The sequence below is a fragment of the Myotis myotis genome, unplaced genomic scaffold (assembly GCF_014108235.1).
Source record: "Myotis myotis isolate mMyoMyo1 unplaced genomic scaffold, mMyoMyo1.p scaffold_m19_p_4, whole genome shotgun sequence".
Classification (NCBI taxonomy): Eukaryota; Metazoa; Chordata; class Mammalia; order Chiroptera; family Vespertilionidae; genus Myotis; species Myotis myotis.
In genome coordinates, this window is record NW_023416346.1 from 11779301 (window position 1) to 11845945 (window position 66645).

The 66645-nt window shown below is 53.3% G+C and overlaps 6 protein-coding genes and 1 non-coding gene across 12 annotated transcripts in view; 1 reads left to right on the top strand and 6 right to left on the bottom strand.

Moving 5' to 3' along the window:
- Positions 1 to 7786: 7786 nt before the first annotated feature.
- FAM50A (family with sequence similarity 50 member A) lies at positions 7787 to 17294 on the bottom strand. The gene is made up of 13 exons (XM_036306063.1): positions 17073 to 17294; positions 15412 to 15496; positions 15214 to 15313; positions 14831 to 14976; positions 12105 to 12181; positions 11915 to 11981; positions 11238 to 11299; positions 10933 to 11009; positions 9163 to 9217; positions 8932 to 8980; positions 8764 to 8834; positions 8139 to 8249; positions 7787 to 7966 (listed from the first exon to the last, which is right to left on the bottom strand). The coding sequence occupies exons 1-13, from the start codon at positions 17181 to 17183 to the stop codon at positions 7958 to 7960; spliced, it is 1020 nt and encodes a 339-aa protein (XP_036161956.1). The 5' UTR covers positions 17184 to 17294; the 3' UTR covers positions 7787 to 7957.
- Positions 17295 to 17945: 651 nt separating this feature from the next.
- On the bottom strand, positions 17946 to 24105 carry GDI1 (GDP dissociation inhibitor 1). Of its 2 annotated transcripts, XM_036305803.1 has the most exons (11): positions 23968 to 24105; positions 22592 to 22699; positions 22363 to 22462; positions 22084 to 22218; positions 21261 to 21459; positions 20860 to 20991; positions 20255 to 20354; positions 19655 to 19826; positions 19215 to 19359; positions 19040 to 19094; positions 17946 to 18950 (listed from the first exon to the last, which is right to left on the bottom strand). In XM_036305803.1, exons 1-11 carry the CDS (start codon positions 24010 to 24012, stop codon positions 18798 to 18800), a joined length of 1344 nt encoding a protein of 447 aa, XP_036161696.1. In that variant the 5' UTR covers positions 24013 to 24105; the 3' UTR covers positions 17946 to 18797. The 2 variants fall into 2 exon arrangements, with proteins under 2 accessions (XP_036161696.1, XP_036161697.1); XM_036305804.1 differs by lacking the exons at positions 22363 to 22462; positions 23968 to 24105.
- Positions 24106 to 24722: 617 nt separating this feature from the next.
- On the bottom strand, positions 24723 to 35851 carry ATP6AP1 (ATPase H+ transporting accessory protein 1). The gene is made up of 10 exons (XM_036305238.1): positions 35642 to 35851; positions 35284 to 35410; positions 30640 to 30714; positions 29504 to 29697; positions 28713 to 28753; positions 27609 to 27694; positions 26945 to 27192; positions 26313 to 26360; positions 25995 to 26226; positions 24723 to 25542 (listed from the first exon to the last, which is right to left on the bottom strand). Exons 1-10 carry the CDS (start codon positions 35791 to 35793, stop codon positions 25333 to 25335), a joined length of 1413 nt encoding a protein of 470 aa, XP_036161131.1. The 5' UTR covers positions 35794 to 35851; the 3' UTR covers positions 24723 to 25332.
- Positions 35852 to 43476: 7625 nt separating this feature from the next.
- TAZ (tafazzin) lies at positions 43477 to 52690 on the bottom strand. 2 transcript variants are annotated; one of them, XM_036305616.1, is made up of 11 exons: positions 52229 to 52690; positions 52017 to 52145; positions 51607 to 51756; positions 50531 to 50576; positions 50196 to 50281; positions 46228 to 46308; positions 46097 to 46138; positions 45828 to 45890; positions 45626 to 45678; positions 44414 to 44491; positions 43477 to 44296 (listed from the first exon to the last, which is right to left on the bottom strand). In XM_036305616.1, exons 1-11 carry the CDS (start codon positions 52335 to 52337, stop codon positions 44195 to 44197), a joined length of 939 nt encoding a protein of 312 aa, XP_036161509.1. In that variant the 5' UTR covers positions 52338 to 52690; the 3' UTR covers positions 43477 to 44194. The 2 variants fall into 2 exon arrangements, with proteins under 2 accessions (XP_036161509.1, XP_036161510.1); XM_036305617.1 differs by lacking the exon at positions 51607 to 51756 and having other exon boundaries at positions 52229 to 52685.
- Positions 52691 to 53933: 1243 nt separating this feature from the next.
- Positions 53934 to 61853, top strand: DNASE1L1 (deoxyribonuclease 1 like 1). Of its 2 annotated transcripts, none has more exons than XM_036305685.1 (8): positions 53934 to 54084; positions 56335 to 56562; positions 57368 to 57456; positions 57538 to 57624; positions 60089 to 60189; positions 60334 to 60446; positions 60770 to 61018; positions 61090 to 61853. In XM_036305685.1, exons 2-8 carry the CDS (start codon positions 56434 to 56436, stop codon positions 61249 to 61251), a joined length of 930 nt encoding a protein of 309 aa, XP_036161578.1. In that variant the 5' UTR covers positions 53934 to 54084; positions 56335 to 56433; the 3' UTR covers positions 61252 to 61853. The 2 variants fall into 2 exon arrangements, with proteins under 2 accessions (XP_036161578.1, XP_036161576.1); XM_036305683.1 differs by having other exon boundaries at positions 53953 to 54110.
- A 3872-nt stretch (positions 61854 to 65725) lies between these two features.
- RPL10 (ribosomal protein L10) overlaps positions 65726 to 66645 on the bottom strand; it is a 2408-nt gene continuing 1488 nt past the window's right edge. For 2 of the 3 annotated variants that reach the window (XM_036305510.1, XM_036305511.1), the window contains 3 exons: positions 66580 to 66645; positions 66019 to 66181; positions 65726 to 65934 (listed from right to left, as the gene is read on the bottom strand). The exon at positions 66580 to 66645 is cut by the window's right edge and continues 73 nt beyond it. In XM_036305510.1, coding sequence (XP_036161403.1) covers positions 65782 to 65934; positions 66019 to 66181; positions 66580 to 66645 — 382 coding nt within the window. In that variant the 3' untranslated portion in view covers positions 65726 to 65781. Of the gene's footprint in view, positions 65935 to 66018; positions 66182 to 66579 lie in introns of those variants that run through there. The other variant, XM_036305512.1, reaches the window with a different exon arrangement.
- LOC118654848 lies at positions 66229 to 66364 on the bottom strand. The gene has a single exon (XR_004967106.1). It is a non-coding gene; the product is annotated as a small nucleolar RNA SNORA70 (small nucleolar RNA).

A 66645-nucleotide genomic window follows, 5' to 3' on the forward strand; every position in this document is an offset into this window, starting at 1 on the left:
AGCCCCCACAATCACATGAGCTAATTCCTCAAAATACATTGTGTGTGTGTGTACACTGTTCTATTTCTCTGGAGAACTGACTTAAGCAGAAGTCTTCCTATTTATTTAGGTTTTCTTTCATTTTTTTCAATGATATTTTGTAGTTGTCAGTGTACAAATCTTGTATTTCTTTTGTTAAATTTATCCCTAAGTATTTTATTCTTTTCGATGCTGTTTGTCAATGGAATTGCTTTCTTGATTGCATTTTGGATTTTTCATTGCTAGGGTACAGAAATGCCGTTGCTTTTGGGTAATGAATGATCTTTTATCCTGCAACTTTGCTGAACTCATTTATTAGCTCTGATAGTTTTTAGTGGATTTCTTAGGATTTTGCATACACAAGATTATGTCATTTGAGAAAAGAGATAGTTTTACTCTTCCTTTCCAATCTGGATGACTTGTATTTAATTTTATTGCCCAATTGCCCTGGTTAGAACCTCCAGTCAAATGTTGCATAGAAATGGTTACTTTCTTTTTAACTTTATAATTTGAAGTTATTTCAAACTTACAGAAAAGCTGTAAGAATAGTACCCCTTTTTTGTAAATATATTTTTTATTGATTTCAGAGAGGAAAGGAGAGGGAGAGGGAGAGATAGAAACATCAGTGATGAGAGAGAATCATTGGTCGACTGCCTCCTGCACGCTCCACACTGGGGACCGAGCCTGCAACCCGGGCATGTGCCCTGACCCAAAATCTAACCGTGACCTCCCGGTTCATAGGTTAATGCTCAACCACTGAGCCATGCCAGCTGGGCTCCCATGTTTTATTTAGATGTTATTTAGTTTTAGCTTTTACTTTTAGGTCTACAACTCATGTCAAGTTCATTTTTCTGGATGGTGTGTGTTTCCTGTGGCTGCCATAACAAAATCCCACAAACTGCATAGCTAAGACAATGGACATTTCTTCTCTCCTAGTTCTGAAGGCCAGAAGTCTGAAATCGAAGAGTGGGCCCTAGCCAGTTTGGCTCAGTGGATAGAGTATCGGCCTGCAGACTGAAGGGTCCTGTGTTCAATTCCGGCCAAGGGCACATGATGCCCGGGTTGCGGGCTCAATCCCCAGTAGGGGGTGTGCAGAAGACAGATGTTTCTGTCCCTCCCTCTCCCTTCCTCTCTGAAATAAATGAAATATATACAGTATATATATAAAATGAAATTGAGGAGTGGGCCAGCCCACACTCCCTCCAGAGGCTCTAGGGGAGGGCCCTTATTGTCTCTTCCAGCTTCTGAGTGGCTGGCAATCCTTAGCATTCCATGGTTTGTCGATGCCACACGCCAGTCTCTCTTGTCACGTGGCATTCTCCTTGTCTGTCTGTCTCCTCTCTTCTCCCCCTCCTCCTCCTCCTCCTCTTTTTTTTGTTTTTTGTTTTTTGTTAATCCTCACCCAAGGATATTTTCCCATTGATTTTTTAGAGAGTGGAAGGGAGGGGGAGAGACACACAGAGAGACACATCGATTGGTTGCCTTCCCCATGCGCCCTGACCAGGGCCAGGGATCGAGCCTGCAACAGAGGTACGTGCCCTTGACCAGAATCAAACCTGGGACCCTTCAGTCGTGGGCCAACTCTCTATCCACTAAGCCAAACCGGCTAGGGCTCCTCTCTTCTTAGAAGGACACTAATCATATTGGATTAGGGTGTACTCTTCTCCAGTCTGGCCTCATTTTAACTGTTTCACATCTGCAAAGACTCTGCCTCTACATCAGGTCCCATTCACAGGGAAACAGGACATGGACATATCTTCCCAGGGGACACAATTCAACCCATAACATCAGGGTTAAAGTCCACTTTTTCCATTCAGATATCTGACTGGTCCAGCACCATTTATTAAACATCATAAATGTAAGGATTTATGCCTGGAATCCTAATTCTGTGCCATTCACCTCTACACCCATCCTTGCACCTTTACCACACTGCTTTGATTCTTGTAGCTTCATAATAAGTTTTCAATTCAGGTAATGTGATTCCTCCAACTCCATTCTTTTTCAAAACTGTTTTGGATATTCTAGGACCTAGAATCTAAGTCCTTTGCATTTCTTTATCATTTGAGGGTCAGTTTGTCAATTTCTACAGAAAAGCATGTTGGGATTGGGGTAGGGATTACATCAAATTTAAAGATCACTTCGGGGGCGGGGGAGTTGTCATTTGGGGGCAGAATTCTAAGATGACCCCAAGGTTCCTGCTTCCTAGTGTACAGACCTATACAACCCCTTTCCCGTGAGGCAGAGCAGAACCTCGACACAGGCTCCCATGGTTAGGTTACTAATCAGCTGACTTTGAGTTCATCAAAGAGGAAATTATCTGGGTGGGCCTGGCCTAGTAAGATGAGCGCTTAACCAAGACTGGAACCTTCCTGTAGGGATAGATTTGAAGCATGAGAGGGGCTATGGAGGGGACCAGGTGGCAAGGAACTTTAGGTGGCCTCTAGGAGCTGAAAGCATTATGTAGACAACTAGAGGCCTGGTGCACGAAATCTGTGCATGGAGGGGGGGCTCCCTCAGCCAGGCCTGCACCCTCTCGCAGTCTGGGAGCCCTTGGGGGATGTCCGACTGACGGGCCTAAGCCGTGGAGGTGGGAGAGGCTCCCGCCACCATTGCTGTGCTTGCCAGCTGTGAGGTTGGCTTCTGGCTGAGCGGCACTCCGGGGAGCGCACTGACCACCAAGGGACAGCTCCTGTATTGAGTGTCTGCTCCCTGGTGGTCAGTGCACATCATAGCGACCGGTCATTCTGCCGTTTGGTCGATTTGCATATTATCCTTTTATTATATAGGATAGCTAATGAGAGAACAGAGACCTCAGTCCTGTAGTCACAGGAACTGAATTCTACCCAGAACCATATGAGCTTGGAAGAGGACACTGAGCCTCACATGAGAGAGCAGCCTAGCCAACCTTGATTGCAGCCTAGGGAGACCCTGAGCAGAGGTTCCAGGTCCATCAGGTCCAGACTTTTAACCTGTAGAAACTGTCAGGTAATAAATGAGTATTGTTTTAAGCTACTGAATTTTTGTTAATTTGTTACACTGCAATAGAAACTTAATACAGTCATCCTGACAGTATTGAGTCTTCCAATCCATGAAAATGGGATGCCTTTCTATCTATATAGAGATTTAATTGTATACTTTCATTTATGTGAAACTTCCAGAACAAGAAAATGTATATAAGTAGAAAGTAAATGGTTGCCAGGGACTGTTTAATGGGTATGGAGTTTCCTTTAGAAGTGATGAAAATGTCCTGGAATTAGACGAAGGTGATGGTTGCACAACATTGTGAATGTATGAAATGCTACCAAATGTGCATTTTTAAATGGTTAATGGTTATTTTTGTTATATGAATTTTTCCTCAGTTGGAAAAATAGGACCCACACTAAGAGACCACATGTCCCATCTCAGGTTGCATATATTCCCTGGTGGGAAGTAACAGTACCCTATAGGTGAAGCTCAAGGGAGCCACGATTCTCTCACCTGCTGGTGGAGCTGCAAAATGGGTCAGGTACCAGGGAAAAGAATTTGCCAATATCCAAAAAATTAATTGTGCTGCTTTAAAAAAAAGAATGAAGAGGCTCTGCATGCACATACAGAGAGAGAGATGTAAGAGATTCAGATATATTAAGTGACAAGAGCAAACGCTTCTTTGTTGGGGGCATTGTGAGAACTGGGTCAGAGAGCTGGGCAGAGGTGAGGCATCAGCAGGTCCACCCTTTCATGCTGATGTGTGCACCAGGTGAATTTCCGGCCTCTGAAGAACAGATCAAGGTAAACAAGAAAAGATCAGCATTCCCCGCTTTTGCTCAGCTACCTCTGTGATGTTTCCTCCCTGCCTCTCCTTCCCCTCCTTCCTTCCCTCCATTCCAGTCCCTGCTCACCTCATGTCTTTGCAAGTGGATCACCCACTACCCAGTTTTGGAATGGCTGACTTGTCATTCTTGTCAGCTTCGAGGTCATCTTGCTTGTTCATTTTCTGTTTCCCTGTTGGTTGTTTACACACACACACACACACACACACACACACACACACACACACACACTGAATGAAGCCTGGGCAAACAAGGTACAGCTGGCCTTCATCTCTCCCTTGTGTCTTTGGGATCTAGCCCACCACTGGCTTTGGAACACTGGTCCCTAGAAATGTTGTGTTTTTTTTTTAAATATGGCTTTATTGATTTCAGAGAGAAAGGGAGAGGGAAAGAGAGATAGAAACATCAATGATGAGGGAGAAGGAAAGAGAGATAGAAACATCAGTGATGAGAGAGAATCATTGATTGGCTGCCTCCTGCATGCCCCCCACTGGGGATCAAGCCCGCAACCCAGGCATGCGCCCTTGACTGGAATCGAATCTGGGACCCTTCAGTCCGCAGGCTGACACTCTATCCACTGAGCCACACCAGCAGGGCTATTGTTTTGATTCCTTACTGGCTTCAGTGACCTCATGAAGTTAGAGCATCTGACAGCAGCCCCACAACTACTCTCTGCGCCACCCAACCTGGCCTCTGAGCCTCATATTCATATGAATCGAAGGTCCCAAGGAGAGAGGCCTGGGCTGGACAGTCCCCTCTCCTGGCAGAAACTCAGGGGACCGCTGCAAGAAGCTTGCTCCTGCCGGGCAGGCATGGCTCAGTGGTTGAGCATCGACCTATGAACCAGGAGGTCACGGTTCCATTTCCAGTCAGGGCACATGCCTGGGTTGCAGGCTTGATCCCCAATATAGGACATGCAGGAGGCAGCCCTCAATGATTCTCTCTCATTACTGATGTTTCTCTCTCTCCCCCTCTCCCTTCCTCTCTGAAATCAATAAAAATATGTTATTTTTTAAAAGAAGATTGTTTTGCCAATGCTCTTCCAGGCTGCTGCCACAGTCCTCACTGAGGACAAGGGGTCCTCCCTCAGCCACCCCCCCCCCCCCCGTGGTGCAGCCTTTCCCATCTCTTCACTGGCCACAAGGAAGTAGGTCTCCTTCCCTGACAGTCCTCCTGCCCCTTGATCCTCACCCCAAAGGGCTCCTTTCTGCCTCAGCCCAACCTCCCAGGAACTTAGCGGGGGGCGGGGGGGCACTTCCAGAAACCAGCTCCTTCTCTGCCAGGACCCAAAATTGGGTCTCAAGGAGCTTGTTTTCCTGAAGGTACGAGACCGAAGGCGGCTCCCTTGGAAACATCCGCCATCGGATGAGGTGGCTGAGAGGGGCTCATTTCCCTGGGAAGCCTGCTCTTCTGGTGGCTTCTCCAAGAATGCAGGAGGGGGTTGGTGCAGAAGGCCAAACAATCCCCTCTCTAGGGTTCCTGGAACCAAACAAAAGGTCCCATTGAGGTTGCCCAGACTTGTTCACGACCTAAGGTCAGGCCTGGCCACCCCCTCCCGGCTGTGCCCGAGGTGCTCTGGTCTATTTCTCCCTCCTCCCTCCTCCAGTGACCCCAGATGGCCACATCCCAGACCCAGGGCCTAGAAGCCGGAGAGCTGCTAGCTACCAGCCAGGCCTCCCCAGGCCGTGGCTGAACAGAACACAGGGTCCTGCCTGCAGAAGTGCATAGGAGTCTCCACACCCAGCAAAGCCCACAGGGAGGTGGGGCCAGACCCAGAGCTGGGAAGCTCCCTACCAGCCAGCTGCTGTCTCCTGCCCTCTGTTTTTTTAAAAAATATATTTTTATTGATTTCAGAGAGGAAGAGAGAGGGAAAGAGAGAGATAGAAACATTAATGATGAGAGAGAATCATGGATCGGCTGCCTCCTGCATGCCCCCTGCTGGGGATGGAGCCTGCAACCCGGGCATGCGCCCTGACCAGGAATCAAACCATGACTTCCTGGTTCATAGGTCAAAGCTCAACCACTGAGCCAGGCCGGTAGGGCTCCTGTCCCCTCGCTTGGTGTCAGGCAAGGGGAAGAAGGGTAGGAGCAAGGAGTGGTCAGTTTGTTTTCCTCGGCATCCTGGAGCCAGGTGTGTCTGCCTCAGTTTACCCAAGGGGAATGGGGGAGCAGCCATCGCTAAGCCAGATTCCCCCCTTGGGGCCGTGAAAGCCACCCACACTGGGGCAGGGCAGTCTGAGCAGGACACTCATAGCAGCCTTCTCTTTCTTTTAATATATATATATATATATATATATATATATTTTTTTTTTTTTTTTTTTTAATTGATTTCAGAGAGGAAGGGAGAGGGAGAGATAGAAACAGCAATGATGAGAGAGAATCATTGATCGGCTGCCTCCTGCACGACCCCCACTGGGGATCGAGCCCACAACCTGGGCATATGCCCTGACCAGAAATCCAACCGGCGACCTCTTGGTTCCTGGGTCAATGCTCAACCGCTGAGCTACACCTGGCTGGGTAACAGCCTTCTCTCTTTAATATATATATTTAAATTGGTTTCAGAGAGGAAGGTATAGGGAGAGAGAGAAACATCAATGATGAGAGAGAATCGTTGATTGGCTGCCTCCTGCACACGCCCCACACTGGGGATCAAGGCCACAACCCAGGCATGTGCCCTGACTGGGCATTGAACTGTGACCTCCTGGTTCATAGGTGGATGCTCAACCTCTGAGCCACACCGGCCAGGCTCATAGCAGCCTTCTCATGTCGGGACTCAGGAGAAATACTGGGAAGGGCCCAGCAAGGAAGGCCAGGGTGGGTTTGCACAGCTGTGGTGGTGATGTAGGGTAACTGGGAGCCACATAACAGCCCTGAGCCCTATAGAACAAGCAGCTTAGAGACACAAAAGGAGCCCCAGGGCCCGGGAGGGAGGCCTGGAGTGGAACACCCCTCCCACTCACAGTAAAGAACCACAATGCCACGCTGGTGCCTTGGGGAAGGCGGGCTGGCTGCAGGGACAGCTGGACCTGCCCAGGCCCTTGTGGCTTGTAAATGCCCCCCTTCTCCCTCCACAGACTCACATTCCTGCCCAATCCTCTTCCACCCTCCCACCCCACCAAACACACACTTTCTTGCCAGACACAAAGACCACAATTGCTGTATGATTCCACTTATGTGAAATTTCCAGAATAGGCAAATCCACACAGACAAAGTAGAGTAGGGCTGCCAGGGGCTGGGGGAAAGACTGTTAATGGCTATGGGGTCTCCTTTTGGGGTGCTGGAAATATTCTGAAACTAGATAGAGGTGATGGTTGCACAACATTGTCAGTGTAGGAAATACCCCTGCATTGCACACCTGCAAATCGCTAAAATGGTGAACTATATGTTATCGTGAATTTTATCTCAAAAATGTATTGTTTTTCTTTCTTTCTTTTTTTAAATCCTCACCAGAGGATATCCCTCCACTGCTTTTTAGAGAGAGTGGAAGGGAGGGGGACAGACAGAGAGAGAAAAACATCAATGTGAGAGAGACACATTGATTGGTTGCCTTCTGCACAAGCCCCAACCGGGGCCAGAGATCGAGCAACCAGAGCCTGCGACCGAGGTATGTGCCCTTGACCGGAATCGAATTCAGGACCCTTCAATCTGGAGGCCGATGCTCTATCCACTGAGCCAAACTGGCCAGGGCAAAAAAAATGTGTTTTTTAAATAAAACACAGTATAGGTGCTCTGACTCTGACAACTGCATTTCTTTTTTTTTTTTAAATATATTTTTATTGATTTCAGAGAGGGAGAGGGAGAGATAGAAACATCAATGATGAGAGAGAATCACTGATTGGCTGCCTCCTGCACGCCTCACACTAGGGATCGAGCTTACAACACAGGCATGTGCCCTGACCAGGAATGGAATCATGACCTCCTGGTTCATAGGTCGACGCTCAACCACTGAGCCATACCAGCCAGGCACAACTTCTTTATTGCAAAGAAAAAAGCAGTAACTGACAGTATCAGGGGCAGGGGATGATCAGTGACATCACAGGATGGGGGAGCTGGGTTTCTGGAGTCCTGGAGACCCGGGCAGTGGGGAGACCAGAGGGGACTGGGGGAGTGAGCCTGCTTCACCTCTGCATTCACCGGATCTGGTGTGAGGACAAAGGGACAGAGAAGGGAAGCCGAGCTGAGTGGGGTGGGCTGGCCTATCGCTGTGGCCCGCTAGCGGAACAGTGCAGCCCACCCCAGCCAGGCCAGCGTCCAACCCCCAGCTCCCACTGACCAGCCCAGCAGCAGGCCGCCTCAGTGGGGCCTTCTTACCGTGTACTTGTCCCACTTCTTCTCAGGGTCATAGGGTTCCCAGCGGCTGGCGGGGAAGATGTGCTTGTTTTTCTCATACCAGCTCCTTAGCACCACCTTGCCCGCATGTGACTGAGGAAGGGAGAAGGGCCAGCCAGGCCTTGTGCTCAGGGCCACCCGGGAACCTGACTTCTCTCTCTCTCTCTCTCTCTCTCTCTCTCTCTCTCTCTCTCTCTTTTTAATCTTTATTGTTGAAAGTATTACACATGTCCCCTATTTTTCCCCATTGACCCCTTCTAGTCCACCCCACCCCCCGCCCCAGGCCTTCACCACCCTATTGTCTGTGTCCATGGGTTATGCAGCTATGCATACAAGGTCTTTGGTTGATCTCTTCCCACCCACCCACCCTCCCCCACCTTCCCTCCGATATTCTGAAGTCTGTTCCATGCTTCCTTGTCTCTGGATCCACTCCATTCATTAGCTTATTTTGTACATTAGATTCCACATATAAATGAGATCATGTGATACTTGTCTTTCTCTGACTGGCTTATTTCACTCAGCATAATGCTCTCCAGGGCCTGACTTCACTTCTCCTTCCGTCCACTGCTCCTCCCTCCCCTGGCCCAGCGCCCCTGCACCCCTGTACCTCGTCCTTCTCCACAGTGGCATCGCTGAGCAGCCGCACATCATCATGAACATCGAAATTGAAGAGTGGGCCTACGGGGAGAAGCAGCCAGCCCACCTTCAGGCTGCTGCCCTGAGATGTGCGGGCGAGTTGCTGGGGAAGGTGAGGGGCTGGGCCGGGCGCACTCACCACTCTTCCCTCGGGCCTTGGTGACGATGAAATCGTAGAAGCTGTGGTGCTAGGAGCCAAGGGCAGGAAAGACATGGCTGATGACCCATCCCAGCCTCTCCCACCCAACACTGCGCTCCCCAGCCCGAGCCAAAGCCCAGAGCAGAGCAGACTGTCCGTACGAAGCCCCCAGGCAGGCCAATGCCCGCCACCCCTCCCCCTTCCAGGGCTGTGGGAAGAGAGGGGACTCACGTGGGGTATTATGAGGTCCTCCTTGATGTACATGAGCTGCTCCACCCCTGCTGACCTGAGGGAGAAAGGCAGGAGGGAACGGATGGATGAAGCAGCAGCCAGCCAAGGAGACCAGTGCCAGAGCTGGGAGGCAACCCTGACTGCTTGGAGGCTGACTGCTAGGTTTGGTGAGGCCAGGAGTAGCACCCACTGTCCTCCACCTCTGGGCTAAAGAGCAAAGGCCCATGCTCCCACCTAAGCTGTGTGTGGTGACAGGAATGGAAAAAGAATCCTGCCCGGCTGGCGTGGCTAAGTGGTTGAGCGTTGACCTATGAACCAGGAAGTCACGGTTCAATTCCTAGTCAGGGCACATGCCCGGGTTGTGGGATTGATCCCCAGTAGGGGGCGTGCAGGAGGCAGCTGATCAATGATTCTCTCATCATTGATGTTTCTCTCTCCCTCTCCCTTCCTCTCTAAAGTCAATAAAAATATATTCAAAATAAATTTTAAAAATATCTATACTAGCCCTGACCAGTTTGGCTCAGTGGATAGAGCGTCAGCCTGCGGACTCAAGGGTCCCAGGTTCGATTCCGGTCAAGGGCATGTACCTTGGTTGTGGGCACGTCCCCAGTGGGGAGTGTGCAGGAGGCAGCTGATCAATGTTTCTCTCTCATCGATGTTTCTGACTCTCTATCCCTCTCCCTTCTTCTCTGTAAAAAATCAATAAAATATATTTTTAAAAAATATATCTATACTAATAAAAGGTAATATGCTAATTAGACCAGGTTGACCAGCCATCTTCTGGACTTCTGACTTCCTTCCAGACAAAGCCATGGTGGTAGGGGCTGAGGCAGAGGCAGTTAGAGGCAATAAAGCCAGCAGGGGAGGGCAGTTGGGGGCAATCAGGCTGGCAGGGGAGAGCAGTGAAGGGTGAGATCAGGCAGGCAGGCAGAGGGGTTAGGGGCAATCAGGCAGGCAGGCAAAGGCAGTTAGGGGCAATCAGGCAGGCAGGCAGGTGAGCGGTTAGGAGCCAGCGGTCCCAGATTGCGAGAGGCATGTCTGACTGTCAGTTTAGGACATCCCCCAAGGGGTCCTCGATTGGAGAGGGTGTAGGCTGGGCTGAGGGAACACCCCCCATGCACAAATTTCGTGCACCAGGCCACTAGTTTATATATATAAAAGCCTAAGTGACTGACCGACCGAAAGACTAAACAACCAAACCACAGGTCATTATGACGTGTACTGACCACCAGGGGGCAGACGCTCAACCCAGGAGCTGCCCCCTGGTGATCAGTGTGCTCCCACAGCAGAAGCACCACTCAGCTGACAGAGGGGTGCCAAACACAGGGCTCATGGCTGGTGAGCACCAGGCAAGTGCCACCGCAGCGGCCGAGACTCTTCTGATTGGGACTGACTGGGTGTGAGTCTGTGGCAGGCACAGCGGGGCCGGCATGAATGGGAGCTGCAGGCAGGAGTGGCAGGCGGCATTGGATTGCTGGTTTCGGCCCGATCCCCATAGGCCACACTGAGGGACCCCACTGGTGAACAAATCTATGCACCGGGCCTCTAGTATATATATATAAAAAGAATCCTGACCCTCTTCTCAGTAGCACAGTGCCGCATGCCACTTTCGTACCCAGGGAGCAGTCATCTTGGTGAGCCACAAGCAGCAGACACAACTTGGGGCTTCTGGTACCAGGGCTGGGACAGCAGGTTCCACATGCACATACATGTTCACACATGCACACACACACTTTCATACCTGCTCATACACGTGCACATACACCCTACCTGAGCTCACTGAAGTCTTTGCGCAGGATCTCAAGCGCCTTCTGCAGGAACTGCTGCATAGTGTTGCCTTTTTTCATCTGCATGAGGCCCCAGCCGGCACCCAGGATACCAGAAAGTTGGGAGGGAAAGATGGGACCCCGGAGCTGTCACCGTCACAGGTGGCCAGGCCCTCTTCCCTGCTCCCCCCAGGATACCCAGGGGCCACCCACAGGAAGGGGCCTGCAGGTTCCAAAGCCAGGACTGCAGCTCCTCCTCACGGAATCTGAGGAACACAGGGCGTGGGCTGCAGGCCCCACACTGCCCACCTTGACTGTCCGCCGGTGTCCAGAGCCATCCCAGTAACTGAAGGTGATTTCAATTTCTTCACCTACAAAGCAGAATTGCCACTTAGTCTCCAGAACCATGAGTCCCCAGCCCCCGCAAGCTCCCTGGGGCTTAGCCTTCAGCCCAGGGCTCTCACTGGCCCAGCACCCCAGGCTGGGCCATGCAGGTCCCACTTTGTGAGCACTCACTCTTTTTGTTTTGTTTTCAATGGGGTGGATGGGTATCACTGAACAGTCCCCCACCAATTCCCTGTTGCTCCCCTTGATGTGGAGACCCCCGTGTCCTGGGATGCTGCCAGGAGGAGCAGGGCACCTCAACATCTCAACTCATCACCCTGGAGGGACTCGGAGGAGCCACCCCAATCAGTACTCCAAACCTGTCACCACTCTTTTTGTTTGTTAATCCTCAACTGAGGATATTTTCCATTGATTTTTAGAGAGAGCGGAAGGGAGAGGGAGAGGCACAGAGAGAGAAACATCAATGTGGGAGAGACATATCGACTGGTTGCCTCCCACATGTGCCCTGACCGGGGCTGGGGACTGGGGATGGAGCCTGAACCGAAGTACATGCCCTTGACCGGAAATGAACCCACAATCCTTCAGTTCGTGGGCCGATGCTCTATCCACTGAGCCAAACCAGCTAGGGCATGAGCACTCACTCTTGATCTTCTCCTGCTTGGCTTCCCACTCTTGCCGCAGCTCTTCCCGGAGCCGATTCTCCTCCTCCTGGGAGAGGAAAGGGGTACAGGGAGGACGCCCCAGGCTGCTCAGCGGGCATGCAGGGCCCCACTCCCTGAGCAAAAGCCTCTGCCAAGGTCAGGGCCAGGGCTGGGGTCAAGCTGCTTTTACCTCACGGTCACGGTCAGGCAAAAAGCTTGTGTCCACATCTGGGTTCTTCCCCAATTTCCTCTTCTTTGTGGGGATCTCTGGAGCCAAAGGAAACACAGGGGTCAGCTGCACGATGGGTCCTGGACCTTTGTCACTTGGGCCCCAGCTCAAATGCCACCTCCTTGGAGGCTTCCTAGACCACCCTGGCTGGGACACATTGCCCTCTGCTCCCCGTCACAGCAGCCTGCACTGCCACTGGGACTGCAGGTTCCACATGCATATGCACACACACGCGCATGTGCATATACATGTACTGCGTTCTTCCATCAGCTGTGACCTGATGGCATTAGGGCCAGTGTCTGAGGGAGCAAAGGACCCATTGCATTGGATGGGTAGGGCATCCACTGAGGGATGGGTGCTTGGGAGAGGGCTCCCTCTGTTCCAGGAGTTGTGCTCATCACAGTCACATCTTTTTTTAAAATGATTTTTTGAGAGAAAGAGTGAGAGAGAGGAAGGGAGAGGGGAAAAGAGAGAAAGAGAGAGAGAGAAACATTGATTTGTTGTTCCACTTATTTATGCATTCATTAGTTGATTCTTTTTTTAAAAAAATATATTTTTATTGATTTCAGAGAGGAAGGGAGAGGGAGGGAAAGACAGAAACATCAATGATGAGAGAGAATCATTGATCGGCTGCCTCCTGCATGCCCCACATTGAGGATCGAGCCAGCAACCCAGGCATGTGCCCTGACCGGCAATCAAAATGTGACCTCCTGGTTCATAGGTCAACACTTAACCACTGAGCCACGCCAGCTGGGCCATTAGTTGATTCTTGTATGTGCCCTGATAGGGCATCGAACCCACAAGCTTGGCATACTGGGATGTCACTCTAACCAACTGAGCTACCTGGCCAGGTCCCACAGCCACATATCTGTTGTCTCATTTAATCCTCACAATAACCCCAAAATGCACGATATTCCTTTTTCCCACTCAGAGCCAACTGGGAGAAGGGAAGGAAAGGCCAGCCTTGCCAACATCCTGGACTCTGAGACTCAGATTCCCCAACTGGGACATGAACTAAAACAGTGGTTCTTCAACCTGCTGGACTTAGCACCCTTGACACTGTTACAAGAGTGACCTCCTTGTTCATAGGTCGACGCTCAACCAACTGAGCCACACCGCCCAGGGCAACAGTCCCCTGCTTTTGTCCATCTGTCTTGACCCTGGCCCAGCATGGAGCAGGTGCAGGGCACACGGGGCCCTCCTGCTGGCTTTGTCCTTGCTCCCCAGCCTTTCCAAGTTGTCCCTATAGCCCCTTGTTTCCTCAGCTAAGACCTGCATGGCCGAAACCGGTTTGGCTCAGTGGATAGAGCGTTGGCCTGCGGACTGAAAGGTCCCGGGTTCGATTCTGGTCAAGGGCATGTACCTGGGTTGTGGGCACTTCCCCAGTGGGGGATGTGCAGGAGGCAGCTGATCGATGTTTCTCTCTCATCGATGTTTCTAACTCTCTATCTCTCTCTCTCTTCCTCTCTGTAAAAAATCAATAAAATATATTTAAAAAAAAAAAAAAAAAAAAAAAGACCTGCACGGCCCCATAAGTAGCCACTGAATTTCTGTGGCTGTCAATTTACATTGAAATTAATCAAACACAATTTAACAATTCAGTGCCCCAGTCACACGAGCCACATGTTCAGTGGCCACCTGGCAGCACAGACATTTCCATCATCACAGAAAGTTCTACCAGCCGGCCTGATCTAGACCATTCTCTCCCGTCCTTGGTCCATTTTTCATGGTACCTTCAGCAGCTCGCTCTGACAACCTCTCGCACTGAAGATCCCATGCCCCTGGACGGGGCTCACATGACTGGCTCTGACTCACTGCCACTAAAGGCAAGCCCCCGCCCCAACTCAGCTTTTTAAAAATATTTTTAGCCCTAGCCGGTTTGGCTTAGTGGATAGAGCGTTGGCCTGCGGACTGAGGGGTCCAGGGTTCGATTCCGGCCAAGAGCACATGCCTGAGTTGCGGGCTCGATCCCCAGTAGGGGGTGTGCAGGAGGCAGCCAACCAATGATTCTCTCTTATCATTGATGTTTCTATCTCTCCCTCTTCCTTCCTCTCTGAAATCAATAAAGAAATATATATTTTTTTAAGTATTTTTAATACTTTTAAAAATTGATTTCAGAGAGTAAGGGAGAGGGAGACGGAGAGAAACATCAATGGTGAGAGAGAATCACTGGTCAGCTGCCTCCCGCAGGCCCGCAACCTGGACATGTGCCCTTGACTGGAATTGAACCTGGGACCCTTTAGTCCACAGGCCGATGCTCTATCCCAGCCGTGGGGAAACTACGGCCCGCGGGCCGGATCCGGCCCGTTTGAAATGAATAAAACTAAAAAAAAAAAAAAAAGACCGTACCCTTTTGTGTAATGATGTTTACTTTGAATTTATATTAGTTCACACAAACACTCCATCCATGCTTTTGTTCCGGCCCTCTGGTCCAGTTTAAGAACCCATTGTGGCCCTCGAGTCAAAAAGTTTGCCCACCCCTGCTCTATCCACTGAACCAAACAGGCTAGGGCTCTACACACACTGCAGACTTGGCTCTTTCTCTCCTGCCCTGACATGTGAAGTTCGGGACCACAAACATGGCGGGCGATCAAGGCTAGGTGGTGGATGTGCTGCTTTAGAGCTAGAAACCCGGGACAGAGCGCTGCAGGCAGGGTGCCTCCCTGGTGCCCCCAGCCTGCCCTCACCTTCCCTTTCCAACTCCTCCTCATCCATGGTCTCCTCCTCTTCCTCTTCATCCAATTCCTCCTCTTCCTCCAGCGTGAAGGACAGGCTGGAGATCTTCCGCTTGGCCTCCTTCTTGCGCTCCTTCTCTCGCAGCTTCTCCAGCTTCCTGCGAGGCATGGATAGCCATCATCACCACATGCTCACCTGAGGCCCCTTCCATGAGCCAGAGCCACCTATGGGCTCAGTGTAGGCCCACGGGGTGCAGACCCTGAGGAGTCCTACTGCCCTGGGTCACTTCAAGTTCATGGGCAGTGCTCTGATGAGCAGAAGCCAGCATGACCCAATCCCATGCACTAGCTACACCTCAGGGGGGGGGGGGGGGCTGCCGGCACAGAGGACTCACAGCTGCAGCTCCTTCGACTGCTCCTTCTTGGCCAGCTGCTTCTCCCGTTCCTTCACCAGTGCCTCCTGCTTGGCCTTCATGTCATTCAGGGTCACAAGTCCTGTGAGACCAGGAGGCACGGGGATACGGATCGGTCACCCAGAGCCAGCAAAACAGTCCCCTGGGTCCAGGAGAGGGTGACACGCGTGCTTTGCTTACCCACGGTGCTGGACTTCAGCTCTGCCTCCACCGCATCGTAGTGCGCAGAGAACTTCTTGTCAATGTTGGATTTCATTATGTTCTCCTGTAGGGGAGGGAGAGCGGCGGTGAGGGCCACCCACCACGCCATGGTGGAAGTGGGGACCTGGGTCTGGGTTCCAGTCCCAGGTCTGCTCCGGGCCTATAATGTGACCTTGGGGAAAACACGTCCCCTTTCCTCAGTGGATGGAACTTTCCACAGGGCTACAAGGGGCTCTTTCAGTGCCGAGGGAGCCAAATGGGGTTGCTTTCCAGTGACCCCTGAGCTGCTCTGGCCCCTCCATACCTCCCACTGGGGACCAGAGCACCCTCAGTATCCTAGATCCATGGGTTCTACCTGCCCTTTTAATTTTTTTATTGATTTTAGGGAGAGGATGGAAAAGAGAGAAATATCGATTAGTTGCCTGCTGCATGTGACCCGACCAGGAATCAAACCCTCAACCTAGGTATGTGCCCTGTCCAGGAATCGAACCTCCCACCTTTTGGTGTACAGGGCAATGCTCCAATCAACTGAGCCACACCAGCCAGGGCTCAAGAAAAAAAGAAAGAAAGAAAAAAAATATATATATATATGTATGTAATTGATTTCAGAGAGGAGGGAGAGGGAGAGAAACATCAATGATGAGAGAGCATCATTGATTGGCTGCCTCCTGCACGCCCCACACTGAGGATCAAGTAACCTTGGAATGTGCGCTGACCGGGAATGGAACCGTGACCTCCTGGTTCATAGGTCAATGCTCAACCACTGAGCTACACTGCCCGGGGTGATACCCAGCTTTTAAGATGAAGCTCTGGAGACCCAAGTCAAGTGGTGCCAGGAGAGTGAAGAGTGGCCAAGGGACCTATTCCCTCACTGAGCAGTATGGCTCCCTCTCAGCTCCAGATGCTGCCAACAGCTTCCCATGAGGCCTCGCTCCAGTTCAGCCCCATTCCACATAGGTCCCTCTCTGGCCAGTGGCCTCCGGAGGAGGTGGCCAGCAGAGAAATGTACCTCTGGCTGGCAGAGAGTCAGCACTGAGTGGGGCATGAACGGAGGCCTCAGCATAAGGGCTTTTGCTTGGGCCCGGCTTCCATGGTACCTAAGGCAGGAGCCTGCTTGCCCCTCATGTCCTGAATTCCAAAGGAAGAGCCTACTGCAAAGGCCCAAGGGGGGAGAGGGGGAAGAACAGCTCCTTCCTTCCTGACCTCCCACTCACTGAAGGCCTTTGTGACCTGCTAGCACCCCTGAGCCTACCTTTGTTGCGGGGCAAAGGGCTCTGGAAAGAGCCTCACCAACTGGTGGATTGGCCTGGACCTGCGGGACCTGCCCTTCCTGGGATCCATTGGCTCAGGGCAGAGACCTCACTCTCAGGGCTGAGGGGGCCAGAACCAGGACGCTCTGTGCCTGCGAGGGGCTCCCCAATGTGACCAATAGAACCACTGACTGATGGAGGCTTGTCACAAGCTAGGTCGGCTCAGCCTTCTGAGCCCACTTTACAGATGAGCAGACAGTCGCCAGCTCGCTTCTAACCCTTGCTAGAGGTCAGCGAGCAAGGGTCTCCCTCCCGGGGTCGCCAGGGGCCCCAGGGGGCCGGGGCAGTGCGCAGCGCGCATGCTCTGTGGCGGCCCCGCCCAGCCCGCACCTCGGTGATCCGCTGCTTCATCTGCTCCATCTGCTCGCGCTGCTTCTCCCGCTTTTTCATCAGGTGCATGGCGCGGCCCGCCTCGCTCGCGGCGCCCTTGTACTGAGCCATGGTGGCAGCGGCGGCAGCGGCGGAGACAGCGACAGTAGCCTGGCAAAGTCGCCGGCTGCGGTGACCGCGGCGTTCGGCTGACGCCCGCGCGCTGTGACGTCGCCCAACAGGGAACGCACGGGCGCCCCGCCACGCCCAGAGCAGCGCCAGCCACCCCACCACGTGACCCCCGGAGGCCCACCCCCGCGCACACTCCCTCTGTTCCCCGTCCATTCCTCGACGTTAACCCCAGGCCCGAGGCTGGGTTTCCCGGTCCTACTTCCTCCTGTTTATCCCAAGGCTGAGGATCACCCCAGAGACCCCCTGGGGTCTCTGATGATCCGGCCCAAGGCCAGACGCCCCCTTGCTGCCCCCTTACCTGCGGCAGCCCATTTACCCTGCTTGCACCAGTTTGAGGGCACCCAAGACTGGGCCCCAATCCCCCATTTCCCCAGACCACGAGGCTGGGCCTGGGTCCCATCTGCCTCCTCTTCCTTGACCTGGAGGCAGGGACCCTGCTCCTCTACTTCAACCCCACCCCAGGCCAGACCCCTCTCCCAGTTCCCTTCACATTGACCCCCAGGGAAGGTTGATGTGACCCGTTGCCTCTGCACAGGCCCTTTCACTTCAGCTCTTTAATTCCCTGATGAAGTGACCTGTTTGTAGCCATCAGGAGCCAACCTAAGCCAGAGTCCCAAACTCACAGGGACAGAATGACATCCCAGGGAAGCTGAGGCCCTACCCGGTGCCCAGTTTGGGGGAAATAATGCTAAAGATCTGGGCTCAGGTTTCCACACAGTTTTATTGGGAGGTTTTGTTTTCTGTGAAATACACTAGAGGTTGGGGAAGGGAACACATTCACTTTGAAAGATAAGGGTTTCCCACCACTAAGGGAAAGGGTGGGGGCAGGGCACACTGGGGGTCTAGATCCATTTTCCCACCTCCTTCTGCTTTGCTCACATTTCTCTCAGTACCAAAGGACATAAATACAAAGACACAAAGAAACAAAAACAGCAAGATCAACCTCCAATGGGGCCACACCCAAGCCCTTCCCCGTCCCAGGCCGCCCAGGTAGCCAGGGGAGCTGCTCCACAGCCCTAAGGCCGCACCAAGACTGCAAGGGAGGGGGACAGAGCTCTCTTCTCAGACAGGGTGGGCAGAAGTTAATAAATTAGAATAAATTAACAGGGTGGGGAGGGACGAAGGATGAAACTTTGTGCTGGGAGGGCCCCTTCTCTCCAACACACAAGAGGTGGTGGGGGGAGGCAGGGGGCATCTCCAAAGGCCACTACAGTGGGAGTAAGAGCAGTGGGGGCAGAAGTCAGCTTTTCCTCCATGTTCTTCCCATACAGAGCAGAAGAATTCGTGGTCAGGGCAAGAAACACAGACAAGGAGAGGAACCCTCTTTTCCCAGGATAAGGAAGGGCCAAGAAAGAGGATACTAGCCAACCCCCCGCCCATCTCCCAAACCATCACTAAGATTAAGGATTTGGTCAGTGAATCAATGAGGTGGGTGACAGGAATGTGGTGGGGGAAGCAGAGGATGCTGGAAACAGGGGTGCCCAGCCATGCCCATCTCCCGAGCCCTGGAGGAGAACAGGGGAGAGGCATCTGGGGCTGGGGGAGGGTCAGCAATCACTGGTCAGCTTCTCCAAAGACATCGTTCTGTTTGCGCTTCATGTTCTCAAAGTCAAAGGCGGAGCCTGCCATACGCTTGTAGATGTCTTTGATGTCATTGCAGGTTGTCTCAAAGTGTGTGGTGGCGTCATAGGAGCAGGAACAGAACACCTGAAAACAGCCAGAGCCGTGGCCCAGGGTGAGTTGGGTAGGGGCCCTGGGCAAGCAGCCAGGGGCCGGGGCCAGGACAGGCTGCTCACCTGGCTCTCGGAACCATCGTCGATGGGCTCATACAAGTCACTGATGGCCACAAACCTGAAGGGCAGATGGAGGGGAGGGGACAGGCCTCACAACCAGCCTTGCCCTCCATGGTACCCGTCCCCCAGCCCCCAGCCCCCCAGCTCCTTGGCTCCCTTCCTCCCCCAAGCCCCTCACTTCTGGTCAATGGGCTCCAGTAGCTCCAGGGCCGGCTCAACCTCCTTTTCGGGCTCCGCAGTCTCCACCGTGGTGCTGGCAATGGCGATGTACTTGCCCTGAGCAGCCACGTTGTGTGCGTAGGAGATCATGCACACGTAGATGTCTGTCCGCAGGAAGCGCTCCATTAACGTGGGCACACAAAGGGCTCTCGGGGGTTGGCTCAATTTGGGCCTGCCTGACCCTCCCCAGCTCCACACAGCAGGCAGCATCCAAGCTGCCACCTTCATGAAGGGGGAGAGTCCAAGCCACCCAATCCCTAGGGCCCCAAGTCATGGGGACTGTGATGCGGGTCCCTATTCTTCCATGGAGGGATCGGGCAGAGCCCCTAGGCTTATGAGGACAGGCAGAGTCACCCCAAAGACAACACCCTGGACGAAGTCACATGGGGCTTAGCCCACCTGACTTCCTGTTGACCTGGTTCTGGGGGATGATGATTTGGCAGGAGTTGGCATCGTTGGTGTTCTTGATGGGGTGGCTGAGGATACAGATGATTCGGATAACCTGGCCAGCCTTTCGCACACGGTCTGGAATGTAGCTGGGATCACAGATCAGCTGCTTGCAGCGGGCCACCTGTGAAAGCACCAAAAGGCCTTGTCCCTATCCAACAATCCCCTAGGAAGTCATGGAGATGGGCCCACAGCTAGGGCTGGCAGCTCCAGCAGGCAGGGCACTCCTCTGAGCTGTCGCCACTGCCCCTCCTGTATGCAGCAAACAGCTTCATCCTGCATCTCAGGGAAGTATGCCCGTTGGGCGACCCCCTTTGCTGACACTGATCAGGAACACTCCTTGGACCACTGACACAGCACATGGGCCTGGAGAGACACCTCTTGCCAACAGGAATGGCTATGTAGACTCCTGGAGCTCCAGTGCCCAACCCAAGGCCCTCAGAGCTGAGCAGCAGCAAACCCAGCAGAGCCAGGGTCACTGGGAAGAGAACCTCTAAGGAGAAGAACAAATTCCACCCACACCATCATGACTGCACCATAGGGAAGGCTTACCTCTCCCTCAGACTTCACACCCACCACCTTGCCATTCTCCATGATGATGTCATCCACAGGTTTGTTCAGCATATATGTCCCCCCATAGATGGCACTCAATCTATGGTGGGGAGAGTGATGGTGAAGTACCCACCCAGAAGAAACAGGGACCAGTGCCACTGCACCCTCCCCCCACCAGCACTGGGGTACAGAGAAGGCTGCCCCAAGCAGGCAGAGCTCAGGAGGCCCAATGGTTCTACCCAGATCTGTCGCCCAGAATATCCTGCAAAGGGCTAGTCTAAAGGTGGCATGAGGGCATAGCTCCTCACAGAAATGGTTTGAGGAGCAAAACTAAGGGCTCTGGACAAGCCCTGACTCAAGGCTCCAAGGACCCCGGCCCAGTCCTCGCACTGCCTGACAGCCCAGAAACCAAGCAAGCCCTGTCTGCAGTGGCCCTTTCAACTCTGCACTTCAACACATTGCTGCGGCACCCCTGGCACCCGAGGAAGATGCAAGGTAAATGAAGACTAAGAGGGCAAAGCACAGGATGCTACGAAAATGCTCAAGGGACCATTCCCAGGCTTGGCCTTAGTCCTGTTCAGTACTGAAAGAAGCTATGCTCTCACCTTGCAAAGCCCTGAGGCAGCTCGCCAAGGCCATAGAGTGGGTATAAATATGGGCTCTTGCCATACCGGGCCAGGGACTCGCTGTACAACTTGATGCGGTTGATGGTTTCGAGACAAGGCTGGTCCAAGTAGCTAAGGGGGGGGACAGGGTTAGAAGAAGAGGCTCCAACAGCGGAATCCCCAGCTCATCCCACCCGGGCACCAGGCTAGCATTCCCCCATCCTCAATGGCCTGGGAAAACTTAATGGGTTAAACACAGGGAAGGAATGGAAAAGCAACAGGTGAGGGTGTGGCTGAGGACAAGAGATGTGCACAGTGGACCGAGGGAGCAGTAGGCAGGGGTGGGGAGGGCAGGGCTCAGGCCAGGTGAGGCGCAGTGTGCCATAACAGCTTCCCCTCACTCATCAGTGCGGTAGAGCGCCAGGGCGTGGCCAGTGAAGTCAATGACATCCTGGCCCAAGTCAAACTTCCGGTAGACTTCGCGCATGCTGGTGCTCTGGGGGTCGACGCCCTCAAAGGTCTTGGGATCATTCTCATCAAAGTTTGCCACGAACACTAGGAACTTGCGGAAGCGCCGTTTCTCGAACATACCCATCAGATCTGCAGAGACGATGCAAGGAAAGCCTTCACACCACAGAACAGGAACCTTTCCTTCCCACTAGGCAGGCCATGTGACCTTAGATGAACCCCTCTGCCCTTCTCAGCCTCAGTTTCCCATCTGGAAAGGCTTTGAGGGCCCTCCTGGCTCTGACACTAGAAGATGTTTCACTGCTCAGGTGGAGTCCCTGTCAAAAGGTGAAGTCTTGCCCGGCCAGTGTGGCTCAGTGGTTGAGCATCAACCTATAAACCAGGCGGTCACGGTTCGATTCCCGGTCAGGGCACATGTCCAGGTTGTGGGCTTGATCTCCCATGAGGGGTGTGCAGGAGGCAGCCGATCAATGATTCTCTCTCATCATTGATATTTCTCTATCTCTTTCCCGCTCCCTTCCTCTCTGAAATTTTTTAAAAAGACTGGTCTTTCAAGGAGTCTCCCCTCCACATCCCCTGTGCACATGGACTTCCCTCCTGGCAACCTGTATGAGGGACAGCCCAGGGTGGTAGAGAAAAGACAGAGCAAGGGACTTCTGGTACTGCATGGGGAACGTGACCTTGGGCAAGGGATGCCCTGTTCTGGATGTCTGCCCCCATCCCCAAGATTCTCTGGCTCAGGGGACCCGTACTCACTAGAAGCCAAGGCTTCAGTCTCAGTGGACGGCACTTTGTAGATCTTGCCCCCCTTGTAGACAAAGCTGCCTTCCACCACCTTGAAGTCCAAGTAGCGAGTCACCTCTGTATACAGTAGCATCTTTACCAGCTGCCCTGCAGGGTGGTGAGGGAAAGGCAACAGTATCAGCATGGCTCCCTCAGAAGCTCTGGCTGCTCTGGCTGCCCCTTCTTTGGAGCCTGATCCCTCTCTGGTTGTCCCAATCACCCCCCCCGCAATATGTCCTGCGTCTCCCTCACCATTGGCCATGAGGAATTTGGGGATCAGATCAACATTCCAGTCTCGGCCCCGGCCCATCGACTCAGGTGGCCCCTCCAGCAATTGAAAACGCTTATACAGCTGTAAGCAGGAAGGAGAGAAAGAGAGGCACCTCTAAGACCACCCCTCCCTCCCCCGCCCCTAAGGAGCTGCTTTGGCACCCTATGCAAGAGGTTAACAAGGGATGGGCCTGGGCTCAGGCGGCCTCACCTCCTCCAGGGGTGTGATGGAGGAGCTCTCACCCCCATAGTAGGGGTTCCGGTCCATGTGCAGCACCTTCTTCCCATTCACAGACATGATGCCCGACAGGATGCATTCCTGCAGAAGGGGTGACACATTTGCTGCACTCCCACCAGCAGCCCTTACTGGTTCCCCACCCCAAACAGGAAAGGACAGCAAAGCTAGAAAGACTCGGCATCAATGGACAGCTCCTTTCACCATCACCACCACCACCACCACCCCCTGCTGGCCGAGTCGCCTAAAATTAGGGGGCAATGGTTTAATCTGACCACAGTCTCCTTTATAACCTTGAGGGGCAAAGAGATAAAGAAAAGAGATAATGGAAGCATAGCAGGAGAGCATCCAGCAGACACACGGATGGTCTATCCAGCAACTCCCATACCAAGAAAGTCATCTATCTACACCAGCTATCTACATAGAGCTGCAAGAAAAGACAGATAAGACACAATGAGCCACAGAGACCCACTGGACGGTGAAGGACCCCGGGGAGGGAAGTGAAGAAAGGCTTAGCATGGCCCAGGAATCGCCGACCCCACCCTGAGCTGCTGGGTCCTCCAAGTGGCCCCTGACCCCAAATCTTCCCACCAGGGGAGGGGCTCCTGCGCCACAACCGAGGGAAATGTCTCTGAGGAGTGGTCCAACGGGGTTGGAGGGCAGGGGGAAGATAAACACCCCTCCATTCACTGTCACTAACCCAAAGACAAAGGCTGCAGACACTAGTCAGCCTGAGGTATCCATGGGAAACTGGGGATGGAGGGGGGGGGAGGATGGGGGGAGGATAGGAGCGGTAGCGGGAATGTGGCCACTGCCCTCACTACTGCTCCTTCTGGAACATTCCCTGGGTCCCTGGATCCCATAAAAAGCCGAGAAGGCAAGATGAGGGTCCACCCTTGCCGAGGGCCCCTGACCCGAGGTCCTTACATTTCATCCTCACCAGGATTAGCGCAAGATGAGAGGGGATGCTGAATGGGCAGGTGTCGGTGCAAGGGACTTTGGGGGGTATAGGGCTGAGTGGAGGGGGGCTAAAGGGCGGGGGGGCTCTAGGGGGTATAGGGTCGAGTGGGGGTGTAGGCTGGGATGGGGAGGACAGAAGGGGCCGGCTGTCGGGGCCCGGGGAGTTGAGGGGGCAGAAAAAATGGGGGTCATTTCTTAGAGAAGGAGCCACGGCAGTGGGTAGTAGAGGCGACATCGTGGGGGTGGGCACGGGGCTGCTTTTTTTCGGGGATCAGAGAGCCAGCCGGGGTCGGCAGCCCCGCTGATGGCAGTGACAGGATGGGGTCGGGGGCGGCAGCACTGCGGGGAGGATGGGGCGATGTGGCGCTCCGGGCGCCGGGGGCCGCACTTACGGTGAGGCCGGTGCCCAGCACGATCACATCGTATTCTTCATCCATGGTCAGGCCTCGGTGCCAGCGCCGTGGGCTCCTCCTCCTGCTTCACCACAGCCGCCGCCGCTGCCGCCGCACTGGACCAAAGATGGCGGCGCGTCAGCCGCCCCCCCCCCCCCCCCCGATCCCTCCGCCGCGTCAAAGAGTCCGTCCCTCCCCACGCTCCGCCGCGCACGGCCGGGGCCGCCGCCTCCCCGGTTCGCCTCCCGGGAGGGCTGCCAGGGCCCTGGCCTCAGCACCAGCGTGGCCCCGCGGGCGGCGCGGCTCGCCGAGAGCCCCGACGGGAGGGGAGCGGGGCGGGGCGGGCGGGGCCGCCGGTGGCGGTGCTGCGACCGAGGATGGGGATCAGTGCGCGGGAGCCGGTGCGCCTGCCCCGCCCTTGGGGATGCTCAGCGCTGCCCGGGCCCGCACACACCCCTGCAGCAGCCCGGGCGGCCCCAGGGGGACCTGAGGGCTGCCATTGTCACAGCTGTCATTTCCTGGCCCTTCCTGCCTGTGCACCGCAGCCCGCTCCCTACACTAGCTACTTAGGGGTCCAGCTGGCTCAAGACCCTCTGCCTCTCCCGGGCTCCCAGGCAGCCTCAGGGCCCCTGCAGCCCTTCCCGCCTCCCCCTGGGCCTCACTTGGCGACAGCTACACCTGGGCGCCTCCCCGGAAGCCCTCAGCCACGCGCATCCCGCATATCCAGTGCAGAAATGACTGACAAGAGGCCGCAGCATGGTGACCCATCTTTATTTTATTAGGAAGGAAACCCACCAAGCCTGCCAGAAACCCAGGGAGCACACCCAGCCCACCTGCAGTGGAGGTCCCTTCCTTCTCAGGCCACAAAAATAAACCCGTGTGCTGCTTATTGTTAGCACATCACCAAAAACAACACTAGCCAAGCAGGATAGTTAAGTGGTACTTTCACCCCAACTCAGGGAATCTCCAGCTCCTGGCTGCTGCAGGGAACCCCATGAAGCCTAGGGAGGGAGCACTGGCTACACAAAAGCACTATAAACAACAAGGGGTGAAGGTGGAGATATGAAAATAAATAAGGAGAGGGGGAAGAGGGAGAGGCTCTAGAATTCATGTCCCCTCCCTTTATAATCACCAATCCTGGGAGATTTCTCTACTATCTATGCAGAATATGTACACCTGTTGATAGAGATGGGGGGTGGGCAGCCCCAGGAAAGCCCCTCACAGGGTTGAATAGGAGCAAAACAGGGGAGTTGGGGGTTCATGCTATGGTAGGAAGAGAAGGAAGTCCTTCGGTCCAGCATGCCTTGAGGTGAGAAAGTGACAACCTGGACACCATCACACCCTTAACCCCCCGTGGGCACAGGGTCACACAATCTGGGTCAAAGTGATGGTGGGGCCCTTGTGGTCGTCAAAGCGGTCCATGGTCTTGAGGCTGAGGATCATGTGCAGGCCGTAGGTGAAGATGAAGAGCATGAACAAGGAGGTGAGCAGCCCCATCCAGATGGCCGGGGAGAAGAAGCCTGCACAGTCGGTGGCATAGGAGAACTGCTCGCCTGTCACGTTGAAGGCCTGGATCTGGGGGACAGAAAGGAGCGTGTGGCCCCACGGAGAGGGAGGCCCAGTAAGGGTTGAGGTTCCCAAGTTAGTGGGAAGGGGGCATCGTGGGGACAGGACTCTCAACTATGTTCCTGAGCTCAAGCCCAAAGGGTACCAACCCAGCATGGCTCAGTGGTTGGGCATTGACCTATGAACCAGGAGGTCACGGTTCGATTCCCGGTCGAGGCACATGCCCAGGTTGTGGGCTTGATCCCCAGTGTGGGGCATGCAGGAGGCAGCAGATCCATGATTCTCTCTCATCACTGATGTTTCTCTCTCTCTCTCTCTCTCTCTCTCTCTCTCTCTCTCTCCCCCTTCCTCTATGAAATCAATAAGAATATATTTTAAATATATAGATATAAATTTTTTAAAGATTTCAGGCGTCTGCTTCCTCCCCTCTACCCGGACCCAGGCTCCTCCCTACTTCTTACCTGGAACTCCTCAAGAGTCATCTGCCAGAGAAAGGGCTGCGTGTCAGGCACAAGGATACTGCCCTTGTTGCTAAGACTGCTGACGTACTGGCAGTGGAAGGAGTAGATGCTGGGCCCTGTGATCTGGGAGACGTTGAAGTAGGCTACCGAGCCATTGCTGTGGATTTCGAGGCGCTCCATGGTAAACCAGTGCCGGGCCGACACTGGATAGAAGCGGTTCACCAGAGTGAACCTGGGGGAGACCACAGGGGTGTCAGGTAGCTGAGGAAGCCAGGGCCACACCAGTCTACCCACACCGCCACCGCCCTTCGGACTCACTTAAATGTCACTGTGGCACCAAAGAGTTGTTCATAGGTCAGCGAAAGCCTGTAGGATCAGAGTGAGAGGCCAGTCAGGTTCTGAAAGGGCCTTGAGCATCTTAGACCACATTGCTCAAGTCTGCTCCTACGTAAGCTGCCTGGGTCCTTGCCTCCACTTGACAGAAGGGAAAACTGAGACCCTGTCACATTCTAGGTCAGGAACCAGCATGCAGGTCCCCCACCTCCAGCTGAGGGCTCCTTCCTCTGGCTCCCCTGAACCCACTGTCCCTCCTCCTTTAAGAACCTCCCCCTTGGGGTCGTTGAGGTGCCCAGGTTGGGTTTTGGGAGTGAGGGCGATCTCTCTCACTGCACAGGGAAGGTACGGGAGCCCCAGAACTGGCTCGGGCATGGTATGCACCATAGTGCAGTCGCCTTGAGGCTGCTCAAGGGGGAAGCGTCAGGTTCCCAGGTGACTTGGGAGTAGTAACAACCAAGTCCCAGGCAAGGACTAGAAGGCATAGGGGAGCAGAACTCTGAGCAACCCCCACTCCAAGGGCCCTCCGATAGCAGCCCCTCCCCGCAGCATTCCCATGGCAAACCCACACCACCAGCACAGATACCCACCCGAAGTGACAGGTCCTTTGCCCTCACCTGGCAATGGAGTCATTCCAGAAGGAGCCAGTCATGTTGAGAGACGGGGCCTCAAAGGTCCTGGCGGTCAGGTCTTCCCAGCTGTCCCTATAAGCCACTGAGAAGTTCTGGGCCCAGAACAGGATCCGGGGGGCGGTATCGTTATAACTCACAGGGGGGTGGACCACAACGGACACGGGCTGTTTGGGTGTTGTTTGCAGCAGCTGCCGACCTAGCCCGCCGGCCACCATGGCTGCATCGCGGGCCACCTGCAGAGACAGCCCACAAGCCTTCTCTCAACGGGCCTGGGAGCAGGCCCAGACCAAGTGGCCTGCCCTCGCTGTCCCTCTCCACCATCTGTAGTCCCACCGGTCCTACTCAGAGACCCTTCCTCCGGGAAGCTTTCTCTGGCTGGCCCCTAAGTCTCTGGAATAGTCCTAGTCCCTCCAATTAGGGAACATTTGGACTTAATTGTCCCAGCATTTGCCAGCCCCTAAGACTGACAGGGTGTTCGGAAAGCTGCACCTGGAAGGAGTAAGCAGGTTCGTAATCGTCCCCCCCCTTGACATGGGCCCAGGGGAGAAGCTGGCCCCCACTGAGGCCATCGGAGCCACATCCCCTCCAGGGCCATGCACCACGTGGCCTCTGCCCACACCTCCCAGAGCCCCTGAGGCAGGGCACATACCCTGGAAGGGCGGACTGCTGTGAGGGCCGCTGTGTACGGGACATCTTCCGACTTGAGCATGCTCAGCACCTGCCCAATGACCTCATCTGAGGGGCAACGGGAAGAGCAGAGAACCAGGTCACAGGTGGACGCCTAAAGCAACGCTTCCCACCGCCTGATCTTCACACAGAAGCCAGCAGAGGCAAGGCGGTGCCCTTGCACACCCTACACTAGTGCCCTCTTGATGGAGCTCAGGGAGACCCCCTCACTGAGGTGGCGACCACCAGGGGTCTGCACTGCGAAGTCCTCCCACTCCCGGAAACTAACATGTCCTCTGCGGTGGGACACTGAGACCCCTGATGAGTCGGCTCCCGTCAGCCTTCAATAGTGTTTTCAGTTTCCATTCAGGATCCCTGACAGCAGCTGCTGTTTATCCTGTCTACCCCCAGCCTCCCCTGAGGCTGTCAGCTCCCTAATGCCAAGGCCTAACTAAAGGGAATGAGAAAAGACAAAGACATACGTAACTTTGAACCCACCCGTGGAAGGTTTCCAGTGACCTTTCCACAGGGAATGACTGACTGTCCTTTATAGCAAAAAGAAGACAAGTGATGCCTGGCCAGTGTGGCTCAGTGGTTGGGCGTCGACCTATGAACCAGAAGGTCAGGGCTCGATTCCCGGTCAGGGCCCGTGCCTGGGTTGCAGTCTCGATCCCCAGTGGGGGGTGTGCAGGAGGCAGCCGATCAATGATTTGCTCTCATCATTGATGTTTCTCTCTCGCTCTCCCTTCCCCTCTGAAATCAATACAAAAATATTAAAAAAGAAGGAGAAGACAAGTGTTCAGAACTGTTTTTTGGAAAGCTGCTGGTCTCTTAAACCCACACTAAAGAATTCAGGCTGCCTCAGTGGAAACTGGCTCACAGGCTCCCGCAGAGAAGACCCCCCTAGACATCCCCAAATCTCTACTAGGCAGGCCCAACGGATGAGGCCCGAAGGCCAGCATTTCCCTGATCAGCTGCCAGGTGCTCCAAGAAGCAGGGAGCCTCGCGGGGGGGGGGGGGGGGGGTGAGGAGAAGCCGAGGACCACTCCACGGGATGGAGAACACGCCTCCTCCCTGACCCACTCACCATTGCCTGTGAGGACTTCCCGTGGTGCCATCAGACCCGAGCTACGGAAAAGACAGAGTATTAGAGCCCCACAATCCGAATAGCTCTCCACCATCCCCAGCCGCCCCCCTTGAACCCCCTAGTGTCCCCCCCATTCAATGCCAGAGTCCTTCCCCATGAGCCCCATTCACCTAGCACTCTAGCTGGGGCTCTGGGAGCCACCCTCCCTCCACATCTTTATTTTTTTTTTAATATACACTTTTATTGATTTTAGAGAGGAAGAGAGAGGGAAAGAAACAGCAATGATGAGAAAGAATCATGGATCGGCTGCCTCCTGTACATCCCCGCACTGGGGATCGAGCCCGCAACCCGGGCATGTGCCCTGACCGGGAATGGAACTGTGACCTCCTGGTTCATAGGTCAGCGCTCAACCACTGAGCCACACCAGTTGGGATCCCTCCACATCTTTGCTCACCTCATGGCCCTGCCTGGAATCCCTTGCCCCTCCCCTGCCCCACTTCATGGTCCCACTCGGGTCCCTGCTACCTGCTGTGTGAATGGGTCCTGGCTAGGCGAGTTGGCTTCCTACCACCAGAGCCCACATCTACCTTGTCTCTGGAGGCCCGCAAGGCCTAGTTCAGTGCAGGGCACTGACTCGTGAATCACAGCCCGGCCAGAGGCCCTTCCAGTCTCTTCTGGCGATACTGGGCACCTTCTGGAAGGGCTTCAGGGTTCTGGACGGAAGGACTGTCATCGTTGACTGGGTTGTGCTACCAGAGCCCAGAGCCTTGCGGCTGGAGGCCGGGCCATACCTGGCTGTGTAGGGCAAGCGGATGAGCAGCAGGGCCGGGAGGCTGGCATTGAGCTTTAGCTCCCGAAGGGTGGCCAGGTCCACGTGCAAGGGGCTGGCCCCCAGCTTCTCCTGCAGGTACGTGGTCAGAGTGCTGACTGCATACCAGTCAACAGCAGGAAGCACAAGAGAGGAGGGGGCCAAGTCCAGGGCATTCTGGGGACAAAGGAGACGTGGAGGATGAGTTAGCAAAAGGGACCTGGCCTGAGCCAGCCCCTCACACCGCTCCGGCAGCCCTCCCCTGCAAGCCACACCCCCACCCACACCCACAGGACTGAGTCTCATTCAGGGTCAGAAGGAAAATGCCCCGCACCCCTGGTCCCTCACGCCTTTCTACCCCCAAAGCCAGCAGCTCTGGTTCCTAAGGAAACAGGTTTGTTTTGGTTTTTTTGGTTACTCCTCACCCGAAAATATTTTTCCATTGACTTTTAGAGAGAGTGGAAAGGAGGGGGAGAGACAGAGAGAGACACATCGATGTGAGAGTTACACATTGATTGGTTGCCTCCTGCATGGGCCGGAGAGTGAACCTGCAACCAAGGTACATGCCCTTGACCTGAATCGAACTCAGGACCCTTCAGTCCACGGTCTGATGCTTTATCCATTGAGCCAAACCACGTAGGGTTTTAAATATGGTTTTTTTACTCTTTTTTTTTTTTTAAATCCTCACCTGAGGAGTGAGGATATTTTTTTCCATTGATTTTTAGAGAGTGGGAGAGAGTAGGGGAGGAGAGAGAGAGATGTAGAAAGAGACACATCAATTGTTTGCTTCCCACACACACCCTGACAGGGTGGGGATTGAACCTGCAACCAGGTACACGCGCTTGACCGGGAATTGAACCCGCAACCCTCTGGTGTGTAGGCTGACACTCTAGCCACTGAGCAACACCATCCAGGGCTGTTTTTTGTTTGTTTGTTTGTTTTATTTTGAGAGAGAGAGGAAGGGAGAGAGATAGAGAGCTAGAAACATCAATTAGAGAGGATCACTGATCGGCTGCCTCGTGCAAGCCCCACACTGGGGTTCGGGAAACAGCTCTGTATTGTGCTATGGGGTGGGGGGCGGGACAGCGCCCATGCCCACAGCTGGGAGAGGACTCTTACCTCCAGGTTAGAAAAGGTGCTGTCCTGCTTGTTTCCAAACACGCCACCGTATGCCGTGAAGTCCTCAATGCTCAGCTAGTAGGGAAGCAGGGAAGACGGCCTCAGAAGTGGCCAGGGCCAGGGCAGGGGGCAGGCCCCTTCCCCGTGCATTTGCAGGGCCAGCAAAATCTCACTTAGAGTCAGATTTGCTCTGGTCAGAAAAACAAGCAAGGGCAAGTTTGGGGTGGGGGTGGGATAGAAGGTTCTTTCATATATCTACACTAATAAAAGAGAAACATGGCAATTGGCGTACGACCGCTACCCTTCCCATTGTCTAATCAGGGAGATATGCAAATTAACTGCCAGCCAAGATGGCGGCGGGCAGCCAGGCAGCTTGAAACTAACATGAGGCTTGCTTGCCTCAGTGACGGAGGACTCCAACGTTCCCTGCCGGCCGCTGCAGGCCTCTGAGCGGGCAGTTTCAAACATTGTAACAAATATAGATGCTAAACAAAACCTCAGCCAGCCGGGATCTCAGAGCTGGAGTTGATACAGAGTTTCGATTATAGAACCCAAACAAACCAGATACCTGCTTTCAAGAGCGGAGGCCTAAGAGCTGGAGCCTCAGAGCTAAAGCTGGCCCAGAATAAAAAAAGAAAAAGAAAAAAAGGAGAGGTTGGGAGCTTCCGTCACCCGCCAGTCTGAAAACAGCCCTCAGCCCCTCACCCAGACTGGCCAGGCACCCCAGTGGGGACCCCCATCCTGAAGGGTGTGTGACCAGCTGCAAACAGCCATCATCCCCTCACCCAGGCTGGCCAGGCATCCCAGTGGGGACCCCCACCCTGATCCAGGAAACCCTTCAGGGAAAACCAGCCGGCACCCACCCATGCACCAGGCCTCTATTCTATATAGTAAAAGGGTAATATGCCTCCCAGCACCGGGATCAGCGGAGCCGAGAGGCCTCCCAGCACCGGGATCAGCGTGACAGGGGGCAGCGCCCAAACCCCCTGATCGCCCTGCAGCTCTGTGTGTGACAGGGGGTGGGGCCACAACCTCCCTATCCGCCCTGCTCTGTTTGTGACAGGGGAAGGCGCCCCAACCCCCTGATCGGCCCTGCTCTGTGGGTGATAGAGGGTGGCGCCCCAAACCCCCCCCCCACGGGCCCTGCTCTGTGTGTGATGGGGTAGAGCCATAACCTCCCCATCGGCCCTGCCCTGAGTGTGACAGTGGCGGCACCCCAACCGCCTGATCGGCCCTGCTCTGTAGGTGATAGAGCATAGCGCCCCAACCCCCTGATCCGCCCTGCTCTGTGTGTGACAGGGGGCAGTGTGCCAACTCCCCTATCGGCCCTACTCTGTGCGTGACAGGGGGGAGCTCCTCAACCCCCTGATGGGCCCTGCTCTGTGCGTGACGGGGGGTGGCGCCACAACCTCCCCATCAACTCTGCCTTGAGTGTGACAGGGGGCGGTGCCTCAACCCCCCAATCGGCCCTACCCTGAGCGTGACTGAGGGTGGCATCGCAACCTCCCGATCCGCCCTGCTCTGTGCATGACAGGGGGCAGCACCTCAACTCCCCAATCGGCCCTGCTCTGAGCCTGACCAGGGGCTGCACCTAGGGATTAGGCCTGCCCTCTGCCGCCCGGGAGCAGGCCTAAGCTAGCAGGTCGTTATCTCCCAAGGGGTCCCAGACTGCGAGAGGGCACAGGCCGGGCTGAGAGACCCCCCCCCCCCAGTGCACAAATTTTTGTGCACTGGGCCTCTAGTATATATATATATATATATATATATATATATATATATATATATATATATATATATATATATTTAATCCTCAACCAAGGATATTTTTCCATTGAGTTTTTTTAAAATATTTTTTTATTGATTTCAGAGAGGAAGAGAGAGGGAGAGATAGAAACATCAATGATGAGAGAGAACCATTGATCGGCTGCCTCCTGCACGCCCCACACTGGGGATCGAGCCTGCAACCTGGGCATATGCCCTTGCCCAGAATCAAACCCAGGACCCTTCAGGCAGCAGGTCAATGCTCTATCCACTGAGCCAAACCGGCTAGGGTGAGTTGTTTTTTTTTTTTTTCTTTTAAAGAGAGTGGAAGAGAGAGGGAAAGACAGAGAGAAACAGCAATGTGTGAGAAACGTATCGATTGGTTGCCTCCTACACACGCCCTGACCAGGACCTGGGCCGGGGAGGAGCCTGCAACCACAGTACATGCCCTTGACCAGAATCAAACACGGCACCCTTCAGTCCACAGGCCGACACTCTATCCACTGAGCCAAACTGGCTAGGGCTCTTTCATTTCTCTAGCACCCTCCTAGCAGGGTGAGGGTGAGGGTGAGGGTGAGGGTGAGAAAACATGGAAGGCAGTCATGGGGTTGGGAGGAAATGTGCGGGCAGCTGACTTGTGGTAGCCTCAGGAGTAAGAGTCAGCTGCCTGCTGTCGACAAGAGGAACTGGGTAGGGAAGAGGGAAGCCAGGGGAGGGGCTGGGGGCAGTTAGAAGCATTTAGTGCATGCCTTCCCCCCATCAAGGGAAGTTGAAAAAAAAAGGAGAACCTATATACCAGTTGCAACAGCTAGAACCAACGGGACCTTTTTAAATATATATATATATATTTTTTTTTCATTTCACAGAAGAAGGGAGAGGGAGAGAAACATCAATGATGAGAATCATCGATCAGCTGCCTCCTGCACACCCCCCATTGGGGATCGAGCCCGCCACCTGGGCATGTGCCCTGACCGGCAATCGAACCATCACCTCCTGGTTCATAGGTCGATGCTCAACCACTGAGCCACACTGGCCAGGCATGGATGGCACCTTTTGTAAAGGAGGGTGAGAAGTCCCCCTCCTCACCTGGTTTTGGTGGAAGGGGAGAAACAGGTGAAGATCTCGAACATGCTGGGGGAAGCACTGAAGTCTTCTGAGGCCTCCAGACCACAGTAATGGATGCTCATCCCCTTTCCTCTCCAAGCTAGAGATGCCCTTCAACTCCTGCCCCTCCACCCCAAGGCCCAGCTTTCTCTGGCTTTTCCCCACCAGGCCCTGAGGCGATCTTAATCAGCTTCTGTTTAGTATACACACTTGGCCAGCTTCCTCTCCCTCCTGGGCAGGAATCCTGACCTTGTTTGGACAATCTCCTTCGGAAAGCCTAGAAACCGCCACTCTCTACTCCTCGCAGCGCCTCCTGCTTGAAGTCACCCGAGGCTTCCTGTCACGTTTAGAACTGCAACCGACCTTTTTCCTCTTCATCTCCTGGCGACCTGGCTCACCATCCCCTACCCCTTGCTCTCACTCACTATACTCCAGCAACAGCGGCTCTTCCGTCTTGCCCAGGGCCTTTGCACATGCTGTACCTTCTGTCAGGAACACCCGCCCTTTATAGCTACAGGGCTCTGTACGGACCTCCATTCAGGTCTCCGCTCAGTGAGTCTTGCCTGATCAGCTTTACCTTAAATAGGGTTGCCGTTACTCTGGCAATGATTGGCTATGCTCGTGCACACCACAATAGGGTTAGCCTGTTTCTTTTGTCTCTCAACACTATAGCGCTGACATTATGGCATCTAAGACCTCAGCATTGACTTGTCATGCTCACGTGACTGTCAGCTTCCTCGCGGTAGGGGCTTGGGTTATTCTGCTCATTACTATGCCCCCAACACTTAATAACTGGCACATAGCAGGCAGTTCATATTTGCTAAGAATTGCTCCTCACAGCCCTCTGATGAGGTGGTATCTGCATTTTACAGATGCAGAAACCGGCATTCGCAGACCAAAGGCTGGTAAGTAGTAGAACTAGAATTGAGTTCCAGTCTGACTACATTATTTACCGCCTCCTGCGAGGACTACAGGAGAACATGCCTGCCACAGGCTACCCACAGAGTGATGGAGCAAGACCAGGAGGGGAATGAACCATACAGGCCACGAACCAGGAAGGGACAAGCAGAGGCTCGACAACTTCCCAAACGCCAAACCTACACTGCCCTAGAGTCTTCTCATGGGCTGAATGCCTGGTTGGAGGGCAGAGCGATCTGGAAGGGAGGGAGCACAAACCCAGTTATGAGCACAAACTGGCCTGGGGTGGGGGGGGGGGGGGGCCGGGGAAGGTCCTGACAGACTCAGGCTGGAACCAATGGTGGTGTGCACAACCCAGCCAATCACTGCACCTCTACAAGCTTTAGTTTCCTTGGTAGTAAAACCAAGACAATGACATCAGCTTAGCACAGTGCCCATGAAGCACTCAGTAAGTGATCACTTTTTTCCCTCTATTATGATCATTACAATTAGAATTGCAACTCCGCCACCCATTAGCTGTGTGACCTTGAACCAGTCACTTCCCCTCCTTGGGCATCTGTCTTCTCAACCGCCAACAATCATCCCCACCATATAGAGTAGGTCACACAAGTTCATGGTACTCTGTAGACTTCCGGCCTCTGACCACTTGCTCCCCCCCAATGAAGTTGGTGCCATTTCTGGGCCCTCACTATATTCTCACTGAACCTTCTCCTATGGGCCTTCCCAAGAGAGAAGCCACACCTCCCTGCAGTTGAGACAAGGTCACCGAAGCTTCCCTTGGGGAATGGGTCTCCTTATCCTGGGGGGAGTGGCCTGCCTGCCTCCTGATGACTGAGGGACAGAGGGCTGGGACAGGCGCACCTTGTCCTGCAGGAACAGCAGCACGTTGCGGGGGCCCAGCTCCAGGGCGGGGTCTAAGTAAGTAGAGAGCTGCATGTCGCTGGTGATGTGGCCCTCATGGGTGTCGGCCGCAGGAGCCCACAAGTCCCTGTCAGGGGACAGAAAAGGTGCTGTCAGGTGGGGGCGCTTGGCTTACGATCCGAAGCCCACGGGCTCCCAGCTTGATGTGTGGGTCCTGGAGATCCGATCTGGCCGATTCGCTCTAGGCCGCCAAGCAAGGGACAGTCCCCTCTAGGCCTCGCAGCCCAGGAGCCGGGCGAGGGCACCCCAACCGCCACCGTGCGCCGCACAGCCCGCCCCAGCCCACCACCCGGCTCACCGATCGCTCGACCACAGCACCAGCGGCACCTGCTGCTCCGCCGCCGCCGCCGCCGCCACCGCCACCAGCAACAGTGGCAGCCACTTCATTTGACAAAACGCTGGGGCCCTGCTCGTCCCCGCCCGCACCGGAGCCGCCACTGTCGCCGCCATCACAGCTTCAGTCTCCACGGCCTCGGCCACCACTGCCGCCGCAGATCAGGTGACCGTCGCCCTCGCCCAAGCTCCGCCCCGCGCCACCATTGGCCAGAGTGCAGGCCTGGGGCCAGGACTTCAAAAGATTGAAGGAAGCGCATGCCACTCATGGCCACTCCTTTTCCCTGATTGGCCAACCGCTTCTCACGGCGCGCACGCTCCTTGTAGGACAGGGACAGACTGGAGCTCTGTCAGTTTCCACTACCAGCCAGCAGATACAGCTGGCACTGACAGGATAGGACGGGCGGGGCGGGGCGGGCTCCGCTCCACAGGTCCCCACACCCAAGGCTTCGCCCAGGTTTCATCTTCTGCTTAAAATTGCAAGCTGTAGTGGAGACCAGGGAGAGTGGAGTGCCTGGGGCGGGGTGGGGGGAGGGGGCTCGGTGGCGCCGCGCCCCTTCCCCATACTTTGCCCTGTTCCTGAGTTGTGCCAGAGGGGAAATGCTGGCCATTCAGATGTGCCTGAGAGAAGCCGTGAAATACTTTCTTTGAGACGCTACCATGTAGCAGAACTGTTGGAATGATCTCTGTGCACGGGAGTTCCAAAAGTTGCTAAAAAGTGGCAACTGTATACATTCAAACGTCACTTCTGCACCGCAGGTGTGATACGAGCTTTGTCTGCAGAGGACAGGGGATGGTATTGAAAAGGAAAAGCTCTCCTTGCTGCTCACCTGCATGATTTTCTCCAGCGCCAAGCCTGCAATTTAGAGTTTTCACCACACTGTCTCCAGCTCTCAACGCACACAGCAGCAGTGTGTACAAGGGCCCCAGACAACTCGAGTCTGCACCTCAGCACAGGTCACTGCTTCCCACACCATCTCCTCAGCCCTCAGCCCTGGAAGTGCACATGTGGGAGGTCCTGTGGGGCTGGCCACCCAGAGACACCCAGAGACACTCTGGCTCAAACTGTACACAGAAGTGTGCTGAGTTCCAGCAGAAGAGGGCTCTCCAGCTCCCAGTTCTAGCAGTGCCTTCCCAACAGCTTGGGTGCCCACCCATCAACCACAGCTTGCTTGCTCTCCAAAGAGCTGTTCCTGCAGGTCTGGTGACTGAACCAGTCATTGAACTTCTATACCAATCAAAGGTCTGGAAGTACATTTTTAAATATATATTTTTATTGATTTCAGAGAGGGACAGAAAGATAGAAACATCAATGATGAGAGAGAATCTCATTGATCGGCTGCCTCCTGCATGCAAACAAGACATGTGCCCTTGACCAGAATCGAACCCTGGACCCGTCAGTCCGCAGGCTGACGCTCTATCCACTGAGCCAAACCTAGGGCTGCTGTCTACCTTTAAAGTTACTTTTTTATTATTACTTAGTAATTTTCACATTAAACATCCCCTATTTATATTACTGTGTGTTAAGTGACAATTCTCCCTGGATTTCTTGGTGTTCCTTGCACAGTTGGGGCCTTCTTTTTTTTTTTTTTTTTTTTTTTTTTTCCTCACCCAAGGATATTTTTCCATTGGTTTTTTAGGGAGAGTGAAAGAGAGAGAGAGAAATATCGATGTGAGAGAGACATTGATCAGTTGCCCCAACCAGAGCCCAGGCCAGGGAGGAGCCTGCAACCGAGGCACGTGCCCTCGACCGTAATTAAACCTAGGACCCTTCAGTCCACAGGCCAGCGCTCTATCCACAGAGCCAAACCAGTTAGGGCTTCCCCCCCCTCACCTGAGGCTATTTTTCCATTGATTTTTAAAGGGAGGGATGAGACAGAGAATGAGAAACATCGATGTGAGAGACACATCTCAATTGGTTGCCTCCCGCACAGCCAGGCCAGGGATGGGGATCAAGCCTGCACCCAAATTACGTGCCCTTGACCGGAATCGAATCTGGGACCCTTCAGTCCACAGACTGGCGCTCTATCTACTGAGCCAAACTGGCTAGGGCTAGGGCCTTCTTAGCAAAGAAAATTGATAAGCTATGATAAATATAAGCCTCCCTTCCTGGACACTTTCCAAAATCATTCAAAATTCCCTTCATCTTTCTAGAGATTGGCTTTTAGCTTACATTTATGGTAATAAACCTGGAGATGCCTGCCCCCTCCCTAGGGAGGATTTGCTTAATTCCAGAGTAAAGATGAGGTGTGTGCGTACATATATCTTGGATGGCAGATGTGCCAGAAATGCTACATGAGCTCTCAGTGTCATAATTTCAGGGTTCCTCTCCTGGGGTGCATCCCTGCACCATGGGCAAGGTTACCAGCACTAAAATGTTCTGTGAGTAATAAACTCTGTTCTATGAAAAAAATTGCAAGAGTGGTTTCTTTTTCCTGCAGGTTGACCCTCTGTAACAGCAGTTCTCAACCTGTGAGTCGCGACCCCTTTGGGGGTCGAACGACCCTTTCACAGGGGTCGCCTAAAACCATCGGAAAACACATATATAACTACATATTGTTTTTGTGATTAATCACTATGCTTTAATTATGTTCAATTTGTAACAATGAAAATACATCCTGCATATCAGATATTTACATGACGATTCATAACAGTAGCAACATTACAGTTATGAACTAGCAACAAAAATAATTTTATGGTTGGGGGTCACCTCAACATGAGGAGCTGTATTAAAGGGTTATGGCATTAGGAAAGTTGAGAACCACTGCTCTGTAGGTAGAGAAGAGGGCCCAGGATAGAATAATGTCTGGAGGAACAGCAGCACGTACAACATGTCAAACTCACGGCCCAAGGGCCACATGTGGCCTACAATGAATATTTTTGCAGCCAGCCAATATAACGGTATGTAAGAAATGTTTTAATAAAAATTTTATAGCTGAAACCGGTTTGGCTCAGTGGATGGAGCATCAGCCTGCGGACTGAGAGGTCCCAGGTTCGATTCCGGTCAAGGGCATGTACCTGGGTTGCGGGCACATCCCCAGTAGGAGATGTGCAGGAGGCAGCTGATCGATGTTTCTCTCTCATCGATGTTTCTAACTCTCTATCTCTCTCCCTTCCTCTCTGTAAAAAATCAATAAAATATATTTAAAAAAAAATTTATAACTTAATTTTTATAATACCCTGTTATACATAATCCTATCTAATAAAAGAGTAATATGCAAATTAACCCTCACTCCATCACAAAGATGGTGGCGGCCACAGAGCTGGAGCAAGCAGGAGGTTTGGGTTGCCCCTGGCGATGGAGGAAGCAAAGCTTTCCGCCTGCCCTGCTGGCCCTAAGCTCCGCTCAAGGCTACAGAGTTTCAATTATAGAAGATAAATAAATCCCAGATATCTGCTTCCAGCCGGCGAGGCCTCTGTTCAAGGAGGGGCTGGGCAACCCAGGCTTTGAGCCCAACCAAGGCAACAAAGTTTCAATTACAGAAGTTAAATAAATCCCAGATACCTGCTTCCAGCCTGCAGGTGTGGCCAGCCTGAAAACAGCCCTCAGCCCCTCACCCAGGCTGGCCACACTCCCATGGGGTGAGGGTCCCCACTGGGGGGCTTGACCACCCTGCAAACAGCCATCAACCCCTCACCCAGGCTGGCCAGGCACCCCAGTGGGAACCCCCACCCTGAAGGGGGTGTGGCCAGCCTGAAAACGGCCCTCAGCCCCTCACCCAGGCTGGCCAGGCATCCCAGTAGGGACCCCCACCCTGAAGGGAGTGTGGCCAGCCTGAAAACAGCCCTAAGCCCCTCACCCAGGCTGGCCACACCCCCATGGGGTGAGGGTCCCCACTGGGGGGCTTGACCAGACTGCAAACAGCCATCAGTCCCCCACCCAGGCTGGCCAGGCACCCCAGCGGGACACCCACCCTGATCCGGGACACCCTTCAGGGCAAAACAGCCAGCCCCCACCTGTGCACCAGGCCTCTATCCTCCTATATCAGTGGTTGGCAAACTGCGGCCCCTTGAGTGTGGCTCTTCCACAAAATACCATGTGCGGGCGTGCATGTACAGTGCAATTGAAACTTCGTGGCCACACTCAAGGGGCCAAAAAGCCGCATGTGGCTTGCGAGCTGCAGTTTGCCGACCACTGTCCTATATAATAAAAGGGTAATATGCAAATTGACCCTAACAGCAGAACGACTGGGAATGACTGGTCACTATGACACACACTGACCACCAGGGGGCAGATACTCAATGCAGTACCTGCCCCCCTGGTGGTCAGTGCGCTACCACATAGTGACCAGTCACTATGGTCACTATGGCTCCTGGTGGGAGCCTCTCCTGCCTCCTCAGCAGCACTAAGGATGTCCAACTGCAGTTTAGGCCTGCTCTCCGCTGGCAAGTGGACATCCCCCGAGGGCTCCTGGGATGCCAGAGGGATGTCTGACCTGCCAGCTTAGGCCCGTTCCCCTGGGGAGCAGGCCTAAGCCAGCAGGTGGTCATCCCCCAAGGGGTCCCAATCTGCCAGAGGGCACAGGCTGAGCTGAGGGGCACCCCCTTCCCCCGAGTGCACAAATTTTTGTGACCGGGCCTCTAGTTATTAATAACGAACTACAGCCGAAACCGGTTTGGCTCAGTGGATAGAGCGTCGGCCTGCGGACTGAAGGGTCCCGGGTTCGATTCCGGTCAAGGGCATGTACCTGGGTTGCGGGCGCATCCCCGGTGGGAGATGTGCAGGAGGCAGCTGATCGATATTTCTCTCTCATCGATGTTTCTAACTCTCTATCTCTCTCCCTTTCCTCTCTGTAAAAAATCAATAAAAATACATTTAAAAAAAAGAAAAAAAAAAATAACGAACTACAACGTTCACTAATGGCTGATTCCTATAATCCTGTTGCATTCATTTCCCTTATGTGCCTTACACGCAGGTGCACCATTTCTCTCCACTAATACTAGCATTGACTATTTTAGCAGCCGATGGCCACGTCATTATCTTGGAGTGACTTGTTTGGTGTGCGCAACAGGAAATATTTCACTTTCGGAAAACAAGAAAAATGGGTTTATTTGTGTTATGCTTATTAATTTCTGCAGTTATGCAGTGTCTAGTAAGTTAATGTTCAAGAAAAAATATTAGCCCTAGCTGGTTTGGCTCAGTGGATAGAGCAGCCGTGGGCAAACTACAGCCCGCGGGCTGGATCTGGCCCGTTTGAAATGAATAAAACTAAAAAAAAAAAGACTGTACCCTTTTATGTAATGATGTTTACTTTGAATTTATATTAGTTCACACAAACACTCCATCCATGCTTTTGTTCTGGCCCTCCGGTCCAGTTTAAGAACCCATTGTGGCCCTCGAGTCAAAAAGTTTGCCCACCCCTGGGATAGAGCGTCAGCCTGCAGACTCAAGGGTCCCGGGTTCGATTCTGGTCAAGAGCATGTACCTGGGTTGCAGGCACATCCCCAGTGGGGAGTGTGCAGGAGGCGGCTGATCGATGTTTCTCTCTCATCGATGTTTCTAACTCTCTATCCCTCTCCCTTCCTCTCTGTAAAAAATCAATAAAATGTATTTTTTTAAAAAAGAAAAAAATATTAATTTTTATTAAAATGTTCTATTATTTTATATGAATGATGACTCATTTCTTTCAGCCCTTTGTATTCAGCCTGTCTCTATGGAAATAAACCTACATTTCTATGAAAATTGAAGCTTTTGTTGTTTTGCGGCCCATGTACACTTCAACCTTGTTTATTTGGCCTGTGTTAGCCTTTGAGTTTGACATGCTCGATGTACAACGAGCAGGGAGGAGTGTCCAGAAGAGAAATGGGAGAAGCATCAAAGAGGAGGGGAACCGAAACCGGTTTGGCTCAGTGGATAGAGCGTCGGCCTGCGGACTGAGGGGTCCCGGGTTCGATTCCGGTCAAGGGCATGTACCTGGGTTGCGGGCACATCCCCGGTGGGAAGTGTGCAGAAGGCAGCTGGTTGATGTTTCTCTCTCATCGGTGTTTCTGACTCTCTATCTCTCTCCCTTCCTCTCTGTAAAAAATCAATAAAAAATATATTTAAAAAAAAAAAAAAGAGGAGGGGAAAACCCAGGGAGAGACTTGGTTTCAAGGACTCCATAGTGAACTAAGTCAGTGTCAACTGCTGTCAGGAAGCAGGTAAGATGAGGACACAAAACTTTCTTGGGCCCGGCTGGCATGGCTCAGTGGTTGAGCATTGACCTATGAACCAGGAGGTCACGGTTTGATTCCCAGTCAGGGCACATGCCCGGTTCCCCAGTAGGGGCCATACAGGAGGCAGCTGATTGATGATTCTCTCATCACTGATGTTCCTATCTCTCTCTCTCCCTCTCCCTTCCTCTCTGAAATCAACAAAAATATATTTTTTAAAATAATACAAATTAAAAATAAAAACATGCAAAACAATGTTTATATATTATGGAAATGAGTTGAAATATAAGATGAAAATATGCAACATGCTATCACAGCGTATGTTACACTTGCACCTATACGTGCAAACTGGCCAACAGTCTGTTTTTACCTATATTTACTTACAAGTGTTTCTTTTTTTCCTCTGAAGTGATTTTTTTCCCTTCTCATCATTTAAAAAGCTTTTTGTTTAAAACTAATTACACAGTTGCAGTTCTGACCATCTTTAAATCTTCTCTTCTTGCTGGCTCCATCTTTTTTAGTGGTTCTGTCTTTTCTTTCTTTCCTGATTTTTAAAAATATGTTTTTATTGATTTCACAGGAAGGGAGAGGGAGAGATAGAAACATCCACGGTGAGAGAGAATCATTGATCAGCCTCCTCCTACATGCCCCCCACCTGGATTGAGCCTGCAACCTGAGCATGTGCCCTGACTGGTAATGGAACCGTGACCTCCTGGTTCATACTGGTAAGCCGACACTCAACCACTGAGCCACACTGGCTAGGCTCTTTCCAGATTTCTATTATAGTATTTTTCATATTCTGCCTGACACGGTCCATTTCAGAAGTCCCCAAGGGTTTCAACCTCTTCTTGTTTCTACTGATATAAGTATGGGGCTCCCTTTCCTACATGTTTGGTGCTCTTTGTGAGGTCTTCTTGGCTAACTCTTCATTTTGGGTGAACTGGAGAGGATTTGCTTTCCACTTCTGCCAGGAGCATCACCACCCTGGATCCGCTATTGTTCCCACCCAGGGTCCCAAGCTCAATCTAGGTGTTCCCCTTCCTACCTCTCTTTTAAAAATATATTATTTATTTCAGAGAGGAAGGGAGAAAGATAGAAACATCCATGATGAGAGAGAATCATGGATCGGCTGCCTCCTGCACACCCCACACTGGGGATCGAGCCCACAACCCGGGCATGTGCCCTGACCGGGAATTGAACCTCCTGGTTCTTAGGTTGATGCTCAACCACTGAGCCATGCCGGCCAGGCCCCTTCCCACAACTCAACACAGCACATACTGCTCATGGAGGCCCGCTGGGCCCTTCAGCAGACTCCTCCTTCCTGGGCAGCAGAGGGAGAGGATTGAACTGCTCCTTGCTTCTCCCTACTTTGCTAGTTTTGGGTTTTGAAGCAACTCCCTCAGGCTTGCTCTGCCTCCTTTGCAAAAGATTAATTCCTACTTCCACAAGGTTGTCATGGGGATGACTGAAGTCAATGGCTGGTGCACACCGAGAGCTCGGCGCCATCTGTTCCTGTGATCTGGCTGCGCCCAGGGCTCTGAGGGTCCATTAATGATGAGAGAGAATCACTGATGGTCTGCCTCCTGCAAGCCCCCTTCCTGCCCAGCGGGTGACCTCCCATCGTCACCCGAATAGAGAGGCCAGAGATAAAACAGCACGACACAGATACTTTATTCTTTATAAAACATAGAAACCCAGCCTCAGGGGGCTTGAGTGATGTCAGGGACACAGAAAGGAAGGGGTTGGTGGGCCCCAGCATGGGACGACTGGCCAGGTCTGAGGCCCTTGCTGCAGGCCCCACTTGTGGCAAAGGGCTGCTCTCCTGCCTACAGTGGGGGGTGGGGGGTGGGGGTGGCTGCCCAAGGCTCCCAGGCCTATTGGAAGCCTGGGCAGAAGGAAGCACTGGCCAAAGACCGTCCCTGATGAGGTGGTGAGCAACTCGAGGCCAATGGCCTTGTGGGCCCCTCCCTAAGCCCGTCTAGTCACCCATCCCCCCTTCAACTGCTCTCCCTCCAGACACCAGCCCTGGGAGAGGACACATGGAGGCAGGAAGGAGGCCACTGCCTACATTTTTCCCTCCCTTGGTGGCCAAGTGACCCTTTTCAACTGCAAAACCACAGATGAGCTGGAATGCTCATTAACTAGGGGAGGGCACCCTTTAAGGGTGATGAAGACTCTGTCTAAAAACTCCATCTGAGCTCAAAGCATCAGTCCCGCCCAGCCCAGCCATGTGCAGGGGCGAGAACCCAAGGCAGCACAGGGAACCTGGTAGCTGGGGACCAGGTCCCGGGGCTGCCTCTTCCCCAGGCCTCAGGGGCCTCACAGGACCACGAGGCAGCCGTGCAGGGTCTGCGCAGGGCAGGGCCTATCTGTCAGGCTGCAGGTGGTTGTGGAGCTGCTCCGCCTGGGTCTTCAGGCCCTGGAATTCCTGCTGGATGAAGTCGGTCAGGGTTTTGCGCATCTCCACCTGAGGGGAAGGGCCAGGCTGAGCAGGAGCCCTCTGGGAGCTGCGCCCAGGGGCCCCAGGAGGCCGAGGAGCACCGGGAGGGGCGAAGGACAGCCAGGGGCAGGCTGGGAAACTCACCGTGGATTTATTCTCCGCACGGAGCCGCTCGAGCACAGGCAGGACGCTGAAGGGCTTGCCTATCAGCACAGTGATTTTCTGCAGGGACACCGGCCACAGGGTGATGAGAATAAGGGGAGTGCCCACAGCCCCAGCCCAACTGCCCTGGGGGACCAGAAGTAGAATCCTGCCCCTGACTTGCTAGGTGCTCCCTCTGGCCACCCTCCCTTTTAATTTTTATTTATTTTAAATTATATTTCAATTGATTTCAATGAGGAAGGGAGGGAGAGAGAGAGAGAAACATCAATGATGAGAGAATCATGAATCAGCTACTTCCTTCATGCCCCCAACTGGGGATCGAGCCCACAACCCGGGCATGTGCCCAGACTAGGAATGGAACCGTGACCTCCTGGTTCATAGGTCAAAGCTCAACCACTGAACCACGCTGGCCAGGCCTCTCCCTCTTTAGAATGGGGCTCAATGGCTTGCAAAGAGCCATCTCAGTCCTAGAGTCCATGCTCTAGAGTCCTGTCCTGTCCTAACCTCAGGGACCACCCCTGCCACAGCCTGATTTCATTTGCTCTCCTTCTCTGGGGCTTGGTGCCCCAGAGCAGTGGTCGGCATACCACGGCTCGCGAGCCACATGCAGCTCTTTGCCCCCTTGAGTGTGGCTCTTCCACAAAATACCACGTGTGGGCACGCACGTACAGTGCAATTGAAACTTCGTGGCCCATGCACAGAAGTCGGTTTTCAGCCTGGACAAGTCTATTTTGAAGAAGTGGCGTTAGAAGAAGTGGGGGGTGTTGGTTGGTCGGGCGACGGGAGATGCGGCGCAGGGGAGGTGCGCGGGATTCATGCACGAGTTGAGGATGGGAGAGTTGGAAGGGGTCAATCTCAGCGAATGTACCTCAATCAGATTGAGGACGTTTTTAGCAAAAGCCAGCTTAGGAGTACCCTAATAAGTTAATAACAATGTACCTACCTATATAGTTTAAGTTTAAAAAATTGGCTCTCAAAAGAAATTTCAGTCGTTGTACTGTTGATATTTGGCTCTGTTGACTAATGAGTTTGCTGACCACTGCCCTAGAGGAAGGCCCTGTCAGTGTCCCACTTGGACCCCTGCCTCAGCCTCAAGCTCAGCTCCTCCTGAACCTGGCTCCCGGGATGCTGAGTGGCAGCCAAGGGGCAAGTGGCAGGTAGGCAGACAGACAAAGACCAGCAGCCCCTACCTACCTGTCCGATGCGGGGAACATATGGCGGTTTGTTAGGAAGGACATCATTCATTCCTGCAGCACGGGGAACAGAAGGTTGGAAGCAGGCAGGGGTGCAGCGGGGCGGCCCCAGCCCTCAGCCTGGCCACCCTCTCCCTAGCCCCGAAGGAAGCCCCTCTCCCTGCCTCCAGCCCGACCGCAGGCCTGCCCAGAGGGAGGCTTACCCACATGCCACAGCGGCAGGATGATGGGGTCGAGATGACACTCGGCGATCAGGCGCCCGATTCCTGCCCGCAGGGAGGTAGAAACGTTGGGCGAAGCAGCGCTTCAGGGCTGGCCTGCAGTAGGGGCCACCCTGCCTGCCCCCAGTTCACACCGGCTCCCCTGGGCCAGCCCTTGTCTCAGTGCCTGGCCCCTGGCTGCTGCTACCAACACGTTCAGCTGCCCCATGTACCATGGTCCACCAGGGCCCCAGAGGGCCAGCAGCCCTTACCCCACTTGAAGCGCAGGAACTCGGAGCTCATGTTCACTTTTCCTGGGAGGGGCGAGACAGAGGGGAGGCTTTGGAGGGGGCGGGTCTCACCCGTATCCTTGGGAGCGTTGCCACCAGCCAGCCCCACTGACCTTCTGGGAAGATGTGCACCCAATCCCCGTGGTTGAGCTTCTCCAAAATGAAGTCCATTCCCTTCTGGTAAACACCGTCTCCTGCCGAGAAAAGGCCTCTCCCCATCAGTCCCCATTCTCCTGGGCCTCTCCTTCCCCCTCCCGCAGAACAGAACGAAGCGGCAGCTCAGGACGGTCCTCTTCCTCCCTGCACAGTCCACACAGACACCCTCCAAGGACTGTCTCTCCCAAGCCCGCTCAGTCCCGGCTGCACCACTTCTCGGCCCTCAACGTCCTTTGTTCAACAATCTCCTCTAGCCCGGCTGCCGGGGTTCAGTGGTTGAGCATCAGCCTGGGAACCAGGAGGTCGCGGTTCGATTCCGTGGTCCTGGTTGTGGGCGCAGTCCCCAGTGTGGGGTGTGCAGGAAGCAGCCAATCAGTGATTCTCTCTCATCGTTGATGTTTCAATCTCTTTCTCCCTCTCCCTTCCTCTCTGAAGTCAATATAAATGTATTTTAAAAATAATTGAAAAAACAATGCTATGCTTCGGGTGCAACACTTCATAATGTTTAGCTTTCGCAAATGGTCTTTCTACTCACTTGTAGAGCTTTGCAAGATCACTCCGATACTTCATGCATATCACAAGGCCTACACTTGGGGGTGGGGGAAGGATTTTTTTCGGAACACAAAAGCAAAGTATGCCAGATAGTTCCTTTGCTTCAACATGTTTTATCTTTGCTGTCCATCAAATGCGTTTGCTAAAAGGCTTGTCCCTGCCCACTTTCTCTCACTGAAGGTGCTTAGGATTAAGATTTTGCTTTCTGGGTTTTAGGGGGTTTTTTTGCTTTCTGATTTTAACTGTGCAATAAATCTTAGATGCAGGTCAAAGAGACAGGGAGTGGGCACAGGCTGCTTCTGCCTGAGGTTGCAGAGTGAGGAAGCTGAGACTCAGGGATGGGGTATAAGAGCAGAGTCCTAATCTCAGAGCAGGGCGCGATAAACAGCTTCATGGCCACCAGCCATGACACGGTAGCTTCTGCTTGTGTTTTAGGGAAAAGAGGCAGCTTCCCAAAGCAGCCAAATGAGAAAGCATTATAGGCCCTGTCTCTGGGGAGTAAGCCATTTGCAGATTTGGAGGCCTGGGTGCTGCAGCTTTTCACTTATTTGAGGTATTTTATTGGACTTTACCATGCTTTACTTTGACCAACCAGAAATAATTTAAAAAAACTACCCCTTGCCCTGGCTGGTTTGGCTCAGTGGATAGAGCGTCAGCCTATGGACTGAAGGGTCTCGGGTTTGATTCCAGTCAAGGGCGGGCTTGAGCCCCAGCATGGGGCATGCAGGAAGCAGCCGATCAATGATTCTCTCTCATCATTGATGTTTCTCTCTCTCTCCCTCTCCCTTCCTCTATGAAATCAATAAAAATATTTTTTTAAAAACTCCCCCTTGACACCAATACCTTTTGGTTACTTCTTTTTTTTTTAATATATTTTATTGATTTTTTACAGAGAAGAAGGGAGAGGGATAGAGAGTTAGAAACATCGATGAGAGAGAAACATCGATCAGCTGCCTCCTGCACACCTCCCACTGGGGATGTGCCCGCAACCTAGGTACATGCCCTTGACCGGAATCAAACCTGGGACCCTTCAGTCCGCAGGCTGACGCTCTATCCACTGAGCTAAACTGGTTTTGGCAGGTTACTTCTTTTTTTTAAAAAAAGTTTTTATTGATTTTCTAAAATGTTTATTTTTTTATTGTTTTTAAAAATATTTTTTATTGATTTCAGAGAGGAAGGGAGAGGGAGATAGAAACATCAATGATGAGAGAGAACCATTGATCAGCTGCCTCCTGTACACCCCACACTGAGGACTGAGCCCACAACCCATGCATGTGCCCTTGGCCAGGAATCAAACCGTGACCTCTGGGATTGTAGGTTGTTGCTCAACCACTGAGCCACTCCAGCCAGACTATATTTATTGATTTTTAGAGAGAGAGGAAGGGAGAGGGAGAGATAGAAACATCAATGAGAAAAAAACATCATCCATTGGCTGCCTCCTGCATGCCCACCTACTGGGGATCAAGCCTGCAGCCAGGGCATGTGCCCCAACCGGGAATCAAACCAGTGACTGCTTGGTTCATGGGTTGATGCTCAACCACTGGGCCACACTAGCTGGGCCTTTTCTAATTTAAATCTTCACCCAAGGATACATTTTTATTGATTTTATTTTTTTAATTTTTTAAAAATAAATTTTTATTGATTGCAGAGAGGAAGGAAGAGGGAGAGAGAGAAGCATCAATGATGAGAGAGAATCATTGATCGGCTGCCTCCTGCACGCCCCCCACTGGGAATCAATGCCACAACCCGGGCATGTGCCCTTGACCGACATCGAACCTGGGACACTTCAGTCCACAGGCCGACGCTCTATCCACTGAACCAAACCAAGAGAGAGGAAGGGAGAGAAACATCAATATGAGAGAGAAACATCGATTGACTGCCTTCTGCAATGACCAGGGTTCGAACCCGCAACCTAGGTATGTGCCCTGACTGGGCATCGAACCTGCAACCTTTTGGTGTATGGGATGACGCTCCAACTACCTGAGCCACCTGGCCAGGGCCACTGATTACTTCTTCCTCTTTCTGCCTCACCACCAACCTCTGGAAGGAGTGGCCACTCCTACTGTCTTCCTTCCCTTCCCCTCCCCAGCCCCCAGAAGCTCCTGTGGCTTTGCTTACTTCCTCTCTGGCCATTGCTTCCTGCTGCCTTGGAGATTGTCTGTCCTTCTGTGCTCTGAGGTGCTGTCCTGGGCCCCTTTCCCTCTGCAATCTCGTCTCTGTTTATGAGTTTGTGGTTGAGTCCCCAGTATCTTTATTCCCAACTGTTCTTTTTTTAAAAAATGTATATATTTTTATTGGTTTCAGAGAGGAAGGGAGAGGGAGAGAGAAACATCAATGATGAGAGAGAATCATTGATTGGCTGCCTCCTGCACACCCCCGACTAGGAATTGAGCCCACAACCTGGGCATGTGCCCTGACCAGGAATCCAACTGTGACCTCCTGGTTCATAGGTCGACGCTCAACTACTGAGCCAGGCCAACTGGGCTACAACCTGCATTTCCTACCCTTATCGACAACCTCTCTAGTGCCTGCCACGTGCGTCTAGAATGCTTTTCCTTTCACATTCGGTTGGGAAATATTCTATTTCCCCAGAGAAAAGAGCAACCTGGATTTGAATCCTGGCTTTGCCACCTCTCGCCCAATGACCTTGGGCCAGCAGCTTAATCCTTCCTTATGTGGAGAATGGGTACCAGAATGGCCCCTACCTCCTGAGGCTCTTCAGAGGTGCCGAGTAGTCATTCAATGTTACACACTTCCCTCCACAAGCAAGTGTGTTTTCCCGGCAGCCTGCAGCACAAGCCACCAGCACCGCAGATAACACACTGCCACCAGTGACTTCTTTTGTTTGTTTGTTAATCCTCACCTGAGGATATTTTCCCATTGATTTTTAGAGAGAGTGGAAGGGAGGGGGAGAGACACGGAGAGAGAAACATCAGTGTGAGAGAGACACATTGATTGGTTGCCTCCCACACGTGCCCCAACCAGGGCTGAGGATCGAGCCTGCAACCGAGTTACCTGCCCTTGACAGGAATTGAACTCAGGACCCTTCAGTCCGTCGTCCTATGCTCTATCCACTGAGCTAAACCGACCAGGGAATGCCTCCTTAACTTCTAATGCCAGAGCCCCAGGTTTGTACAATCCTCAGGCAGGTACAGAGGAGCCAGCACTCCTCTAGCAATGGAGCTGGGCCTCAGGCTAATGGGCAGCGCTCGCTGGCTCCCTGGCCCCCTTCTCCCAGGCTGCCTGTCCCACCTGCGTCCCTCCACCTCCAGTGTTGCCAAGCCAGATGCACAGGCCACCAGGCTCCCTGCTCCAAGCCCAAGCCAGAGAAACCTGCACCGGCCCACCAGCCCCTCCCGGGGGAGTAACTCACCTCGGCAAACAGGCACGCACTTGCCCAGGCTGAAAAAGTGAGAATGCAGCTCCTTGGTGAAACAGATGTCTGCAGCTGCGGGGGTCCTGGAGTGGGGACAGCCACAGTCATGCCCGCCTCCTCTGCGCCCTGCTTCTCCACCCTGCCCCCCCCCAGCGTGACGCTTGGCACCGTCAGCGATGTGAAATGTAGGCACAGAGGACCTGCAGCGCCCCACCCCATGCCCTGCCTGGGCTGCTGGATGCCGCCTCCTGGTCAGAGCAGGAGGAAGGCAAATCTGGGCAGAGACGGGTGAGTCCTGCCGGGCCCATTGGGAGGGGCTCATTCCTCCTCACCAACGCATCAACTTCAGGTTCCAGATGTGGCGGAGTTTCAGGATCCCTGGAGAAGAGGAAAGCTTTCATGCCTCAACTTACCTTGTTCCCGGGGAGCACCTTTTTCTGTCACCCCACTTCAGGGAATGAGGGACAAGGGTAGCAGCACTACCATTTCCCAGTGGCCCAAAGTGGCATCTTCTGGACCCTTGGACCGGACCCCCAAGTTCTTGCTGGCTCCTTGCTCTGCCCCACTCCCCATGTTTTATTAGTCACCATGTCTGGTCTGCCTACTTCCCCAATATATTTTGATGCTGCCTATTCTATATCTCTCTCTCCAGTTTCACCACTACCACCTTAGTCCAGGCTACTGGAATGCTCTCCAGCAGTCGCCAACCTTCCTGCCCAGCTGGAGTGTCTCAGGGGTTGAGCGTCAACTGTGAACCAGAAGGTCATGGTTTGATTCCCAGTCAAGGGCACATGCCCCGGTTGCAGGCTCAGTCCCTGTGTGGGATGTTAAGGAGACAGCCGACTGATGATTCTCTCTCATCATTGATGTTTCTATCTCTCTCTTCCTCTCTGAAATAAATTCAAATATATGTAATTTTTAAAAGCCTCCTGGGATCTGGTGGTGGCACTCACAGACCATTCTCTGCCCAGCAGCCAGGATGAGTTCTGAAAGGCTGATTTTACCAGGTGGTTGCCCCTGAGCAGTGGTCAGCAAACTCATTAGTCAACAGAGCCAAATATCAACAGTACTTCTTCAAAATAGACTCGCCCAGGCTGAAAGCCAACTTCTGCGCATGGGCCATGAAGTTTCAATCGCAGTGTACGTGCGCGCCCGCACGTGGTATTTTGTGGAAGAGCCACACTCAAGGGGCCAAAGAGCCGCATGTGGCTCACGAGCCGCAGTTTGCTGACCATGGCCCCTGAGCTGTAGGAGAGTCTAACCTGCATTCAGCAGTGAAAGCTCTGGACACCCCCGCACCCAGCCATCCAGGTTATTGCAGCCAAGCAAGTCCCTGTGAAGTCAGTAGGGCAGGAACTTGTAGGTGGGGAACTGGGCTCCCAAATAAGGTTGGCTGAAGGGTACAAACCCAGCCTGGGGCAAACCTGGAACCAGGATACAGGTCTCTCGGATCTCTCAGCCCCTAACCCAGAGTTTCCTTGACGGGTCCTCGGATTTGTTCCCAAGACTCCAAGACTCTGTGGGACCTTCCACGATTTAGAAAACAGGTTCCACAGGCCTGCTGCAACAGAGTAAATGGTCAGACCTTGCCCTGTGGCCATTTCCTCGCTTCCTCCTTCCCTCCAAACTTCTGAGGCCCTCTCCAAATCACCTTCCCTGAGAGGATGCTGGAGGGGTCACACTGGGGCTGGATGCCCCGGAAACAGTAGTCCCAGAGCTCTGAAGAGCCCAGTGGCAAGTGAGTTTGTTCTGCTTCTGTTTGGCCCTTTCCGGGGTTCTCTCCCTGCCTCCCTGCGCCCAGCACACTGGCCCGTGTACCCCAGAGATGAGGGTCATCCATGCAGGACTGGTGATTGGAGACCGTGATGAGGGGCGTGGCTGGGCCGCGGTTCTCGATGAGCTCATACAGCACTTCCTTGTTGTGGACGGTGAGGCGGTTCATGCACTCTGGTGGGGACAGAAAGAGCGTGGGGGTCTTGGCCTCCTTCTCCCCTGAGGCCCAGGGCTCCCCCCAAGCCAAGCCCACTCACTGGTCCAGAAGCAGCTGTAGGTGCCCACCAGGCCCATGACGACGCTGCTGGCCAGGGTCCAGGCGACCGGCGGCACGGCGGGGAAAGGCCATTTCACATGGAGGGGCATCCCTCCCGCCCCACAGCTCCCGGCGGCCCGGCACTTCCCCTGCTACGGGGCAGCTGGTGGCGTGTCCTCAATCGCCCCACAGCCGGGTCCCTAACAGGCCGACGCCAACAACGCGCGCCGCGGCGCAGCGCGACAGGGGACTCGAACAAGGTCACCTCGCGGGGCGGGCCAGAGGCCGCCCGGCCCCCCCTCGCCACCGACCAGCCCACCGTGATCAGGAGTCGGGGATCGCGGTGAGGAACGACAGGAGTCGGAGCTGAGAACCGCGCGCCCCACGCCCACCCGGGGAAAAGCGAGCCGGTCCAGGCCCCACGTTCCACCGCCGCCTGTCGCAAACGCGCCCGGGCTGCTTGACGGCAGCGGGGCACCTCCCCCGACCCCGCCCGGCCCAGCGCAGCCTCAGTGCCTGGCGCCCGCCTGCTGCGAGGCCCTTTTGTCTCAATTTGTCCCCAGAAAAATCGTGGGTTGCACAGCGGGATTACCTGACACCACTCAAATTCGGGGCTAGCAGAGCACTTCTACTTTAGTATCCCCCCCCCTTTATTTCTTTTTATTTATTTTTTTTGTCTAAATGTCTCCTTTTTCCCCAATTGACCCCCTCCCCCAGCTCTTACCAGCCCGGGCAAGCCCCCACCTCCCCAGTGTCTGTGTCCATTGCCCCCCCCCCTTTATTTTTATTGAGGTAGAATTCATACAACATAAAATTAAACCATTTATGGTATTTTATAATATTTAAAATTGTGTATTCTATGTATACAACATACACGTTGTTACATATGTGCTCCTACATAATTACAGTATTACAGATACTTGTATACATGTATCTGATATATAATGTAACATGTGATGTAACATTTATGTAGCAATATATACATAGCATATCACTTGATACATTTGCAGTGTTGTCAACCACCATGTCTAACTAGTTCCAAAACATGTTCATCGCCCCCAAAGCCCTGTACCCCTCAAGAGGTCTCTCTTTTATTTTAAATCATGCTTTTTTTTTATTTAAAATTTTTTTGCCAACCTGCCCATCACCACCCCTAATCCTGGCAACGGCGACACTATCCTGATGACCGCTCCACAACCAGCCAATGCAGACCCACCTCCTACCCTAGACGTCGCGACCGAGTCCCCCAGTTGTCCCAACAGAGACAGTGCCGGCCCCCACGCGATACTGAGCTGCCAGCTCTCGAATCCCCTTCTCCCAGGGACAGTTCTCAGTCCGCTCTGAGCAGCCACAGTGGACCCGGGCGTAGGACGTGGAGAGAAAGCTCTTGCGCCCTTACGTCGAGCATGAGCTCCAGCCTTTGCATCTTCCCTCCCCAGATGCTGCCTGGGAAAGTCCAGAGGCTGAGCGCCGGGCCTGGGAGAATGCAAAGGGGTTTGCACTCAGGCGCCAGCTGTTCGCCGCTCTCAGCACAGGCAACCATTCTTTAACCAGCTGCTGCCGCTTGATCTCTGTGACTCACAGGTCTGACATCTGCCTGCAGCCCGGGGCCTCCGCCCCCCCCCCGCTCGGTCCCACGCCCGCAGCTGGAAGGCGGGGCCTGGTGGGAAAGTGGGCGGGCTGGTCCGCTGTCCGCAGGGGAGGCGCCTGCCCTACTTGCTGGGCGGGGCAGGGACCAGGCAGGCCGGGGCCTGGATGAGTGGGGTGGAACCGCATCCTGTTCCTCTTCTCTCCGGTCCCCGTCAGGCAGCTGCTGCGATTCCGTGGGGTGTCTCGATCCACTTACAGCCGAGGCAGGTGTGTAGACAAGCTGGTCTGCGCAGGTATGGAAGCCCTTTGGGCAGAGGGAGGGACAAAGTTGCCACCCACCTTAGAGGTGGGGGTAGTGAGAGGGGAAGGGAACCCCAAGGCTAGGGCCAAGGCCAAGTGTTGGGAGCCCAGGCTGGGCTTTGGGCTGAGGCCAGGTACAGTCACTCTGGTTCTTCTTGTCCTGGACCCTCCGGGGGGCCCCTAGCCCTGGAGCCTCCAAGCTGCCCTTGCCAGCCCAGGGCTGCCTAACACACACATCCATCCCAAAATAGGCACCAGGGCGGGAGACCCAAACTAGCATGAGTGACAGAGCAGGTGACAAGGGAGGAACAGGCACCATGCCCAGCCAGGAGAGCGCAGATATGCAGAGAAGCCATGAGAGATGAACAGACAAGAGAGGCCAAGAACAACAGAGGCAGGAAGAGCCTGAGAGAGGCAGAAAGTGAGCCCCAGGAGAAGGGTGACAAGATGACAGAGGAGAGCAGGCAGACAGAAGTAGAGGGACTTATGATGTCACTGAATGAGAGCCACATGGACAGGGTGGATCAAGGAGCTGAACCCGAAAGAGCAAAGTCTGGGTGAGTCTAGGACAAAAATAAACGGAGACCCACAGGAAGAAGAGGGCTCCAGCTGATAAGACGAACAAGAGGGGCTCACCAATGATGTGGGGCATGGGAAAGGGGCCATCACACACTGCAGTGGGGTGATTTGGTGGGGTGATTGGTGTATCTGAGATCATTTAATTTTATGTTTAATATGTTCTTATTGATTTCAGAGAGGAAGGGAGAGGGAGAGATAGAAACATCAATGATGAGAGAGAATCATGGATTGGCTGCCTCCTGCACACCCCATGCTGGGGATAGAGCCCACAACCCGGGCATGTGCGCTTGACTGGAATTGAACCTGGGACCATTCAGTCCGCAGGCCGACGCTTTATCCACTGAGCCAAACCGGCTTGGGCATAGCTGAATGAACAGAAAGCAGAAGCTCATGAGAACCTAACCGTCACTTTTTTAAAAATATATTTTATTGATTTTTTACAGAGAGGAAGGGAGAAGGATAGAGAGTTTGAAACATCGATGAGAGAGAAACATCAATCAGCTGCCTCCTGCACAGCCCCTACTGAGGATGTGCCCGCAACCAAGGTACATGCCCTTGACCGGAATCGAACCTGGGACCCTTCAGTCCACAGGCCGACGCTCTATCCATGGAGCCAAACCGGTTAGGGTGTAACCGTCATTTTAAAAATCAATTTCTAATGCTTTTATGAATTATAATAAAGGTAACTATATACTTAAAAAAAATCTCAGAAGTGGAGAGGGAGAGATTTGTGAAGATGGCCCTCGTACTGGTGGTGAAAAGCTGGGGTCAACCAGCTGCTGGGACTGGAAGCTGGTGCCGACAGCAGGGCACTTCCTCAACTAATTAAACAGAGCTCCCATAAGGCTCAGCAATTCCACTTCTGGGTACAGGCCCAAAAGAACTGAAAGGAGGAACCTGAAAGATATTTGTATTCCCATGTTTGTAGCAGCATCGCTCACAGTAGCCAAAAGATGGTCGCAACCCACGTGTCCGTTCATAGAGGAATGGGTGGGCAACACGTGGTCGGTCCGTACAGTGGAATATAGCCTGAACCAGGAAGGAGATTTTGTCTGCCGCCACACCATCCTGAACACGCCTGACCTTCTGATCTGGCCTGACCTTCTAAGCTAAGCAGGGTCAGGCCTGGTTAGTAGTTGGATAGGAGAATACCGGGTGCTGTGGGCTTAAAAAAACAGAACAGGAGGGAAATTTTGACACCCATTACAACATGGATGAGCCTTGAGAACATTATACTATGTGAAAGAAGCCGGACACAAAAGGACAATGATTTCATTCTGTGAGGTCCCTGGGGTAGGGAAGCTCATAGAGGCAGAAAGTAGGGTGGCTGGGGCCAGGGCTCTGGAGGGGAAATGGGGGGTTAGTGTTTAATGTGGACAGAGTTTCTGTTTAGAAGATGAAAAAGTTCTGGGGATGGAGGGTGGTGATCGTTGCACAATGTGGGTGTATTTGACGCCACTAAACTGGTTAAGATGCTCAATTCCATGCTGTGTGTATTTTGTCACCATTAAGAGCATGAGGCTGAGCCATATGTGCCCACATCAGGTGTCCACAGGGAGAAGAGGCAGGAATCGTCCAGGCTGGCAGCTCTGGGGGCTGGTGCTGGGCAGCAGGCTGAGCATCCCTTTCTCTGTCCAGAACCCCAGGTCCTCCTGAAACCACAAGCAGGCCCAGCTAGGACTCCACCCTGGGGCGGCCTGGATTCCTGCAGAGGATCCCAGCAGCCCAAACACAGCCATGCGCTGCCCAGCTGTGCTCCTGCTCCTGGTGGGCGTGGCCCAGGCCTTTCGCATCTGTGCCTTCAACGCCCAGAGGCTGACGCTTAGCAAGGTGGCCAGGGAGGACGTGTTGGACCCTTTAGTTCGGGTAAGTTCATCACTGTAGGGAAGCTGCACTCCTGAGGACCAGGAGCCAAAGCCCCCACCCAGCCCTACCTGACCTGGGGCATGTCCCAGAGAAGGAGACATCGAGAAAGCCTGGCTGGCGTGGCTCCGTGGTTGAGCGTCGACCTATGAACCAGGAGGTCCAATTCGATTCCCGGTCAGGGCACATGCCCCGGTTCCGGGCTCGATCCCTGGTGGAGGTCACACAGGAGGCAGCCGATCAATGATTCTCTCATCATCGATTTTTCTGTCTCCCTCTCTCTTCCGCTCTGAAATCAATAAAAACATATATTTTAAAAAGGGACATCAAGAAACACAGGTGCAGAGACATGGAGCACATTCCTCCCGTCACTGGCCTGCGCCTCTTCCTCTGTAAAATGGGTGCAGTGAGGGTGGCCACGGCATTCAGCTTTCTCCCAGGTCTTTTTGTTTGTTTGTGTAACATATTTTTATTGATTTCAGAGAGGAAGGGAGAGGGAGAGAGAGATAGAAGCATCCATGATGAGAGAAAATCATTGATTGGCTGCCTCCTACACACCCCACACTGGAGATCGAGCCCGCAACCAGGCATGTGCCCTGACCAGGAATCCAACCATGACCTCCTGGTTCATAGGTCAACACTCAACCATTGAGCCACCCTGGCCGGACCCACCCAAGTCTTTCCTAGGCCCACTGCTCTGTGGGCCACAGCCAGCACGCCATGCCACTTGTGCCCACATCAGTGGCCAGTGCCAGTTTCTCAGGGGCTCCTGGCACTGAGTGGGGCCGGCCTTGCTGGTGTCCTACAGATCCTGGCTCGCTGTGACATCACGGTGCTGCAGGAGCTGGTGGACTCTTCTGGCAGCGCCCTCTACCTCCTGCTCCGAGAACTCAATCGGTGAGCCGGGGCTCTGTGGGTCTAATCTGGGGCCCCCTGGAGCCTCAGGGTCCCTGACGCTGGGCTCCCCTTTCCTGGCAGATTTGATGACTCTGGGCCCTACAGCTCCCTGAGCAGCCCCTTCCTGGGGCGCAGCACATACATGGAGAAGTACGTGTACATCTACAGGTAGGCACACACGGTGGCCAGGGCGGACTTGGCACTTGGCCCGCTGTGAGATGGCTGAGTAGTCCCAGATCCCTTCCTCACAGGGCATCCTTCACCTTCTCTCACACTTCTTCTCCTGGGCCCTTTTATTCTGGGCTCTGCCTCTCCTCTAGCCTTGCCAGCTTCGGTGTTCACCTGCCTTCTCCACGCACAGATGCCAGGCCCCTCTGCCTCTCCCGTGGAAGCCACGGGGGCTCTGGGCGTGTCTTGCCCCATTTGGGAGTGGCTGGCTGCAGCTTCTGGGAAGAGGCTCAAGCAGGGCCTGTCGTGGGCCTCCAGTGGACACGGGCTCCAGAAACAGCCCTCAGATCCTGGGAGGACAGCCTCGGGGGAGCCTTTGTGGCCAGGATCGAGAGGGCAAGGGGGACTGCCAGGGAAGGAGACCTATTTTTTTTTTCTTAAATATTTCTTATATGTTTTTATTGGTTTCAGAGAGAGGAAGGGAGAGAGAGATAGAAACATCAATAATGAGAGAGAATCATTCATCGCTGCCTCCTGCACGCCCCACACTGAGGATCGAGCCCACAACCTGGGCATGTGCCCTGACCAGGAATCGAACCGTGACTTCCTGGTTCGTAGGTCGATGCTCAACCACTGAGCCACATCAGCTGAGCACCTATTTTTTTTTATATATATATGTGGAAGTATATAATGTCTAGAATTCACTCCAAAATAATGGAGGAGCCCAGCTGGCATGGCTCAGTGGTTGAGCATCGACCTATGAACCAGGAAGTCACGGTTCAATTCCCGATCAGGGCACATGCCTGGGTTGTGGGCTCTATTCCCAGTGTGGAGCATGCAGGAGGCAGCCAATCAATGATTCTCTCTCATCATTGATGTTTCTATCTCTCCCTCTCCCTTCCTCTCTGAAACCAATAAAAATATATTTTAAAAATAATAATGACGGAACAATGTCCACACAGAAATGCTTATAGCAGCATCACTCATAACACCTCAAAGTGGAAATGACCCAAGTGTCCATCAGCTGATGGCTGGACAAATAAAAGGTGGTCTCTCTCCAACAGAATATGATTCAGACATGAAATACTGGCCCATGCTCCAACATGGGTGAACCTTGGAAACGATGCTAAGGGAAAGAAGCCAGATACAGAAGATCATATATTATTTTTTTATTTTTTTAAAATATATTTCTTTATTGATTTCAGAGAGGAAGGGAGAAGGAGAGAGAGATAGAAACATCAGTGATGAGAGAGAATCATTAATTGGCTGCCTCCTGCACACCCACTACTGGGGAACGAGCCCGCAACCCAGGCATGTGCTCTTGGCCGGAATCGAACGTGGGACCCTTCAGTCCGCAGGCTGACGCTCTATACACTGAGCCAAGTCAGCTAGGGAGCATATTATTATTTTTTAAAAATATCTTTTTTTATTGATTTTAGAGAGGGGGGAAGGGAGAATGAGACAAAGAGAAACATCAATCAGTTGCCTCCTGCATGCCCCACACTGGGTATCGAGACCTAAACCCAGGCATGTGCCCTGATCAGGAATCAAACCAGCAACCTCTTGGTGCATGGGATGATGGTCAACCACTGAGCCACACTGGCCAGGGCAAGACCACATATGATTTGATTACATTCACACAGAATGTCCAGAATAGGCAAATCCAGAGATAGAAAATAGGTGAGTGGCTGCCAGCGGTTCTGGGAGAGGAGAATGGTAAGTGGATGCTAATGGATACAGTTTCTTTTTTAACAATGTTTAACAATGTTTTAAAATTGATTGTGGTGATGGTTCTACAACCTTGTGAGTGTAACAAACGCCACTGGAATTTTATGGTATGTGAATTTTTTAAAAGCTATTTTATTGGCCGAAACCAGTTTGGCTCAGTGGATAGAGCGTCGGCCTGCGGACTGAAAGGTCCCAGGTTTGATTCCAGTCAAGAGCATGTACCTGGGTTGCGGGCATGTCCCCAGTGGGAGATGTGCAGGAGGCAGCTGATCGATGTTTCTCTCTCATCCATGTTTCTAGCTCTCTATCCCTCTCCCTTCCTCTCTGTAAAAATTCAATAAAATATATATTTTTTAAAAAAAATAGATATTTTATTGATTTCAGAAAGGAAGGGAGAGGGAGAAATAGAAATATCAATCATGAGAGTCATTGATCTGCTGCCTCCTTCACACCCCCTACTGGGAATCAAGCCCGCAACCAGGAATCGGACCTGGTTCATAGGTCAACACTCAACCATTGAGCCACATGGGCCGGGCTTATGGTTTGTGAATTTTCTCTCAATAAAATTCTAGAAAAAAAGGCTAGGAAGAGGGGAAAAAGGGGCTAGGAAGACTGTGGCCATATGGAACAGAGCTGCTGGCAGAGGCCCCCTCCCTGAGTGCCAGCTCTGATGTTGGCACTTGCAAACCAGAATCAGTGATGTGGGACCACTGCTTCCCATCCCTCGGTCCCCCAGGTCACACAAGATGGAGGTCCAGGATTCCTACCTGTACAATGACAAGGACGACCTCTTTGCCCGGGAGCCCTTTGTGGCCAAGTTCACATTGCCCAGCAAGGGTAAGAGGGGAAGCAGGCTGGCCCTGCTGTGGGGCAGTGGGAAGGGGGGCTGGCTGGCTCTGCTGGGGGCTCGGTCACCCAGAGGGGGCTGCGTGTAGAAGAACCAGGAGTGGGTGGGAGCCCTCCATCCCTGGGGCCTTACAGACCTTCCCAGCTTGGTGTTGGTCCCCCTACACACCACTCCGAAGGCCGTGGAGCAGGAGCTGAACGCCCTGTATGACGTGTTTCTGGATGCCTCCCGGCGCTGGAAGAGCGAGGTAGGAGCCCTAGCCGGTTTGGCTCAGTGGATAGAGCATCAGCCTGCGGACTGAAAGGTCCCGGGTTCGATTCCAGCCAAGGGCATGTATCTTGGTTGCGGGCACATCCCCAGTAGGGAGTGTGCAGGAGGCAGCTGATCGATGTTTCTCTCTCATCGATGTTTCTAACTCTCTATCCCTCTCCCTTCCTCACTGTAAAAAATCAGTAACATTTATTTAATAATAATAAAAAAAGAAGGGCGAGGTAGGGCTGGGCAGGTTGCATGGGAGAGAGGGGGACTGGATGGCGTGGTGGCCTGACACAACTCCTGCGCCTTCTCCAGGACATAATCCTGCTGGGGGACTTCAATGCTGACTGTAATTCACTGGCCAAAAAGCGCCTGGAGGAGCTGATACTGCGGACTCAGGCCGACTTCTACTGGGCGATCGCCGATGGCGAGGACACCACGGTGCGCGCCAGCACCAACTGCGCCTATGACCGCATCGTGGTGCACGGGAAGCGCTTCCGGAGGCTGTTGCATACAGCTGCTGCCTTCAATTTCCCCCGGAGCTTCCGGCTCACCGAGGAGGAGGTAAAACGAGGCAGCGGGAATGGCCACGGGGAAGTCCCTTGACCCTGACACTGTCCTTCTGTCCACCCCAGGCTCTCAACATCAGTGACCACTACCCCGTGGAGGTGGAGCTGAGCCTCAGCCTGAGCCTGAGCCGGGCGGGGCATGGGACCCGGCCCCTCAGCCTGGCCACTCTGTTGCTGTCCCCGCTGCTGCTGCTGCTCCTGCCCCCACAGCTGGGCCTGGGGGCGTGAACCTCACCCACCCTGACGTCTGCTGCCCGCAGAGGTGATGACTGACTACACTGCCCTCAGGACTCAAACCCTAGCCTCTCCTGGCCCTCTGCCCGGCGGCCAAAGCGACTCGTGAAGGGCTTCAACTGCAGCCCAGCCTGGTCCTGCCCAGCCCTGCCCTTCCTTGCTCTGCCCAGCCCAGCCCTGCCCAGTCCTGCCCAATCCGGTCCTGCCCAGCCCTGCCCAGTCCTGCCCAATCCGGTCCTGCCCAGCCCTGCCCTATTGGACTGCAGCCCTCTGCCTTTTCTTTGGTTGGGCTTGTGTTCTTTTGCTGGGCCTGTGCCTGGCATGAGAGTGTATAAGAGGAAGGCAGGGGCCTCGAGGCTGGGGGAGGGGAAAGGGGCTTAGAAAAGGGAATCACAACATATGAAAAATTATGACAAAAAGGAAACACATACAAACTGAGAACGAAAAGCTAGATAGGAGGGACACTACACGTGTGGAACAGATCTGTCACTGGGCCACCTGTATTGTACATGGGATTCACGTGAATCAGCGTGAAGATCCCAGTAGATACAAAAATGGAGATAAGTACTTCACACACACACACACACACACACACACACACGAAAAAATGGCTGATGCACTGAAACTCGTGTGATCTAATGAAAATAGCTGCAAACACACCCAACGCCTGTGGCGAAGCCCATGAACCGCAGTCAGTCCATGTAGAGTGTGGCCCCAGGCAGAGTGGTTACTAAGGCTACGGATGCACAGAACATATATGAACCGGCTGTCATGTAATAGCTTTAACTGTAAGAAACTCTGTTTTTTTAAGCATGATGTTTGCTTTGTGAAACAGTTGTATTAAATGATGGTCACTGTGTTACATGCCCGCAAATGGGACACGCAGGTTTCCTTGGGGTGTGTTAGGACAGTCCCTCGGTGTGGGAGGGCGTGCACAGGTCACCTGCAAAGGACATGAGGTCAGAGAGGGACCTGGCTAACTCCAGAACCGCTCCATTTTCCAGAGAACAGAGGTCAGTAAAAGCAGCTAGTGCCCTGGCTGGGTAGCTCAGTTGGTTAGAGTATCATCCTACGCCAAGGTTGCGGGTTTGATCCCCGCCCGGTCAGGGCATATACAAGAATCAACCAATGATTGCATAATTAAGTGGAACAGTAAATCAAGGTTTCTCTCTCAAATCAATAAAAAATTTTAAAAACAGCCTGTTTGGTGTGGCTCAGTGGTTGAGTTTCAACCTATGAACCAGGAGGTCATGGTTTGATTCCCAGTCAGGACACAGGCCTGGGTTGTGGGCTCAATCCTCAGTAGCGGATGTGCAGGAGGCAGCCAATCAATGGTTCTCTATTACCATTGATGTTTCTATTTCTCCCTCTCCCTTCCTCTCTCTCTCTCTCAAACCAATAAAAATATATTTAAAAAAATAATAAAAACGGTAAAATCTGAGAAGTGGAGCGGGAAAAAAAAAAGCCCAGCCGGGGTGGCTCAGTGGTTGAGTGATGACCTATGAACCAGGAGGTCATGGTTTGATTCCAGATCAGAGTACATGCCCGGGTTGCGTGCTGAATTCCCAGTGTGGGCATGCAGTAGGCAGCCAATCAGCTATTCTCTCTCATCCTTGATGTTTCTCTCTCTCTTTTCCTCTCTGAAATCAATGAAAAAATATTTTTTAAAAAAAAGGAGTGGAGCAAGATATTTGTGAAGATGGCCCTCGTACTGGTGGTGAAAAGCTGGGGTCAACCAGCTGCTGGGACTGGAAGCTGGTGCCGCCGCTATGGAAGACGGCAGGGCACTTCCTCAACTAATTAAACAGAGCTCCCATAAGGCTCAGCAATTCCACTTCTGGGTACAGGCCCAAAAGAACTGAAAGGAGGAACCTGAAAGATATTTGTACTCCCATGTTTGTAGCAGCATCGCTCACAGTAGCCAAAAGATGGTCGCAACCCACGTGTCCGTTCATAGAGGAATGGGTGGGCAACACGTGGTCGGTCCGTACAGTGGAATATAGCCTGAACCAGGAAGGAGATTTTGTGTGCCGCCACACCATCCTGAACACGCCTGACCTGATCTGGCCTGACCTTCTAAGCTAAGCAGGGTCAGGCCTGGTTAGTAGTTGGATAGGAGAATACCGGGTGCTGTGGGCTTAAAAAAACAGAACAGGAGGGAAATTTTGACACCCATTACAACATGGATGAACCTTGAGAACATTATACTATGTGAAAGAAGCCGGACACAAAAGGACAATGATTTCATTCTGTGAGGTCCCTGGGGTAGGGAAGCTCATAGAGGCAGAAAGTAGGGTGGCTGGTGCCAGGGCTCTGGAGGGGAAATGGGGGGGTTAGTGTTTAATGTGGACAGAGTTTCTGTTTAGAAGATGAAAAAGTTGCCCTAACCGGTTTGGCTCAGTGGATAGAGCGTCAGCCTGCGGACTCAAGGGTCCCAGGTTTGATTCCGGTCAGGGGCATGTACCTTGGTTGCAGGCACATCCCCAGTGGGGTGTGTGCAGGAGGCAGCTGATCGATGTTTCTCTCTCATCAATGTTTCTAACTCTCTATCCCTCTCCCTTCCTCTCTGTAAAAAAATGAATAAAATGCATTTTAAAAAAAAAAAAGAAGATGAAAAAGTTCTGGGGATGGAGGGTGGTGATGGTTGCACAATGTGGGTGTATTTGACGCCACTAAACTGCTTAAGATGCTCAATTCCATGCTGTGTGTATTTTGTCACCATTAAGAGCATGAGGCCGAGCCATATGTGCCCACATCAGGTGTCCACAGGGAGAAGAGGCAGGAATCATCCAGGCTGGCAGCTCTGGGGGCTGGTGCTGGGCAGCAGGCTGAGCATCCCTTTCTCTGTCCAGAACCCCAGGTCCTCCTGAAACCATAAGCAGGCCCAGCTAGGACTCCACCCTGGGGCGACCTGGATTCCTGCCCAGCTGTGCTCCTGGCTCCTGGTTGGGGTGGCTGAGGCCTTTTGCATCTGTGCCTTCAGTGCCCAGAGGCTGACGCTTGGCAAGGTGGCCAGGGAGGACGTGATGTCTGCCTTAGTTCTGGTAGGTTTGTCACTGTAGGGAAGCTTCACTCGAGGATCTCAAGCCAAAACCCCCAGCCTTATCTGACCCGGGGGAATGTCCCAGAGAAGGGGATATCAAAAGACACGGCTGCAGAGACATGGAGCAAGTTCCTCCTGTCATTGGCCTGAGTCCCTTCCTCTGTGAAATGGGTGCAGTGTGGGTGGGGACAGCACCGTTTTCTCCCAGGTCTTTTTTTAAAAATATATTTTTTAATTGATTTCAGAGGAAGGGAGAGAACCATCAATGAGAATCATTCATCGGCTGCCTCCTGGACACCCCCACTGGGGATTAAGCCCACAACCCGGGTATGCACCCTTGACTGGAATCAAACCCAAGAGCCTCAGTCTGCAGGCCGATGCTCTACCCACTGAGCCAAACCAGCTAGGGCTCCCAGGTCTTTTCTGGTCCCATGCTCTGCAGGCCAGTCAGCACACCATGCCACTATTGCTCAGTGGCCAGTGCGTTTCTCAGGGACTCCCCCCACCCCTCCCGGGCAGCTATCACTGAGTGGGGCTGGCCTTCCTGGTGTTCTGCAGATCCTGGGTGCAGCCCCAGGGAGAGCGTTTACCAAGGATACAGATGCAGAAAATACATGAGCCAGCTCTGATGTAACAAATTGTTGCAACTGTAACAAGTTCTAAACTTAAGTATTTTGCTTTGTGACAATGTGAGGGCATGAACAGGATACAGGTCAGAGAAGGGCCTAACTCCAGAACGGTTCCATTTTCCAGAGAACAGAGTGCAGTAAAAACATAGAGCCCTGGCCAGGGAGTCCAAATGGTTAGAGCATCGTCCCACTATGCCAAGATTGTGGGTTTGATAGCTGGCCAGGGCACCAGTAAAAATCAACCAGTGAATGCTTGGATGAGTAGAGCAATCAATTGATATGCCTCTTAAAAATTCAATAAAAATTAGAACAGCTACCAAGACATTAGGGGCATTAAGTGCAAGTTTACGGCTGGGGCTGCACACTATTTGCCCAAAAGCCAGCTGTTGCCAACCCCTGTGGCACATTTCGAAGGGGGCAAACTGGAGGACCTGTTAAAACATGGCTGTGACCACCCCCAGAGGGATCCACTCTCCCCATTGCGTGACGCTACTGACGAGCAAAGATTCCATACCAGTGCAAGGGCCATCTGAAGTCACAAGTCCTTTATCAGGACCCGTGGGAAGGGCACTTTATAAAGGCAGCATTCGAGGCATTAGGACTTAACCATGACCTGAGGCTTCGAACCTACAAACCCTGGTCTAGGCAGGTGGAAGGCAATGTCCTATCTGGGCTGCTGTGCTGGGCTTATTTGTTCCCTGGCCCTGATCTGCTGTCAGCCTTTTCCCGGAGGACAAAGGACTGATCCTGGGGTTCCCAGAGGCTCCCCCACCCCCCATGAATCCAGATGCAAAGATATGGCTGAAAAATTGATTTATTGGTGGGTGTAAGGTGGGGGCAGCACTGAGACTCTCATGAGTGCAGGGCTCGCCATTTGTCCAGGGGACCACGATTAGGGATGTATTTGACCCCACAGCCATCTGGGATGAGGCGCTTCTCGGCCACCATGTCTTCAAACTCATCCGCATTAAACTTAGTAAAGCCCCACTTCTTGGAGATGTGGATCTGGGGAAAAAACAAAGAATTGAGTTTACATATTTGGGGACTGGGGGCAAGGAAAGGAGGGATCAAGGTTATGGCACTTGTTACCTTCTGGCGGCCAGGGAACTTGAACTTGGCTCTTCGTAGGGCCTCAATCACGTGCTCCTTGTTCTGCAGCTTGGTGCGGATGGACATGATGACTTGGCCAATGTGGACTCTGGCCACTGTGCCTTGGGGCTTTCCAAAGGCACCCCGCATACCTGTTTGGAGCCTAGATTGGGGACAGCATGAGTTCAGACACGAGTGTCCACCAGAAAGGGCTGTATCCAAGGTCCCTTAAGGCAACCCATACTAAGCAACGGGTTGCGTACACTACCAAGGATGCTGCTGTTTGCAGCCATTGCACACCAGGCCCCCATGGGGAACAGAGCATGGTCGGCTTAATTGGCTGCAGCGAACCCCAAAACAGACTCCACAGAATCCCTGCCAAGGTGCCCCCCGTGCTCATCTGAAAGCCCTCCAACATGCAACTGCCCACGATATCTTGCCAGCCATTAAGCTGGCTTTGCCATAGATGGATGAGTCTTTATGTGGGGCCATCTCTTTGCTCTACTACTATAATCAAGCTCAACAGAGACCTTCAAGTTATGTGAAAACCCCCCAGCTCACCTGTCAGCCCCAGCACAGGACAACATCTTATTGATGCGGATGACGTGGAAGGGGTGGAGCCGCACT

Bases quoted from the DNA above. Each gene is read 5' to 3' on its own strand.
- FAM50A (XM_036306063.1), bottom strand. From the start codon at position 17,183: ATGGCTCAGTACAAGGGCGCCGCGAGCGAGGCGGGCCGCGCCATGCAC. The intron at 15,314-15,411 runs GTAAGCAAAGCA...CTGGTCTCACAG, and splicing joins GCTGAAGTCCAGCACCGTGG to GACTTGTGACCCTGAATGAC. The intron at 8,835-8,931 runs GTGAGTGCGCCC...TTCTCCCCGTAG, and splicing joins CAAGGCCCGAGGGAAGAGTG to GCCCACTCTTCAATTTCGAT.
- TAZ (XM_036305616.1), bottom strand. From the start codon at position 52,337: ATGCCCCTCCATGTGAAATGGCCTTTCCCCGCCGTGCCGCCGGTCGCC. The intron at 50,577-51,606 runs GTTTGTACCCTT...CCTCTTCTCCAG, and splicing joins CCAGGTTTGCCCCAGGCTGG to GGATCCTGAAACTCCGCCAC. The intron at 46,139-46,227 runs GTCAGTGGGGCT...CGCCCCTCCCAG, and splicing joins GGTGCACATCTTCCCAGAAG to GAAAAGTGAACATGAGCTCC.
- GDI1 (XM_036305803.1), bottom strand. From the start codon at position 24,012: ATGGATGAAGAATACGATGTGATCGTGCTGGGCACCGGCCTCACC. The intron at 22,700-23,967 runs GTAAGTGCGGCC...CCCCTTCTGCAG, and splicing joins TGCTGGGCACCGGCCTCACC to GAATGCATCCTGTCGGGCAT. The intron at 20,992-21,260 runs GTGAGGGGAAGC...CCCCCCCCTTAG, and splicing joins GCGCTCTACCGCACTGATGA to CTACTTGGACCAGCCTTGTC.
- ATP6AP1 (XM_036305238.1), bottom strand. From the start codon at position 35,793: ATGGCGGCGACAGTGGCGGCTCCGGTGCGGGCGGGGACGAGCAGGGCC. The intron at 29,698-30,639 runs GTAAGAGTCCTC...CTTTGTCCCCAG, and splicing joins GCACCTTTTCTAACCTGGAG to AATGCCCTGGACTTGGCCCC. The intron at 28,754-29,503 runs GTATGGCCCGGC...TCTTTTCCGTAG, and splicing joins CGCTTGCCCTACACAGCCAG to CTCGGGTCTGATGGCACCAC.
- DNASE1L1 (XM_036305685.1), top strand. From the start codon at position 56,434: ATGCGCTGCCCAGCTGTGCTCCTGCTCCTGGTGGGCGTGGCCCAGGCC. The intron at 56,563-57,367 runs GTAAGTTCATCA...GGTGTCCTACAG, and splicing joins TGTTGGACCCTTTAGTTCGG to ATCCTGGCTCGCTGTGACAT. The intron at 60,447-60,769 runs GTAGGAGCCCTA...CGCCTTCTCCAG, and splicing joins CCCGGCGCTGGAAGAGCGAG to GACATAATCCTGCTGGGGGA.